This window comes from Coregonus clupeaformis, unplaced genomic scaffold (genome assembly GCF_020615455.1).
Source record: "Coregonus clupeaformis isolate EN_2021a unplaced genomic scaffold, ASM2061545v1 scaf2498, whole genome shotgun sequence".
NCBI lineage: Eukaryota > Metazoa > Chordata > Actinopteri > Salmoniformes > Salmonidae > Coregonus > Coregonus clupeaformis.
The window spans coordinates 10,362-74,412 of NW_025535952.1; the positions used below are offsets into that span (position 1 = coordinate 10,362).

Below are 64,051 nucleotides of genomic sequence, written 5' to 3' on the forward strand. Positions count from 1 at the left end.
GTGGGGAGAACAATTATTTGATACACTGCCGATTTTGCAGGTTTTCCTACTTACAAAGCATGTAGAGGTCTGTAATTTTTATCATAGGTACACTTCAACTGTGAGAGACGGAATCTAAAACAAACATCCAGAAAATCACATTGTATGATTTTTAAGTAATTAATTTGCATTTTATTGCATGACATAAGTATTTGATCACCTACCAACCAGTAAGAATTCCGGCTCTCACAGACCTGTTAGTTTTTCTTTAAGAAGCCCTCCTGTTCTCCACTCATTACCTGTATTAACTGCACCTGTTTGAACTTGTTACCTGTATAAAAGACACCTGTCCACACACTCAATCAAACAGACTCCAACCTCTCCACAATGGCCAAGACCAGAAAGCTGTGTAAGGACATCAGGGATAAAATTGTAGACCTGCACAAGGCTGGGAAGGGCTACAGGACAATAGGCAAGCAGCTTGGTGAAAAGGCAACAACTGTTGGCGCAATTATTAGAAAATGGAAGAAGTTCAAGATGACGGTCAATCACCCTCGGTCTGGGGCTCCATGCAAGATCTCACCTCGTGGGGCATCAATGATCACGAGGAAGGTGAGGGATCAGCCCAGAACTACACGGCAGGACCTGGTCAATGACCTGAAGAGAGCTGGGACCACAGTCTCAAAGAAAACCATTAGTAACACACTACGCCGTCATGGATTAAAATCCTGCAGCGCACGCAAGGTCCCCCCTGCTCAAGCCAGCGCATGTCCAGGCCCGTCTGAAGTTTGCCAATGACCATCTGGATGATCCAGAGGAGGAATGGGAGAAGGTCATGTGGTCTGATGAGACAAAAATATAGCTTTTTGGTCTAAACTACACTCGCCGTGTTTGGAGGAAGAAGAAGGATGAGTACAACCCCAAGAACACCATCCCAACCGTGAAGCATGGAGGTGGAAACATCATTCTTTGGGGATGCTTTTCTGCAAAGGGGACAGGGACGACTGCACCGTATTGAGGGGGAGGATGGATGGGGCCATGTATCGCGAGATCTTGGCCAACAACCTCCGTCCCTCAGTAAGAGCATTGAAGATGGGGCGTGGCTGGGTCTTCCAGCATGACAACGACCCGAAACACACAGCCAGGGCAACTAAGGAGTGGCTCCGTAAGAAGCATCTCAAGGTCCTGGAGTGGCCTAGCCAGTCTCCAGACCTGAACCCAATAGAAAATCTTTGGAGGGGAGCTGAAAGTCCGTATTGCCCAGCGACAGCCCCGAAACCTGAAGGATCTGGAGAAGGTCTGTATGGAGGAGTGGGCCAAAATCCCTGCTGCAGTGTGTGCAAACCTGGTCAAGACCTACAGGAAACGTATGATCTCTGTAATTGCAAACAAAGGTTTCTGTACCAAATATTAAGTTCTGCTTTTCTGATGTATCAAATACTTATGTCATGCAATCAAATGCATATTAATTACTTAAAAATCATACAATGTGATTTTCTGGATTTTTTTTTCTCACAGTTGAAGTGTACCTATGATAAAAATTACAGACCTCTACATGCTTTGTAAGTAGGAAAACCTGCAAAATCGGCAGTGTATCAAATACTTGTTCTCCCCACTGTATATCTCCTGCTGATTTCAGGCTTGCCTCTAAATAGCTATTTTTGGGTCCTTGCCTTGCAATCATTCCACAACAACATGCAGAGAACTTGTGTAATTAAGCTCCACCATCCCCTGTGAATCCCATCCAGGGAATGGGACTTTAATTCTCCACTAATTGAGGCCATCGCAAGGGACAGACAAGGTATCAATAGCTCCTTGAGGGTTGGTGGACTGCTGAGAAGGAAGATTACAGTGGATAGCTGGTTCTCCACAGCACAGTCAGACATGCCTACTCACCACCAACCCCTCCACCTCCCCCCAAGGTCTCATATAGGAAAACCCGAGCCTCCCCAAAACAAACTGTGCATATTGGCTTACGAGAACGTTAATGATTGTTTATTCTTTGTTGTTCTGAGAAGGAGAGGAGCAAGTGGGCTGATTGATTTGCTTAATTTGTCCTGATATCTATTGTAATTGTTACTGTTGTTGACAGCTGTTCCGTCAGCTCCAGTGAGATGGTAGAGTACAGGGAGTTAGAGGCACCCGCTGATGCCATGTGTAATAAGCAGATCCATTTGTAAATATGATTTATTTATTCAGGAGTTATTAGAGGTGTGTATGATTTATTTGCTTTAACGTTTTGCCGAGCCGACGGGGCTAAGCTAAGGCATGCAGCCCCATCAGAATAGTTTTCTTAGTTTTTGGTGACAGTTGTTTTGTGTGTAATAACATCGGCAAATAGCGTTGCTGCAGTACCTCGTTGCTTTCATGCTCACTTCACCAGAGGCGATGTGAAAAGAATTGACTGTGAGGAGCGCCTGTCGCAGGACGCCGTCACGGACGCCGTCTCCCACTTTCCCCATTTCAGTGACAAATCTGACAGCTCTGAAGCCGCAGAGATCCAGGTAGTGGTTTGCTGCTGTTGTCTTAGGGAGTTGTTTTGAGTTATACCTGCCTATCACACGTCTGCATGAGGGATCTTCAGAGACGCAGAGAGTCACAGGCTGCTCATAAAAATAGCTCCTGTTTTGTTCTCTGTCAATGGTTAAGGGTTTAGTTTAGATGCTGCCTAAACCACATCAAGCAGGCTTCACATTGTTCTATACTTAGAATAACGGCTTCTCAGAAGTCATTGTTTTCCAATGGAGGAGTGCAGAGGTTCAGAAAAGATTAAAGCTAAAGGCTTGTTCAAATGTGTAAAGATAATGAGAAAGCTTAATCAATAGTGCAATATATCAACCTAAAAGATACGTACAATTGAACAGTGCATGGTTCATGCACCACATACAGTAGGGCATGCGACGTTGCCAGCTTATGGTTATCTTTGAAAAGTGTTTCACTAGTAGGCCAAGTAATTTTGCTTGCTTGTCCTTGTTTGAAGCTATGCTGGCCCTATTTTATTTATTTTGGTTTCTAACCTTGGTCAATTACATACGCTGGAGAGCACCTTGGCCCTGCAAAACAAGACTTTGTTGCTTTGTTTGCAAAAAATGTTTCAACCTTGTGTGATTCTTTTTTTGTGTGCTAATGTTTTCCCTTGATTATTTGGAATGCAGTTTTGCCCTTAGCGGGCAGGGTAGTGCTCCATTTACCTATTAGATCATTGGCACACCAAAACGAAGCCCGTTTTTCCCTTATTTATCAGGGGTAACACTTGGGACAAGAATGCTCTTACTATTGCTGTTTGTATTCGTAACAAATGTTTTAGGAATGCATATTAATGGAATCACACAATAACATTCCATACAGATGCTTGTCAGAAGAGGCCAGACATAAATAAGTTATAAAGTACAGTATTATGCAAAGGTTATTATTATCAAATGGATATTATCAAACACGAGGTGGCATGTAAGCAATAAACATTCTGATATTGGCCTATAAGAGATAACATGCCTTTGGTTAAATCTTTGACATTTTAACTGCTGATTTAATGCCTGTAATAAAAACCAGACACTGTGATTTGTTTCTCAAATATTTATGGCTTATCTCTGATTTACTTATTCATCCTTTGTTCAGGCAATACAGGTCACCCCTGGTGAAGGAAATGGTTTACTGAGAAGAGGAGGTAGTGGACTCTGTCCGAATGTGTTTTTTGGTGAGCATTGCCCTCTGGTGGACGGAAAAGTAATAGACATATTTTATAATGGGTGCCTCCACCACAACAGTGTCATTGTACCCACATTTCCTCTTTATCCTTACACAAGAAATGTAGCTTACTGTAAAGTCAGATTCAACGTTAATAATGTATCCAGTGCTTAATCATAAATGGTTGCTCTGACCTGTATGTGCCCACAGAATGACGCATGGTTGGCAGTACTGTAGGTGACCCCAGTGTTTGTATTACTATGTAAAATAAATGGATGTCCTCCAAAGCTATGCATCTCTAGTGAGGGGGGTGGGCCGTTGTCTTACAAGTCGGGCACACATCAGCACTTTGAAATAAAACAGTGGAAATGGATCCGCTCACTGCATTACATTGATTAATTCAAAGGTGTCAAAAGGAAGGTCTTCCGATTATACATTACGACAATTTAAGAGTCATGAAATTCTGCAGTGTGGCCTTGGAGCAAGAGAGGAAAGGCAATGCCAGAGAGAGAGAGAGAGAGCGAGAGAGAGAGAGAGCGAGAGAGAGAGAGAGAGAGAGAGAGAGAGAGAGAGAGAGAGAGAGAGAGAGAGAGAGAGAGAGAGAGAGAGAGAGAGAGAGAGAGAGAGAGAGAGAGAGAGAGAGAGAGAGAGAGAGAGACCTAATCCTTTGCTGTTACATTTGCTGCTGTTTCCTCTGCTCAAGGTCAGAGTATGCTCCGCTAGGCTCGGTGGCTGCAGCTGGTGTCTACGGGGATGTGGATTGTAATCAATTCTAACATTTCAAGGGGAAAATGATGAGAACGAGTCGCTCAAAGGAAGATAGATGAGAGAGGGCCGCCACAAACATACAGATCAATAATATGCATAGCCCAGAGGACAAAATACAATAAATAACAGTTTTAATCGATGAGCTTGAATGGGATTGCAGAGGAATGTGGCTGTAAATTCTCCATAAACAATTCAAGGATTATTTAGTGGAGAGAAAATGAGAGAACTCTGAGAAATGTGCAGCAGGTGGACACAAACATGAAGGCATAGACTCATTTGGCCTTCATGTTGATATCAAGTGTCTGTTAGGAATGAAATATAACTGATCTTGAGAAGGATTCACTATGAATCCAGATAATTAAACCACGATAATAACATTACATTTCCATTACATTTTAGTCATTTAGCAGATGCTCTTATCCAGAACCAATTACAGCACCCCTCCTTCAAGTTGCAGTAATTTCTTATGCTGTTAGGACACTCTATTGCATAGTCAATGTTCAGGATATCAATGCACATTCAGCCTTGAGTTTGTAATTGCCCTTTGAAGAAATGACCATTTCAACCTTGTGCTCAGATGTTCATTGTGATATTATAGAGTTTGCCTGTAATCCAAAGTCATACACAGACAAGGCCACAAATGTGTAATGTAATATGCTACTATTGTGTTTTGTAACCATGGCCATAGAACCAATTGATGTAAGACTATGCCATAAATTACAAACCAAGTCACAAAAACCTTATTACCTCATGTAGTCCCACTATGACAATCATGAGAAACATAGTGTATCAGCTTTATAGAAGTGTATACTCCACATGGACAAATCACCTATTGAATCCACTCCAATCTCCCAGTGCTGACTGACTAACACTACATGGGGTGGCTCTATGGTTTCCGCTGCTCTCTCATAGCCCTGTCTTGCTGTGCTCAATGCAGCGAGATGCTCTAATACCACTGAATCCCCTATGAGAGCACTAAAGCATAGGTGTCACTCCACAAATCTAGTAGTGTTTCAGACAGGGGGGTTAATGCTGCGAGTCAACCTCTACAAAGTTGTGAAGGTTTAGGAGTCAGGGCTCAGGGCTAGGGGTACTACGGAGGGTGGGGGTGAAAGGCTATGGGGGTTTGAGGGGGGTTTGTGCTGGCTTCTGATTCAGTCGATGTGATGGCAGTATAAAGGCGGGTGAGAAGCTGTCGGTTCCTTTGAGATGATAATCTGAGAGATCTTTGCCAGTGACAAATGGGGTGATGGAACCTGCCATCTTTACATTACAGAGAAAAATGGGCAACTTCACCTGACAGCAACAAATGAGGCTTATGTCTGGGCTCCTGCACAATCACACAGATCTAAACCCATCTGACGTCCTAATCCCCCTGAAATAACCCCACTGTGAATATCAGACGGACTCCACACACACTGTCTGAGAATGCGTGTATAAGAGAAGAATGTGTGTGTGTGTGTGCGTGTGTGTGTGCATCGTGTGTGTGTGCGTGCATGCACACACAAGTATGTGCTCAGTGAACTCTGTCTGACATTGTAGTGGTGATGGGAGAGGTGGCATTGAAATATGACAGTTCTCACTTCGATTGAAGTCTGCCCTTAGCCTGAGCGCTGGGAGACATAGAGAGATCACTCTCACACAGAATAGGAGACGCTTACGGACAGAGCTCTGTTCAAATGTGATTAGAGTGACTGTCAGAAGTACGCAGCTCTCCAAAGGTTCACCTCACAGGGAGCTCAGAGGTGACTGCCTGAGTGAGGCTGAAGGATTGTGGAGTGTGGGGGTTACCACCAAGTTACCACTTTGCTGGTGTTGGTCAGATGGCAACTTGTGCTTCACTGCCTTGAGAAACACCAACGACAACCAGCTCAATTCTCAACATGAAAGAAAGAAAACTGCCACCTTTCAGCTTCAAATCAAAACACACAAACAGTGACAGACCCATTTGGATGCTGACAGAGTATATAAAGAGATACAGTACAGTTTGGAATGAATCATCTCTACAGTGTATTTCAAAATAATGAACTGTAGTGTATAATGAGGAGAAATAAGCAGAGTGCACTGTAACGCTGTGACAGGTCTGTATGTGAGTGGTGTTGTGAGTGTTTGGGGAGGATGAGGACACAGAGAGCGGGCTGGTGATCATGGATGAAACGAAGAGGGCTGTTATGCACAGGAGCACAACAAGGCATACATCCTCCCATGAACTGAGGGAAGAATACAGCCGAAAAACCTCCACCTCCAGCCCCATCACTACCCTTGAAAATCGACAAAATGGCTGCACTGATCCGCTAGGTGTTTATAATTCACCCTGCCATGCCTACCTCTCAGAAGGGCAGTAAGCGTGCAGTGGAAATGATGGGGAATTCCTGCCGTCATGATTCATGTTAGATTGAGAGAAACGTGTTGATTAAACCCAATCATCCCTCCCGCCGAGGTTGGCACAAAAGTATTAGGAGCATCAGAGAGGTATAGGGAATCAAACTTGTCATAGTTTTATTATAAAACTTTGAGAAAAAGTATTAAATATTACACTGATCATGCTCTATATTACAAGCAGCTCCCCTCTCAACCAATAGTGTTCTTTATCTCAGATCCAATGAAACGGTAATAAATTACACACTTTTCCTGTCTTTACAGGTGAAAAGACAATAGAGTATACAATAACTGTACAGGACATAGAAAATAACAAGAACAACACATATAGAAATATGAATGATGCAAGGCTGATGAAAACACACATATCAAATATCCCCCGCGCCCATGTCCTCCTACAGTCCAATGTGACATTTGAATGTCTATTAGTTCAACACCATAAACCAGGGATAATTCACACAGACAATTCGCAGGGAACAGAGACTAATTGAGTGGTTTTATAATACAGAGTAACATTCCTGGTGGAAACCAGTTCATAACCAATATAACAAACAAACCAAAACATTAAATGACCATGCAAGTATAGCAAGAAAGGGAGAGGAACAGTCAACAGTCCATCTTGACCCTTTGTGAGCGTAGGTTGCAGGGATGCTGTTGAGGCCTGGTGAAGGCAGAGGAGGAAGCTGTGGTATTGGAAGGAATGGTAGCCTCCCATGATAATGACAGTGTTAGCCGTGAGCAGGCCAGACCAGACACAGAGAGAGCCCTGGCCAGCACTGCCACCGCTGAGGAATGTCCTTCACAATCATATCAGTCTTTCTCTCTCTGTCCTGATGGAGAGCAGGCTGAGGAGGAGGAAAAACAACTCCATGGTCATGAGTACCCTGACCAGACCAGAACTCGCTCTCTGTATGGGTCCATCCCTCTCTGGGGAGCAGGGGGAGACGTAGGATCTTTATGATCTACAGCAACAACATCCTATACTCTAGCCATGTTCTTCCTGTTTCTCTCCCTGCTGGCTGGAAGTAGGTTGCCTTTGCTGTCTGTACAATTGGCTGTCCCGTTGCCTTCCACAGGGCCACTAGTGCAAATGGGATTTACTGGAATGTAGCTGCGATCTACAGTATTTCATAGCACTGACTGATGCTAAAAATGAGGTGGGGGTCATGAGAGAGGGAGTGGGGGAGTGGAGGGATGCTGACATTTTCTCAAACAAACCAAACAGAGCTGGTCTGGATGGTGAGAGCAGGGGCAGAGTAAACAGAGTGAAGTATGCAGCAGCCCTCTTCAGAGGCCTTTGTTGGTCTGCTCTGCTCCCCCTAAAGTCTGTCTGCTCCCACAACTCCAGGCCCTGTGACTAATTAGCATTCTGAAAAAGTATGTTGAGAATAGGTCGACAACCTCAACCCTGGCTACCCCCTCCTCCCTCCCAACTATGCCGCCAACTCTCGGCCACCACTTCTCTCCACATCTCCCACCTGGCCAGGCAGAGGGAATAAAGCATCTTCTCTGACCCGGCCCCATCCACAGCTCCCTTTACTAGCCTGCAGACATTGATTTTCATTAATGAGTGGTGGGAGTCTGGGGGATCCTCTGTGGCTATACCCAGCGCTAGTTAATGATTTGGCATCATATCTCCCCCGTCTGAGCGGACCTAAGTTCAGTGCTGCTGGCCCAATAGACAGAGGATGTTTCCTCGTCATTATGGGAAAAGAACATACAGTATCCCGGCAGCTGTCAGAATTGCACCAACAAGACACTTGGAGCATACATTACAATGACAAAAACATGACAATATGGGTAAACAAAAATTATTTTTTCATACACAAGTAGGCATGTATTCACAACATGAAGATGTATGGCATGTACACATGTACTGTAGGTACTGTATCTCGTTACACAATAAAGCACCAATGATGAACCATGACAGATAGAGGGACCAGGCCTGATAAGTGCATATGGGAGTTGTGATCAACTTCAAAATGTATTTGTAAAGTATGTATAATGTACAGTATAATTATTGAATCTGCTGAGTTTTTGTGATAGGCATACCGCTACATGTAAAGAGCTTGAAACATGGAGCACATGGAGCACACAAAGCCCATGGTACACCTGACAAATGCTAAATAACATTTGCTCCCTAATAACTTAAAATGTCATCTGAAACCAGGTGCCTTTAAATATACAAAACATGAGTGAGCTAAAATGCAGATATTCTTAGAGCTCTCTTGATGGCTTGGAGTTAGATGTTGACAATATTGGGACATACAACACATATATTTACACAGAGAATGTCATGCAATGATTTGTTGCACTGTATTTCCAGTTATGAGAAGATGCTGCTTTAGCATGAATGTCTTTGCCCACGTTGGCTTCTTTAGCACAACGTATCCAGGAACATGGAGATTCTTTTATTTTATTTTGCTAATCACTATTAGTCAAGTACTCCAGGAACAAAGACTGAGCCTCAGTTCTCTTGTGCATTATGGCGCAAAATGTATTTTGAACCACAGTGTCCTTTAGAATTGTAGTGCAGATTATGCAATTTCCCTCCAATTTGCAGCTAGAGGCTCATGGGAAAAGGAGTCCTCCAATCTTATAGCTTTTTGCCATTGCAGGACTTGCAGCACTGCTGTCCGTAGAACTTGTGATTGCACACACTGTGCTGAGGAACCAGGTGACACCAGCTGAAGAAGTCAACACAAGACTGTTCGTCTGATGGAGAGAAGATCAGGGGGATAGTGTTAATAAACGCGCACAAACAAAAATGCCAGACAGAACTCTACAACAGTTTCTATGAGTTGTTGAAGTAGTTCACCTTTGAGTGTTGGAGCAGGAGCAGGAACGTGGGCAGGTACGTGAACAGGAGGAGCAGGAGGAGGAGCAGGACAGAAGTGTGTGTTGCAGGCCCGGGAGGTTATGGGTCTCTGGTGGTTCAGGCATCCAGCCGCAGGACGTCCCTGTCTCAGACACTGGATAGAACGGGACTGTACCCCTCCCCCACAGGATACAGAACACTGAGAGAGAGCGAGAGAGAGAGAGAGAGAGAGAGAGAGAGAGAAAGAGAGGTGTTGAAGATTGTAAATAGAATAGATTACGAATGCATACACCATGTCCTTTACCTCCAAGCTATGTCTAGGGAGAGGAAAGAGAGCCTGTGTGCATACAGAAATCACAGGCCCCCTGATCAAGGGGAAGTCAGATGTCAGACTGTAAGAGGTTGCCTTGGTAGATACTACATACATATACATGAATACCACCCCCTTTGGGCCTGACAACAGAGAGAGAGAGAGAGAGAGAGAGAGAGAGAGAGAGAGAGAGAGAGAGAGAGAGAGAGAGAGAGAGAGAGAGAGAGAGAGAGAGAGAGAGAGAGAGAATGTTTCACTAAATCCACATCCATTCAACATCAATCCCCATCATGTCTGGGAGAACAGGCAGGGTGGATGGAGAGTGGATATACATACCTGCTGCCAAGGAGAAGAGTACCAGCCCAGGACCACTGCACTGGCTGTCCTTCCTGGGACGACAGGTCGAGGCTCTGGGCACGGCCCCCTGCTGCAGGTCTGCTGGAGCTCCCCAGAGGGTTTGGGAAGGTTCCTGCACCTCCTCATAGGGAACTCTGTGTAGCCCCCCTGTGAATCCCTCTCCCCACAATGCAGCTCTCTCCTTCTGACACCTGGGCCGCAGGATGTGGAGCACTGTGGAGAGAATGGCCAGAGAAGGCACCATTAGCAAACAGAGAACAGAGAGAATAAGACAACGTGAGAACCCTCAGAGAGAAATACAGCTGGTCCCCCAGTGGAGCGAACAAGACAAGGTCACCCCACATCGCCATAGCAACAGTGCTCAACTTATAAAGTGAATGTCTGAATGTCCGTAATGTTTGCATTTGGTATTCAGGCTATTTGCTTTGTTCTGACGAGGGGACACAGCGTCAGCACTCTGGATGTGTATGTTTGTCGCAAGTGCATTTCTGTCTAGACCTCTTCAATGCATGTTGGTGCGTCGGTGTGTACAAGGTTATACAAAGTATGTGTGGGTGTGTTTGTACAGCATGTGCGTCTGTCTGTCTGTCTCCGTGAGTCCCTACCTCGCCCCAGGGTGTTGTGAACCACTGTAGCCGGTCATTCTTGGGGCAGCGGCGCAGAACGCAGGTCTCCTGGGCCTTGGGTTTGTGGTGTGGCTTACACATACTGTCCGGCACCACCACAGCCTTTGCTCCGGGGTCAGTGCTTCTGCAGAACACGCCACGCTTCCTCATCCCACGCCCACACGACTTGGAACACTGAGAGGAGAGCAGAGGAACAGAGGGTCTGGTAAACTCAGCCTGAACTCATACCGGGAGGCACGGTCAGAATGAATTGCGTCTGAACCCTGTGAAGGATGCAGTCAATAAGGGATGCAGTAAGTGCACTGTAAAGTGCACTCTGTCTACAGTCAGACTGAACTATGTCTAAATCACTCTGGGCTCTCTCTGCAAAGAGACACGCTCAACTTGAGATAGCCTGAAAACTCTGAAAAACAGTATAACGTAACTGGGTATGTTTTAAGTATTGAATAAGAAGTGAAAAGACCTGTAATTGAAGTCATTTTATTTGTACCATATACTGTGCACTGCTTAATAAAAGCATATACATCAGATCATGCAGTGAAGAGGAACGTCCCTCCAGTTATCTGTAGTATCACTGACAGACAGGCTTTTACAGAAACAGCAGGTGGAGATCCCTGTCACTACTGACTAAGTTGGAGAACACTGTCACTGATCATAACTATGTATTGTAGCCTCTATACATTTGGCCATGTCAGTTTTGCCTAGCCAACCCTAAATTGAGGAACTCACAATAATGGTGTGTGATTAATGATGATAATATTATTTGCAATAGTTCTCTGCAGTCTGTGTACTGTTCTCAGGCAAGTGAATACACAATTAACCATGTGTCCAGCAGAGGGCAGAGAAGTCCCAAAGTCCTATAGAATCAAATTAAGAAAGATTTCCAAAAAGCCCTTTTTCAAACTGTAATGCCAGTATATGGGCATGTCATGCAGTGTGACCTACCTGTGACCAGGCCCCAGAGCTCCACTCAGGTGGGCAAGCCTGTGTGTGGCAGGGCTGCACCTGGGCTGGGGCGATGACGGGGCACAGGGAGTGGGCCACCACCTCCTCCCGCTGGTACGTCACCTTACGCAAGCACTGGATGTGACGCGTCTGTTGCCCGCCACCACAGGACCGACTGCAGGGCCCCCAGTCCCCTGTCTTCCAGCTGAGGAGAGAAATGGAGAGAGATGTGTCAACCCAAGTACCAAACTAACAAACACTCCTCGAAAAAGAGTGACTGAATTATGAGAAACAGAATGACGGTATACGTCTTAGAGTGACTCATAAACCTGCACATAATTTCACAGTCACACTCACAAACACACACTCTGCAGAATAACTGCTGTACTCAGCACAGTCAGCAGGGAACCTATCCATTCCGATGATTCGGCTGTATACTTTCCCCTCCTAACTTCTGTCATAAGCGTGTCAACCACATGACACAGATCCCTAATCACGGCAAGTAAAACCACAGATTTCCTAAATCTGTATAATTTATTTTGGGTCTAAACACACCCATCACTCTCTCCCCTGTGCCCACAGGAGAGACAGAGACACATGCACACACACACACAGGCATATACACATGTACCCACACACACAAACATACTGCACGTGTGCTGTAATAGCATCTGTGCCCACCTCTACACGCAGCACACACGAGAATCTAAACATAAACATAAACAGTACATCACTGGGGGCGACCTCACAGCCATCCAGGACCTCTATACCAGGCGGTGTCAGAGGAAGGCCCTAAAAATGGTAAAAGACTCCAGCCACCCAAGTCATCGACTCTGCTACCGCACAGCAAGCGATACCGATGCACCAAGTCTGGAACCAACAGGACCTTGAACAGTGCAGTGTTTTGCAAAAGTATTCATCCCCCTTGGCGTTCTTCCTATTTTGTTGCATTACAACCTGTAATGTAAATTGATTTTTATTTGCATTTAATGTAATGGACATACACAAAATAGTACAAATTGGTGAAGTCAAATGAAAAAAATAACTTGTTTCAAAAAATGATAGAAAATAAATAACGGAAAAGTAGTGCGTGCATATGTATTCACCCCCTTTGCTATGAAGCCCCTAAATAAGATCTTGTGCAACCAATTACCTTCAGAAGTCACATAATTAGTTAAATAAAGTCCACCTGTGTGCAATCTAAGTGTCACATGATCTCAGTATATATACACCTGTTCTGAAAGGCCGCAGAGTCCGCAACACCACTAAGCAAGGGGCACCACCAAGCAAGCGGCACCATGAAGACCAGGGAGCTCTCCAAACAGGTCAGGGACAAAGTCGTGTAGAAGTACAGATCCAGGTTGTGTTATAAAAAAATATCCGAAACTTTGAACATCCCACGGAGCACCATTAAATCCATTATTAAAAAATTAAAAGAATATGGCACCACAACAAACCTGCCAAGAGAGGGCCGCCCACCAAAACACACGGACCAGGCAAGGAGGACATTAATCGGAGAGGCAACAAAGAGACTAAAGATAACCTTGAAGGAGCTGCAAAGCTCCACAGCGGAGATTGGAGTATCTGTCCATAGGACCACTTTAAGCCGTACACTCCACAGAGCTGGGCTTTACAGAAGAGTGGCCAGAAAAAAAGCCATTGTTTCAAGAAAAAAATAAGTAAACACGTTTGGTGTTCGCCAAAAGGCATGTGGGAGACTCCCCAAACATATGGTAGAAGGTACTCTGGTCAGATGAGACTAAAATTGAGCTTTTTGGCCATCAAGGAAGACGTTATGTCTGGCGCAAACCCAACACCTCTCATCACCCGAGAACTCCATCCCCACAGTGAAGCATGGTGGTGGCAGCATCATGCTGTGGGGATGTTTTTCGTCGGCAGGGACTGGGAAACTGGTATGAATTGAAGGAATGATGGATGGCGCTAAATAAAGGGAAATTCTTGAGGGAAATCTGTTTCAGTCACCCAGAGATTTGAGACTGGGACGCAGGTTCACCTTCCAGCAGGACAATGACCCTAAGCATACTGCTAAAGCAACACTCAAGTGGTTTAAGGGGAAACATTTAAATGTCTTGGAATGGCCTAGTCAAAGCCCAGACCTCAATCCAATTGATAATCTGTGGTATGACTTAAAGATTGCTGTACAAAAGCGGAAACCATCCAACTTGAAGGAGCTGAGCAGTTTTGCCTTGAAGAATGGGCAAAAATCCCAGTGGCTAGATGTGCCAAGCTTATAGAGACATACCCCAAGAGACTGGCTCTACAAATTATTGACTTTGGGGGGGGGAGTGAATAGTTATGCATGCTCAAGTTTTCTGTTTTGTTGTCTTATTTGTTGTTTGTTTCACAATAAAAAATATTTTGCATCTTCAAAGTGGTAGGCATGTTGTGTAAATCAAATGATACAAACCCCCCAAAAATTCATTTTAATTTGAGGTTGTAAGGCAACAAAATAGGAAAAATGCCAAGGGGGGTGAATACTTTCACAAGCCACTGTAGCTACCCGGACTATCTGCATTGACCCTTTTTTACGAACTATTTATTTTTACTCATCACATATGCTGCTGCTACTGTTTATTGTCTGTCACTTTATTCCTAGTTATATGTACATATCTACCTGAATTACCTCATACCCCTGCACGTCGACTCGGTACTGGTACCACTTGTATATAGCCAAGTTATCGTTACTCATTGTGTAACTATTATTACTTTTATTATTACGTGTTTTACTTTTCTATTATTTCTCTATTTTCTATCTCTGCATTGTCGGGAAGGGCCCGTAAGTAAGCATTTCACTGTTAGTTCACACCTGTTGTTTACGAAGTATGTGATTAATACAATTTGGTTTGATTTGTATACAACATACTAAAACAGTGCAAGGTTTCCACCATACAGTAAAAGGCTAACCTTGTACAACATGAACACCCTCAGGGCTACCAGATGCCTGACTCTCACCTTCAGTTAACCCCATAGCTCCCCTTAGAGCTCCCCTTAGCCCAACTCTCCTCTCCCCTGGCCTGGTCTGGTCTGGCTGTAGGGAGGGACAGGATCCTACACTCAGCGTCTCCACTAGTTGTGGCCTTCTGGTATCTCTGGATAATTCTCAGCCTCTGATGAAAGCAGCCTGCCTCTAAAATAGACTGTGTCTTGGCATTTGGGGCGAAGGGAGATTAGCGCAAATGACTGCTCTGACAACCACATGACCAGAGGGCATGGAGGATGGACAGCTGACTCAGTCGAGTTCTGAGGCTCCGGTGCCGACCAGCCACTCCTACTGCCCTTCTGTCAGACCTTTCATTTCCCTTCAAACCCAGCTCTGATAAATGAGGGAGAAGGCTAAACTGCAATTTGGAGGGGAGAAACACGACCCTTCTAGCAAAGCACCGGTTCAGATTTCTCCTCTCTCTTTTTTTCACTGCCATATAAATAACAATATGTCATTGGAATGAGGTTGAACTACTGTGCTTCACTACAAACCAAAGTTGGCTTAGCTGTAATTTGTTTTCTGGACTCTTTCAATAACTTCGCATATTTCCAGCCATACAATTTAACTTGAAACATTTTGGGAATATTGAGAAATACTGGATGGCTTTACATTCTTGCAGTGGTTACATTTTACTGTCATGGTATGGGCTGCATTTCACTGTCAAACATTGACTTTCCATCTGATACATAATCTGATAGATAAGTTACTATACTAACCAAATTCACGTGTAATGTAGCAGTGAAAGATCTTGCACAGCAACCAAAAGCACCTCAGGTTAGAACTTCAAGCACCACTCTAAACAGCAGCCTCTCTGAGCACCTTCTCCTCCTTCTTCCTCCTCCTCCTCCTCCTCCTCCCTGCTCTGGGCCTGCCTGCTGATGTCTCCCTGTTTCTCCCATGGTTTGGTGCACGTGCCACAACTACCCAGGAAGAGCAAGGTAAGTAACTCTACAGCTGCAGCCTGCCTCCAGGAATCTTCTTCAGAGCATTAAATAAACTATAAACTAAATAAATAATCAAGTCAAATAAATAAAAAGTAACATTGAGAGAGACAGAGAGAAGAAAGGAGAGAGAGAGAGAGAGAGAGAGAGAGTAGAAACGGATGCACAAGGGGAACTGCAAAACTCTTTAAGGCATTAACATTTCTCTTTACGGTGACATCCTGGACTGGCAGATAAAGTTGGCTGCTAGCGGGCCTCGTGGTGTTTGATCTTGCCATGCCCCACACCGCACAGAAGCCAGTGGCCCTTGCAGGCAAGCCTGCATCGTCTGGTTGAGGCTGGGGCCCAATACCGGTGCTGGGGCTGGAGTTGGCGCAATAGGGCTGGGACTGAGTGCTGGATTCCTGGCTGGCTAGACTGATCTGGCCCTGTGGGGATCCAGACTCTCTCTCTATAATAAAACATGGACAGACCTGTCAGCACTGCAGATATTTCGCTGGAAAGAGGCCTCTTTCACGCTCCTCCTTTTCTGTTTTTGATAGCATGCCCATACAGTTTGGAAGTATTTGTAAAAGGCATCCCATAAATCCTGACACTTAATCAGCGGGAAACAGGGTCCACTGATTCAGGAGTCTGGTACTGATGAACAGGACTCTGCTCTTGGATTTATGTTGATGATATCATTCACCTGGACGGCACAATTCCTCTCCAGCTCACACGGGGGGAGGTCATTAGTGGTCTGGTCCATTTAAACCTTTCCCCTAGATAACAGATATAGTCTGACCCAGATTATAGGAAAGAAACCCCCTCAATGGTGGGAACCTCACAAAAAAACAGTGGCAGCATGTTTAAGTTGTAACTGATAGCGCCCTGGCTGTTTCGGGTCTTAGCCTTCTATACAGTGATGGAGCCGCCTGTGGAAATGTGACGTCGTAAAAATGTGACATTTTTACGACATTAGTCCCCTGAGCACAGAAGAAAGTGAGTGTTTTAAGTGGTCTAGCACCAGGCCTACAACATGACTGAGAGATAATGATGTAGAATAGAATGATGAACCAACTCACTCCACAAGATGCTACAGTACTGTACTGACACAACAACACAGACACCAAAGGCACTCACTGACTCCCACCAGGCTTAGAGTTGTTTCAATTACCCACTGTTATTGAACGATTTGTCAAGGTTTGGACAGAGAAAGCTGCACTGGTTATTATTGTTTCTTTAAGGAAACAGTCATATGGTCCTGATTTCCCCCTCACCCACCATCACTCATATATGCTGTACTGTAACGTTAGTGTAGGCGTGGGACTTCAGACAACACAGGCAGACAACAACAAGGAGAGGATGACAGGCGGGTGGTGAGAGAGAGACGTTTGTCATCTCTTTGTCAGTGTGTCAGGCTCAAAGAGTCTCTCTACTGACGGGTTCATGGCTGTTCCTTTGAAGCAGGAGCATCGTAAATCGCGCCAGTCCCATAGGAGCTGAATGGATTGTCACTGGAGCAGAGCTCAAAGTGAAGTCCCTTCAATATCCCAACTTTTATTTGCAAAGTTGAGAATAGCATCCAGTGTCTGAAGAAAAGGATGAGATCAACCAAAATGTCTGAAATGATTCCTGGTGCCCAGTAAGTGTCTGGAAATTACTTTTACTGGTCTGTCGTGGTTGTAGAAAATTGTTGACTATCCCAACTTAGCAGACAGCTGTAAATAATGGGCTAATAATTGAATCTGTGATCTCTGTCTGGCTTTTTCTAGCATCTTCACTCTTTCTCTCCGGTGGTGAAGACCAGTCATTGAGGAGAAACAAGAGCCTGTGGTGGTCTTCTCCAGAGCTGTCTCGGTGCTGAACCTTATCAGTGCGAGCAGTACTCAGACGGCCAGGCAGAGTGAAATTGAGCATGAGAGGGGCTGGGCGGCTCTCTCCTGTGGCCTGGCCCAGAAGCTGTGGCTTTGAGCGGGGGCCAGCGCTGGGAATACCAGGCCGGCCTGCCCCTGTCTGGAGGGTATGTTAATCCTGTTTGGTTTGGGAGCCGGAGCCTTGGGTAGGGAACGTACGGGGCTCTCCAGCAGGACGCGACAGGGAGAGAAGGCTGAGTGGTCCCTGCCCACAGCAAAGAGACCACACCAGCATCCCAGACCAAGCCACAGCAGCTCGGAACCAATGGAACTACAGCACAGAAAGTAGTCTGAGGTTGTGGTGTGTGTCAGAAAGAGAGACAGACAGACAGACAGACAGACAGACAGACAGACAGACAGACAGACAGACAGACAGACAGACAGAGTTACTTACTAGGCTGGGCAGGGCTGCGTGTTGCACAGGTGAGAGCCGAGCACTGGTCTGGTCTGAGGGTTGCACTGTGTCGAGTTGACTTGGGTCCACTGATCTTGCAAACAGATGGCTTTTGTCGAGATCCGACCTGAAAGAGAGAAAGAGAGAGAAAGAGAGAGAGGCAGACAGACATAATTCTTATCAGTTTTCCTTGTCTTTTACAACCACTGAAAAGGTCACACAAAGCCCACACTCTTCTCTTGTCTGAGCAACACAGGGAGGGCTTGACAACTAAAGTAAAGTATGAACGAAATAGTGACAGGGTGCAGATAGCGATCTCTGCTCTAAGCTTGTCTTTCTGTCTGCTCTGTCTGCTGTCACCCTCCCTACTGGGATAGAGTGAATAGAGTAAGGGGGCCACTGATCCAGGCTCACATATAAAACACACACAAATACACACATTCGCTGACATACATTGATTAGTGAATAGGATAGAGTACTCTGGGAGGTCTGTAAAGGACCAAGGGAGACTGTGCAACCTTTTCACTGTCGCTTACAAAGATGCTTTTGATAAGCCAGAATGCACTTCCTGCTACCCCAATGCGCCACACACACACACACACACACACACACACACACAGACTTCTCTCATCCTGGGCTCACCTCCAGCACACAGGGCAGAACAGTCGGAGCGAACCACTCCCCATGTGTAGTTGGGTTTCCTCTCACTGCGGGGCAAGGTGTACTCCCACACCACACCCGGGTTCTTACCCTGCAGCAAGATCTGAGGGAGAGGGAAAGAGGGAGAATATGACAGTGAGGTATTGGATCTGTCTTAGCACCTCCACAAGTGTGGTTAGCAGTCATTCCCCTCCCTGCCAAAATAGACAAGTCTAAGGATACCCTGAAGTGGTTCTAAGCAATGGACCATAGAGAATTAAAATGAAAAACTTGTGAAGTGGCAGGAAACTGGTGACTTGGTGACAATGGCGGTGTGGAACTGTGTGAGTGTGCGTAGTGGCAAGGCACTGCATGCAGTGCTGTGTGCAAGTGTGGTGAATCAGGCATTGTAACGCCGGTGTGTGGGTGATGTGTGTGTGTGCTGTAAGTCGCTCTGGATAAGAGCGTCTGCTAAATGACTAAAATGTAAATGTGTGTGTGTGTGTGTCAGTTTGTGTGTGGCCCTTGTAAGGGTCCAATAGACAAAGCTCTGTGACTGAACTGAAAAGTGACCACTTGGCAGACCTAGATGTTGGGTCATGGAGCACAGACTGGGGTTGCTTCTAATGGAGTGGAAAGCTCTCTCTCAAAATGAAGGGCTGCTTTGTTCCCCATAGACTTGGCCAAAACTTTTTGGGGTCAATATTCAAACCACCAAACTGAGGGATTTGTTGACAATGCCCAGCAGCATTGACACTGAATTAATAGATTTAGGCATGCAAGCAAATAGCAAATAATTTACCTATGACAAGTAATTGTCTCTAATATCAAACTCTAACATTTGACTCAAATGTTGTTGTGTATGTAAACCAGTAAGAGATACACACACATAATTTAATTACTACAGAGGGTTCGGAGTTTTACCAGTTAAATGTGCTAACAGCCTCAGCCCTCACTGTAGATTATCCTTATTGTAGTCTAACTAGAGTACAGACAGGGGGTTTACACATGGAGAAGACATCTGCGGTGTCAGATTAACAAGGTTATAGTCTGAAGGTAAGGTCCTCCTGTTCAATGTACTGGGATCAGATAAAATGACTGTACATCTGTCCCGTGGGCACGGTCAGCGATATGAACTTGATGTGCATCCAGATAGATGTTGAAACGCGCTCTCCAAAGCGCAGTGAAGCAGGACATGAGAACGTGAGACTGCTCTGTACTGAGTTGTACGGGCTCCAAAGGCACTCTCCAGTGAGTCCACAACAGGTAACAGAAACCAAGAACCTCAGCAGTAGGCATGGTGAGAACCAAATTGGATTTAAAGCGTTATCAGAGGAGTCGTTGCAGAGAGGGTTTGGGGGAAAGAGAAAGAGAGTCTAAATATATTGCCCTGGAGCTGTGCCATTGGACCCTTCACGCTAGCCTGTCCAGGACCGGTCCAAATTTACAGCTGGCACTGCACAGCAAACACAAGTTCCAGAACGCGGCACCAGGGGCTCCCCTGTCAATCTGGAGCCCAGAAAGCCACCTGACATCAGACACAACACGAGACAGCTCTCCCTAGGATAGTCCACAGCCCTAACTGCTCTCTCCCCACCTCCACCTCCATCCAAGCCTAATTCACTGTGCATGACTGCTCTCTGATATGCCGCAGTGGTTTCAAACAGACAAAAAATAACAATTTAACAACATCTCAACTTGCCATTCTCACATACTTTGAGTATTAATTTCACTGTAGCTCTCATTAGGCTAAGGGGGAAATTATGATGAATTACAGTGTGGCAGACATGGCTACAACTCCCCAGCATCACCTGCTGCCTGCCTGCTGCCCAGGTCCACAATCCTTTGCTCTGGACTGGCGTGATCCCACCGAACACCTTGCCACAAGAATGTCAATACAGAGAATAATCCCTATTCTGTTTCAAATAAGATCCCTAGAGCTCACCATATGTTATGTCTCGTTTATCCCTGCCTTTCTCCTTCCAATCTCCTGTCTGATTAGGCTATATACATGAACACTGTGTCAGTTTACCCTCACCACTCTTCAACATTTGTTTTCATATATTGTTTCTAGCCGAGTCAGGGTCTCAGAACCATCAATAACGGTCTAGTTTTCCACGACAGCATAAAAGGATCTGCCAGGCTCAGTGGATACCAAGTTTCCTTCCCCTTCTGTTGCCTTTTAAATTGGAACGTATTTAAGTCTCTCTCTGTGCCTTGACCCAAGCTCTTCAGATCTACACAGTTCAATTGCAGAATTCATTTAATCTTTTAATCTGGGTCCCTCTTTCTTGTTTTTGTAATTACGGAACATACTTAGAGAGATTAATGTCCTCTCATCTGCAGATCAGCGACCTGCTACTGCTAACCCTGCTAGTGGACACATGACTCTCAGGCTACATGGGAGAAACCATGTCAGTGCAGGACTAAGCACTTTAAAGTCGATCAAATCAGGTCAGTTCAACTGTGTGTGGTGATGTAAAGCTAACAAAAACATGTCTACATTGTAACTACATGGTCAAATCCCCCCTTTCTGCAAAATGATAAAAATTACTAAAAGGCATTCCAGGGATTTCACTATTGCATTTCTCCTATATTTAAAGACGCCGTTGAAACTTGAGCTCTCAGTTCACAGGTAGCCTGAGGCCGAGGGCTCTGTCCAAACTAGCTTTTACATTACTTTCGCCTTTGGTGGATGGATAACAAACCAAACTTTCCAAACTCACCTGGTTTTCCCCCTCTGTTTCTAAGAAGAGTTCAAAGGGCATGTGAAAAAAAGCATGCCACTGTTTACATAGCTATCTGTGGAATATATCCTCCACCTCTCAACACCCTAACTCTTAAATATACAGACTACAGCATGAGCAACCTTGAGAGTCACTTATTCTCCAAGGACAATCAATAACACTTATTTCCATTCGACTGTCAGGAGCTTAATTTCTATTCTTTGTCGACCATCAGTTGCAGCAATGTGTGACGACAAGTAATGGCTTGCTTTTACCTCAGAGCTTAGGCCTCTGCTCTGACAGACAAAGGTAATAGAGGGTGTGTAAACTGTGCAGTGTCTGTGTCCAACCAGCTGCTATGTCTACATCCTTATTAACAGCACGTTTTAAAAGGAAAACACTACATACTAGTGCCTGTGACACATAAGGTGAGGTGTCCACTTTGACCTGGATGGTGAATATGGAGGCATGATGGCCCGTTTATCCTAATTGACCACTTTTTCTCCCTTCTCTCTCTGTTGGCCACCGCTTTGAGATGCTTGACACCTCTCCCTGCCACTCAATTGAAGTTAAAGCCGCTGGCCTGGTTTCAGATCAATCTTGCGGAATGTGCAGAATTGTATTATTCTTTTGCATGAATCTGGAAGTTCAAAGCGCATGGCGAGCTGTTTGAACCCCAGACCTCTTGATTATAGAGATGAAAGCCCCGACGACATCAGAATCAGGACACAATTAATCCTGAACAGTAGCGTTACTCCCCTGTACCACTCGTTGTTGTTGGGAGTTTTCTACTTTTTCCCGCCCACCCTGCACTTCAGCCCGGCCTTGTTTTCATCTGAGTGAGCGTCCGAGCGCTGTGCCAAGGCCCTGTCACCGCTAATTCGCTAACGGACGTCAGGGCAGACGGGGACGGAGGGGCAACTTACTTCAAAGACCAGGGTCTCATTAGTGGGTCCAGCCGTGTACAGGCTCTCTGGGCGGTTGAAAGAGCGCTGATAGTCAAACACCGTCCCACCAAACTGGAACTTTCCAGGCCAGTCCACCGTCCAGTCCCCTGTCAGATAGTACTTCCTCTTCAGGGTGCGCACAGCCAGGTAGCTGGTGGAGATCTCCATCTCCTGAACACGGATGCTCCTTGCTCCAGGTGGGATGGTCACCATGGCGTAGTATTCTGAACAGGAAGAGAAAGAGCTTATTTACCTTGTGAGAGTCAGGAAATTGTTTAATTAGAGATTTATTAATTTTTTTACATGACAACACTCATTACAGTGGTGTACAGAACACAATTTGTATAACAATTCCATGCAAGCAACAGACTGTCCTGGGTATATTCAAGTATTTTATTGGGATGGATTCTCATCAAGACCAAAACGCAAAAAACACCTTCCAACTAAAAACTTCCCTGGTTTTAATCTTACCTTCGTACATTGAATTACAAAGTGTTTTATATAACCTGATCATATGGTGCCGTGTTTTCAGTAAAGAGGTGAGACAGTAAGCTTAATTCACTGAGACAGCATAAACCATTATAACTCTCTGTAGTATACAGCTGCCCTGGTGTAACAACGCATGCAAGCTGCCACATACATAACTTTCCACTCTATTAGAAGCAACCCCAGCCTGTGCTCCATGACCCAACATCTAGGTCTGCCAAGCGGTCACTTTTCGGTTCAGTCAGAGAGCTTTGTCTATTGGACCCTTAAAGGGCCACACACACACAGTGATCTGGAAAGGTTGCTCTTAGCCAGTTGTGAGAGTATAGTATGAGGTCTGGAGGAAGGTACTGTCTCCCCCACAGTGGCATCTGCTAGAGAATTCACCCTGTCATGTTCAGATAACTCTGCCCCAATAACACTTTGCCAGAACTGTCCTACAACAGAGCTCCTCCTCTCTCCCACTGAATCAAATTGACATGTCAGTCTTCTTGATTGACGTACCGTTAGCTCGGTGCTGGAGGACGTACTGGCCTTTGAAGAACTTGCAGGTGGAGTTGTCCCCTCTACAAACTCCACAGGCATCCAAAGTTGCCTTTGAGCCCAGGACCTGGTCACAACCCACCGGCTGCAGGATGGAAGAAACAGAAGGAACTTAGATGACACAGACAGCATCCTGTGTTCTATATCACATTCAGTAGACTTAGATGTAGTTCATGTGTTGCTGTACATCATGTTCCTCAAATCTGCACTTTACCTCACAGACTCCTTCGATGCACACGTCCCCTTTGTGGTCTGAGCAGGATGTCCCATCCTTGACTTTGCTGGCCATGGCAAAGAAGAAGTCAAAGTCCTCAGCGATGCAGTACAGCTTGCAGATATCCTCAGCTACAGAGGACATAGAGAAGATTTAACATATGTCATAAACAAGATCATGGAGGTAATTCTGCACCTGTGCATTAACCAATTCCTCCTTCCCAGGTGTGAGTCTCCAGGTCTATATAGAGCACAAACCACCTCTATGTCACTGGTACACTCCATATTACAATGTGGGGCAAAGGACAGGCACATGGTAATGAAGGAACCGTACTCGCCAATTGATGAGGCAAGATAAGAGCCAATCGATGGGGTACTGGTGAAGACTGTATTCAGGGTTCTATTGTGTTAACGATGCATGTCCACTGCAGTGCAATGTGTGGTCCCTCTGGGGACTGAAGAAGTAGCATACCTCTGCCACAATTCACATACTTCAGACCTGAAAGGATGTTACAAATGGGCCCATAAAACAGGGAATGCAGAGAGGGCAGCTTCTCCACAGGTCTCACACAGAGTTTCAGACATGGGCCAAGTACCGGGATCTACTGTACAACACACAGACACAGTCACTGACTAATGACAGGGGTGTTACCAGCAGCATTGCAACAGCCTGGAGGCAAAAGGCATCATTATCTGACCTATTCAGATTCCTTCCACCATTCAGATTCCTTCCATCTTGTCTTAAAATCAATCTCGTACATTACTGATGATGTGAACCACTGAATGCCTTACAGAAGCATCTTATGAATTTCTAGTTGACATTCCATGTTAGTAATTCACATCCGTAGGCCAAGGCACTTGATTTCATAAAGTCTATTGGATATGGTGCTTAGAGCCCAGTTAGACCAGGGTAAGACTGCCTTTACCTCCTGGTAACTCGGCATGTCCTCTGAAATGATGCCAAGTTCAGACACCACAGGCTGCCCTGGGGGCTGGGCCTTCGGGAGTGTCCCTCCACAGGGAGAGAGAGAGAGGAGGGAGAGCGGTGTGGAACCACTCTACAATCAGCCTTTAATAAACGGAGGCGGCCGTTCACCTCAGGCCCCAGGAGGCTTTTTCAGGATCTGCTGCTTGCATCTTCATAAATCAGCGCCTCACAAAGGTAATGGGGTGTCAGCCAAACTCTCTCTCTCCTTCTCTCTCTATCTCTCCCTCTCTCTCCATCCCTTCTCTCTCACTCATACAGTATGTATGCTGTAGACACAGGTCAAACCTGCCTTAAGGGCTTCCTTTATAATCTATTCCTTCTCCCTGGGAGAGAGCAGGTGGCTACATGTTTCCCATGTAGATTAGACTGACAGGTTATCCACAGCACTCCCAGGCATGAGTAGACTGATACATTGATATGGTGCACATGAGGCACATTTTGGGCTTCAGCATTCAAATGAGTAAACAAGGTTTGTCACAAAAGAAAAAATATTTGTATTTCAAAACAAACTTGTTTTTCCCAAGTGATCCAACATATAGCCTAATTTGAGAGCTTTACGAGTATAAACAGGACATAAAGTTCTGATCAATCTGCAATGTTAATTCAATGCACTTTTAACAAGCTTGCACTGTACACTCTTAGAAAAAAAAGTGCTATCTAGAACCTAAAAGGGTTATTTGGCTGTCCCCATAGGAGAACCCTTTGAAAGACTCCTTTTGGTTCCAGGTAGAACCCTTTTGGGTTCCATGTACAACCCTTTCCACAGAGGGTTCTACAGGGAACCAAAAAGGGTTATCCTATGGGGACAGCCGAAGAACCCTTTTGGAACCCCTTTGTCTAAGAGTGTCTCTTGATTTATAAATTCGCTCTAATAGTTTGGAATGTCCTATAAATGTCCCTATTTGGGGTTACGGTGAGTGTAGAACAGCTGGCTGAATGAGGTGCATCTCATTGAACATTTACCCTGTTCCTAATTACAGGGGGAATAGAGCAAATAGTTTCCATACCTTCCACCTTGGTGTAGGGCTTCCATTTGTAGTACCAGCCCCTGAAGGGTTTGCTGTTGTACTCGGCACACTGCTGGGCACGGAAGTCAACTCCGCTGGGCTGGCACGGCTTTGTGTTACACAGCTGGTTGAGACGACTGGAGCCCTGGCAAAACTTCCCGTTGTGTTGTGGCCTAAAACAATAGACAATTGTTGTAGACCCAACACAGATGTGACATACAGTGAGGGAAAAAAGTATTTGATCCCCTGCTGATTTTGTACGTTTGCCCACTGACAAAGAAATGATCAGTCTATCATTTTAATGGTAGGTTTATTTGAACAGTGAGAGACTGAATAACAACAACAAAATCCAGAAAAACGAATGTAAAAAATGTTATAAATTGATTTGCATTTTAATGAGGGAAATAAGTATTTGACCCCCTCTCAATCAGAAAGATTTCTGGCCCCCAGGTGTCTTTTATACAGGTAACGAGATTAGGAGCACACTCTTAAAGGGAGTGCTCCTAATCTCAGCTTGTTACCTGTATAAAAGACACCTGTCCACAGAAGCAATCAATCAATCAGATTCCAAACTCTCCACCATGGCCAAGACCAAAGAGATCTCCAAGGATGTCAGGGACAAGATTGTAGACCTACACAAGGCTGGAATGGGCTACAAGACCATCGCCAAGCAGCTTGGTGAGAAGGTGACAACAGTTGGTGCGATTATTCGCAAATGGAAGAAACATAAAATAACTGTCAATCTCCCTCGGCCTGGGAGCTCCATGCAAGATCTCACCTTGTGGAGTTGCAATGATCATGAGAATGGTGAGGAATCAGCCCAGAACTACACGGGAGGATCTTGTCAATGATCTCAAGGCAGCTGGGACCATAGTCACCAAGAAAAAAAATTGGTAACACACTACGCCGTGAAGGACTGAAATCCTGCAACGCCCGCAAAGTCCCCCTGCTCAAGAAAGCACATATACAGGGCCTCGAAGTTTGCCAATTAATATCTGAAGATTGCAGAGGAGAACTGGGTGAAAGTGTTGTGGTCAGATGAGACCAAAATCGAGCTCTTTGGCATCAACTCAACTCGCCGTGTTTGGAGGAGGAGGAATGCTGCCTATGACCCCAAGAACACCATCCCCACCTTCAAACATGGAGGTGGAAACATTATGCTTTGGGGGTGTTTTTCTGCTAAGGGGACAGGACAACTTCACCGCATCAAAGGGACGATGGACGGGGCCATGTACCATCAAATCTTGGGTGAGAACCTCCTTCCCTCAGCCAGGGCATTGAAAATGGGTCATGGATGGGTATTCCAGCATGACAATGACCCAAAACACACTGCCAAGGCAACAAAAGAGTGGCTCAAGAAGAAGCACATTAAGGTCCTGGAGTGGCCTAGCCAGTCTCCAGACCTTAATCCTATAGAAAATCTGTGGAGGGAGCTGAAGGTTCGAGTTGCCAAACGTCAGCCTCGAAACCTTAATGACTTGGAGAAGATCTACAAAGAGGAGTGGAACAAAATCGTTCCTGAGATGTGTGCAAACCTGGTGGCCAACTACAAGAAACATCTGACCTCTGTGATTGCCAACAAGGGTTTTGCCACCAAGTACATGTTTTGCAGAGGGGTCAAATACTTATTTCCCTCATTAAAATGCAAATCAATTTATAACATTTTTGACATGCGTTTTTCTGGATTTTTGTTGTTGTTATTCTGTCTCTCACTGTTCAAATAAACCTACCATTAAAATTATAGACTGATCATGTCTTTGTCAGTGGGCAAACGTACAAAATCAGCAGGGGATCAAATTCTTTTTTCCCTCACTGTAGGTTAGGGCAGGCATTCTCTTCTTCTCATGTTCAACACATGGGGAGAAGGGATTCAAGCCAACATTTCTAGGGCCCTGTTTTGACAGTTTCAAAGCAGCATGAAATCAGTCACATTTAAGACTCAGCAAGACCACATATACAATGACAGCCTCAGAAACAACACTACTAGTCAGGTTAATGGGTTTTCAACCAAGTTCCCAACCACTCCTGTGAAGACAGCAGCCACAAGTATCTCCACTCAGCCACATGAATAGAAAAGGCCTCTGTTCAACCTACCAGTGGAGGCTGCTGAGAGGGAGGACGGCTCAAAATAATGGCTGGAACGGAGCGAATTGAATGGCATCAAACACATGGAAACCATGTGTTTGATGTACTTGATACCATTCCGCTTTAGCCATTACCACGAGCCCGTCCTCCCTAATTAAGATGCCACCAACCTCCTGTGGAACCTACTCACACCATTTCCCTGTTGTGAGCCTGATAGGCTGTTTTAAAGTGGAGCAGTGCACTTCTTGGGAAGGCTTCCACTGCCTAACCTCAAAGCAAATGAATCTCCGTTAGGCTCTTCCTGCTGGGCAGAGCCAGCATTCGCTTGTGTTTGTGTTGGTGTTTGTGTGGGTGCTTGTGTGTTCACACATGGGGAACAGCGTGTTGTTAAATGAGAAGGAAAGTATTCCATGATTCGTTCACGTAACTGAGTAATACGTCTTCATTTCAAAAGCCCTGGGTAGATGTATGTGCATTAGTAGACAGTCTGGGTTGAAAATGCCAACCAAATAGATACAAATAGACACAACACTTGTCATAGTCACCCAGACAAGCGCTTGGGAAATATTCTTGGATTTCATTGCCAAGATCAAATATGTAAGCTAACACAACAACATCAGCCCATACACTAAACAGCAAAGCAAAACACAACTTATTAAAACACTATTTGTGGTAAAGCCTAACACCTCATACCACTAATTCCTATCAAATCACACACAGCAAAAACTTGATATGTGTATTATGTTCAGCATCAAAGCGGCACACATTCCATAATATATTTTACTCTCAACACTCATCTGAGCAGAGCTTACACAGAGAAATGCACGTGCTGATAACAGTGGATTGTAACATATAAAACCTGGATGGCAAACCTCTTTCTGGTGTGTCCCAGAGCTGCCAGAAAGGCCCAGAGTAACGGGCTCTATTAAAGGTGTCTGTGTAAACCTCCTGTTTGCAGAGCACCGCTCATTTTGTGTGCAGAGATCTGGGCCTGAGCTCCCAGTCTGATCCTATTAGGGCTTAGGCAAGGAGACATATAGGCACATATGTTACACTGCTCATGAGGGCTGCAGACAACACGTTGTCGGGTTCTAACAGGGGTTCGGGCTGCTACTTGTTTACTTATAATAATAATAAGATGAGATGCAGTAAAGGATCATTAACTACATTCAGCCGCGGGACAATCTTTTCTTGAGTGGATGGACAGGGATGGCCGGAACATAATTACAAATAATTTGTAGACTGCAAATTGACCACAAGAAGCCCATAATAATTTCAAACCTTGTTTACATTAGTACACGGTCACATATATCTCTCTATTATGCGCGGGAATACTTTGGAACAGATTTCCAAAATAGAAATCACTTGGAGCTGATTTGATGGTGTTTTTATAGTCTTTTAAGTCCAACAATTGCAATTTTTAAAGTATACAGTGCATTCGGAAAGTATTCAGACCCCTTGACTTTTTCCACATTTTGTTACATTACAACCTTATTCTAAAATTGATTAAATAAATAAAAATCCTCATCAATCTACACACAATACCCCATTATGACAAAGAAAAAACAGGTTTTTAGAACTGTTTGCAAATGTATTTTTTTAAACACAGAAATACCTTATTTACATAAGTATTCAGACCCTTTGCTATGAGACTCGAAATTGAGCTCATGTGCATCCTGTTCCCATTGACCATCCTTGAGATGTTTCTTGATTGGAGTCCACCTGTAGTAAATGCAATTGATTGGACATGATTTGGAAAGGCACACACCTGTCTATATAAGGTCCCACAGTTGACAGTGCATGTCAGAGCAAAAACCAAGCCATGAGGTCAAAGGAATTGTCCGTAGAGCTCCAAGACAGGATTGTGTCGAGGCACAGATCTGGGGAAGGGTAACAAAAACATGTCTGCAGCATTGAAGGTCCCCAAAAACACTGTGTTCTCCATCATTCTTAAATGGAAGAAGTTTGGAACCACCAAGACTCTTCCTAGAGCTGTCCGTCCGGCAAAACTGAGCAATCGGGGGAGAAGGGCCTTGGTCAGGGAGATGTTCAAGAACCCAAAGGTCACTCTGACAGAGCTCCAGAGATCCTCTGTGGAGATGGGAGAACCTTCCAGAAGGACAACCATCTCTGCAGCACTCCACCAATAAGGCCTTTATAGTATAGTGGCCAGACGGAAGCCACTCCTCAGTAAAAGGCACATGACAGCCCGCTTGGAGTTTGCCAAAAGGCACCTAAAGACTCTCAGACCATGAGAAACAAGATTGTCTGGTCTGATGAAACCAAGATTGAACTCTTTGGCCTGGATGCCAAGCGTCACGTCTGGAGGAAACCTGGCATCATACCTACGGTGAAGCATGGTGGTGGCAGCATCATGCTGTGGGGATGTTTTTCAGTGGCAGGGACTGGGAGACTAGTTAGGATCGAGGGAAAGATGAACGAAGCAAAGTACAGGGAGATCCTTGATGAAAACCTGCTCCAGAGCGCAAATGGACCTCAAACTGGGCCAAAGGTTCACCTTCCAACAGGACAATGACCCTAAGCACACAGCCAAGACGACGGAGGAGTGGCTTCGGGACAAGTCTTTGAATGTCCTTGAGTGGCCCAGCCAGAGCTCGGACATGAACCCGATCGAACATCTCTGGAGAGACCTGAAAATAGCTGTGCGACGCTCCCTATCCAACCTGACAGAGCTTGAGAGGATCTGCAGAGAAGAATGGGAGAAACTCCCCAAATACAGGTGTGCCAAGCTTGTAGCATCATACCCAAGAATACTTGAGGCTGTAATCGCTGCCAAAGGTGCTTACAACAATGTAGTGAGTAAAGCGTCTAAATACTTATGTAAATCTCGTAATTCAGTTTTTTTGTTGTTGCAAAAACAGTTTTTGCTTTGTCATTATGGTATATTTTTTGTGGATTGATGAGGGGAAAAAACTGATTTAATCCATTTTAGAATAAGGCTGTAACGTAACAAAATGTGGAAAAAGTCAAGGGGTCTGAATACTTTCCGAATGCACTGTATATATAATATATGAATAAATAAATACATATATATACAGTACCAGTCAAAGGTTTGGACACACCTACTCATTCTAGGGTTTTTCGTTTTTTTACTATTTTCTACATTGTAGAATAATAGTGAAGACATCAAAACTATGAAATAATAACCCCAAAAGTGTTTAAAAAATCTAAATATATTTTAGATTTGAGATTCTTCAAAGTAGCCACCCTTTGCCTTGATGACAGCTTTGCACACTCTTGGCATTCTCTCAACCAGCTTCATGAGGAATGATTTTCCAACAGTCTTGAAGGAGTTCCCGACATATGCTGAGCACTTGCTGGCTGCTTTTCCGTCACTCTGCGGTCCGACTCATCCCAAACCATCTCAATTGGGTTGAGGTCTGAGTTATTGTGGAGGCCAGGTCATCTGATGAAGCACTCCATCACTCTCCTTCTTGGTCAAATAGCCTTACACAGCCTGGAGGTGTGTTTTGGGTCATTGTCCTGTTGAAAAACAAATGATAGTCCCACTAAGCGCAAACCAGATGGGATGGCGTATCGCTGCAGAATGCTGTAGTAGCCATGCTGGTTAAGTGTGCCTTGAATTCTAAATAAATCACAGACAGTGTCACCAGCAAAGCACCCCCACATCATCACACCTCCTCCTCCATGATTCATGGTGGGCACCACACATGCGGAGATCATCCGTTCACCTACTGTGCGTCTCACAAAACATGGCGGTTGGAACCAAAAATCTCAAATTTGGACTCATCAGACCAAAGGACAGATTTCCACCGGTCTAATGTCGATTGCTCGTGTTTCTTGGATCAAGCAAGTCTCTTCTTATTATTGGTGTCCTTTAGTAGTGGTTTCTTTGCAGCAATTCGACCATGAAGGCCTGATTCACGCAGTCTCCTCTGAACAGTTGATGTTGAGATGTGTCTGTGACTTGAACTCTGTGAAGCATTTATTTGGGCTGCAATTTCTGAGGCTGGTAACTCTAATGAACTTATCCTCTGCAGCAGAGGTAACTCTGGGTCTTCCTTTCCTGTGTCGGTCCTCATGATAGCCAGTTTCATCATAGCGCTTGATGGTTTTTGCGACTGCACTTGAAGAAACTCTCAAAGTTCTTGAAATGTTTCGTATTGACTGACCTTCATGTCTTAAAGTAATGATGGACTGTCGTTTCTCTTTGCTTATTTGAGCTTTTCTTGCCATAATATGGACTTGGTCTTTTACCAAATAGGGCTATCTTCTGTATACCAACCCTACCTTGTCCCAACATAACTGATTGGCTCAAACGGATTAAGAAGGAAAGAAATTCCACAAATTAACTTTTAAGAAGGCACAACTGTTAATTGAAATGCATTCCAGGTGACTACCTCGTGAAGCTGGTTGAGAGTATGCCAAGAGTGTGCAAAGCGTTCATCAAGGCAAAGGGTGGCTATTTGAAGAATCTCAAATCTCAAATATATTTTGATTTGTTTAACACTTTTTTGGTTACTACATGATTCCATATGTGTTATTTCAAAGTTTTGATGTCTTCACTATTATTCTACAATGTAGAAAATAGTCAAAATAAAGAAAAGCCCTTGAATAAATTCCAGAAAACTTGGGGTGGCGAAATAAAATCACCCACGGGCCAAATTCGGCATGCGGGCCGCCAGTTGGGGAACCCTGCAGTACAGTATCTGATCCATACTGAGTAGATTGAAAAACACTTTTGGGGATTGCTGACTACTCACTCACATTCATAAGGGGGTACCAGACTACAAAAGAAACCAGCCAAGTTTAACTTCTTGTTATACCCTTTTTCTTCTCTCTCTCAGCAGATCCTGTACCTCCAGCATCCCAGAGGGACGTTAAATCTCCCGGCGACAGCAATGAGTCTAAACTTCAGAGGACTAGAGGTCATCCTGTCTGGCTAGTCATCACCTGCTCTCTCCCTTCCCCCTCCTTGTCCTCCCCTTCCCTCCTTCTCCTCCCTGTGCCTCACACAGCAACCACCACTGCACAGGGTCATCTCTCTCAGGCTCCTGACCACCGCTAACCACCACTAGACCTCCTACTTTGCTGCCCTGCTTCCTCCCCAGTCACTCCGCACCAGTACTCCCATCTGAATCAAAGGCCTGCTGGGAGCTGGGCCTCCCTGCTGGATCACACTCCCCTCTGTGCGGTGCGGAGCCCCCAGTGAGCCCTACTGACCTCTGCCCTCAGGGCCTACTGGACCTCCCAGGCTGATATTAACCCAGGGGTCTGCAACCTGATAGCATCACAGGCTGCACACACTGACAATAACTGCTGTGTTTTAACATTTGTAAAGCATCTTTAAGAGCTTATAAAGGCTCGTACTATCAAACACCATCCTACAGTGGGGAGAACAAGTATTTGATACACTGCCGATTTTGCAGGTTTTCCTACTTACAAAGCATGTAGAGGTCTGTAATTTTTATCATAGGTACACTTCAACTGTGAGAGACGAAATCAAAATCCAGAAAATCACATTGTATGATTTTTAAGTAATTAATTTGCATTTTATTGCATGACATAAGTATTTGATACATCAGAAAAGCAGAACTTAATATTTGGTACAGAAACCTTTGTTTGCAATTACAGAGATCATACGTTTCCTGTAGGTCTTGACCAGGTTTGCACACACTACAGCAGGGATTTTGGCCCACTCCTCCATACAGACCTTCTCCAGATCCTTCAGGTTTCGGGGCTGTCGCTGGGCAATACGGACTTTCAGCTCCCTCCAAAGATTTTTTATTGGGTTCAGGTCTGGAGACTGGCTAGGCAACTCCAGGACCTTGAGATGCTTCTTACGGAGCCACTCCTTAGTTGCCCTGGCTGTGTGTTTCGGGTCGTTGTCATGCTGGAAGACCCAGCCACGACCCATCTTCAATGCTCTTACTGAGGGAAGGAGGTTGTTTGCCAAGATCTCGCGATACATGGCCCCATCCATCCTCCCCTCAATATGGTGCAGTCATCCTGTCCCCTTTGCAGAAAAGCATCCCCAAAGAATGATGTTTCCACCTTCATGCTTCACGGTTGGGATGGTGTTCTTGGGGTTGTACTCATCCTTCTTCTTCCTCCAAACACGGTGAGTGGAGTTTAGACCAAAAAGCTCTATTTTTGTCTCATCAGACCACATGACCTTCTCCCATTCCTCCTCTGGATCATCCAGATGGTGATTGGCAAACTTCAGACGGGCCTTGACATGCGCTGGCTTGAGCAGGGGGACCTTCGTGCGCTGCAGGATTTTAATCCATGACGGCGTAGTGTGTTACTAATGGTTTTCTTTGAGACTGTGGTCCCAGCTCTCTTCAGGTCATTGACCAGGTCCTGCCGTGTAGTTCTGGGCTGATCCCTCACCTTCCTCATGATCATTGATGCCCCACGAGGTGAGATCTTGCATGGAGACCCAGACCGACGGTGATTGACCGTCATCTTGAACTTCTTCCATTTTCTAATAATTGTGCCAACACTTGTTGCCTTCTCACCAAGCTGCTTGCCTATTGTCCTGTAGCCCATCCCAGCCTTGTGCAGGTCTACAATTGTATCCCTGATGTCCTTACACAGCTCTCTTGTCTTGGCCATTGTGGAGAGGTTGGAGTCTGTTTGATTGAGTGTGTGGACAGGTGTATTTTATACAGGTAACGAGTTCAAACAGGTGCAGTTAATACAGGTAATGAGTGGAGAACAGGAGGGCTTCTTAAAGAAAAACTAACAGGTCTGTGAGAGCCGGAATTCTTACTGGTTGGTAGGTGATCAAATACTTATGTCATGCAATGAAATGCAAATTAATTACCTAAAAATCATACAATGTGATTTTCTGGATTTTTGTTTTTTAAATTCCGTCTATCACAGTTGAAGTGTACCTATGATAAAAATTACAGACCTCTGCATGCTTTGTAAGTAGAAAAACCTGCCAAATCGGCAGTGTATCAAATACTTGTTCTCCCCACTGTATATGGCCATATTTATCAGGACTGTTAATTGATTTAATCTGCCAGGTGATTGCTGTGTTCAGAGGGGGATTCCCTCACTACAAAATAAAAATATTACTGATAAGAAATCTATATTTTACAACACCTGTAATGATGTATATTAGGTAGCCATCAACAGTGTCTTTAAGATGATTTGGAACTTCTGAAACATTTTAAAGGTCTTCAAACAAAGATATAATCTTTACTGAATATAATTGCATAGTACATTATATAATATGTTCTAGTGGTTTTTGAGGAGAGAACATATTCTCCCCTAATCTGTAAACTACACAGGGATGTTACAGTCTGATAGCCAAAACATGTCGGCAGATTGAGGGTAATCCATCTTCAGAACCACAGATTATACCAAGAGGGGGCTGCCAAAATAATTGGACAGATTTGCTTAAAATACACTCTCCTATTCTCACGGATCAGAGCTAAAATGTGATTTAAGGGGACAAACAGATCCAACAGTTCAATGGTGAAATGTCAATGAAGACACTGCTCAGGAGGGAGTTATAGATGATTTTAATACTGTAATGGACCACAAGCTGTCACAAACCCAGAAAGTAGTCAGCAGAGAAGTAAAGTATCATAATTACCATTGATCCATACTGTACAGATGTAGGATCTTAATTTGAGCCAGTTTGCTACAGCAGGAAAATAATCCTGCAGCAAGAGGAAATGTGAATTATTATGTGGATTATAATTAATGGACATTTTTGTAGGGGTTGATGCATTTTTCGTAAGGGAAAATCAAGTCTGAAATGTCAAAGTGGAAAATACAAACTTCAGAAACCTCAAATACACTACAAGTTCTCCTGCAACAGGGTGATCAAATTAAGATCCTGTAGGATCTGTAGGTAAACTGACTTGTGACAATTTCAGGTCATGCCTTTTCCACTGACGCCATGATTTCCCAATTCGCAACATCAATCAAGATTTAGCGGCTGCTTCTTACTAAAAATACCTCTTTAATGGCAAAATTTTTTTATCAACATGGATTATACCTCTATAGCTCCATGTATGGTCTGTCTGCTAATCACTGACTATGTATCGTGCATCATATCAGGGTCTGTCTGCCTCTGGCTCTCCCTCTCCCCAGGCTGGTCCAGGCTGGATTAAGTGAACAATCAGGTACAGTAGAGAGGACAGCACCTCACCAACGTCAGTCCTCCAACACATATGGCCTGTTGACTGGACAGACTGTTGGGGAGAGGGAGAAGTAGTTTCCAACTCTCTGCTGAGACACTACATCCAAACCGATTGAGGGTTCCCCCTTGTAGCATGTGGGAGTTTTTTTGTTGCTTTTGTCTGCATGTATTGATTTGAGGTACAAGTAAAAGCCATTGAAACGTTACGCCATTAACGAAAAGAGACATACGTAAGTGAGGAAGGTAAGGTGGACTTCCCAAGCCACATAGTTTCCACACAGAGACAGCATAGGGACACCTGTGCCTGGGAAGGTTACTCTATCCTGCCTGTGCTGAGAGGAGAGATCCTCCATCAACCTGCTGAAACTGCTGGGAGGAAACACCTGGGCTTACACCATCAGACACACACACACACACGCACAAACACTCACACAAACACACTCAACTGTCCCTGGAAATCATATCCGCCATTACATTTCTCGATCATAGTCTAATTGGTGTGACTAACAGATCGTCTTATTCATCAACATTACGGAACAAAGAAATCAGTGTTCTCAACACACTGGAAAGGTTTGAGTTGAGGTCATTATCATTGACGCAATCAAAGTGGTTGAGCGCCTGGATGTTATCCAATAGGCATGATCACATCCCGTCCCGCAAGACACAAACCTGAGAACAAGCCAGATGCTAAGATATCTAAGCCACCTGTCCATCAATAATGTACCTCCTTCTTTCAGCTCCTTGTCCTTGTCTGAAGCAGCAAAGCCCTCCAAAGACAAACCTGCCCTCAGAGGGAACTCGTAATCTCTAATTAATCCAGAAGCCAAAGGTCAGATGCAATCTGGCTCTTCTTGAGCTTTCACATCAATCTGACATCAATCAGATGTATTATGAGAACAATCTAGCAGAGAGACATTTAGTGCACAGAAGATCTAACTGACAAACTAATATGAACCTGAGAATTGTATCCAGTGTTGGGGCTACTTCTCTATATTTACGTGTGTGTGTGTGTGTGTGTGTGTGTGTGTGTGTGTGTGTGTGCTCAGTGTCTGCCTCGGCTGTGAATGCTTGAAGAAGAAGAGGTTTGTGTTGCCTAGGTAAGTCAGAAGATTGGACGAGTAGCTTGAGGCAGAGCATTGAGTAGCGCTGTGGGCTGAGCAGGTTAAACTGGCATGAGAGAGAACCCTTTAATCTGGCCTGCTGTCTGTTTGTAGACTGACAGATAATAGTGTTTAATGGGCTGACAGCCAACTGGCAGGCAGCTAGCCAGGCAGGCCACGCTCTCAGGTGCTCAGTTAGTAAGTTAGGGGGAGCTGACTGGGAGGAAGGCCATGTTTACCTGTCTAAATCCAACCCTGTTCTGTTTGCACAGAGCAGACACACTGTCTGTGGAGCTCTGCATGTGTTCTACGGTAGTGCTGGTAGAAGACAAGCAACAGTTGAGGTAAAATGTGGCTACTCATGCCTCAAGCTCATCTATCCATCAGCCATCTTGTATGGAGCGTTACCTCTACTAGACAAGACAAAATGCCTCAAAAGAGGGAGGAGTAACTATCACAGTAAGAATCCTCTCTGGGGTATTACCAGGAGTAATTGAGTTCACCCAGTGCAAATCTAGGCTTGTTATGTGTTGTAGTCTCAGGTAGGGGAGAGTGGGGTAAGTTGAGCCACCCATGTTTCTAGGAAACTATACACAAAATGTATCATTCAACCAAATATTTAGGAAGATGTCATCCTTTCATGGAGTCATGGAAAAAAGTGGTAAGCAAGTTAGGTCCAAAAAACTGATTTTCACCAGGTCAAATGAATTTAGTGTGATAGACGTTTTCAAGTAGATCATTTTAAGATTGTTCTATACGTCAGTTGAGGTCTCTATAAGCGTGAATATGAAGTCCTAAACCTAGCATGAAAGTGCATCCTTGTAGCTGTGTGGGCTAATATAGTCAAAATGTTTGCCTTGGGGTAAGTTGAGCCAATGGCCATGGGGTAAGTTGAGCCAATGGTTGAGCAAATTGAAGTGTTTTCATCACAGGCGTAATGCAAGGCATTATCGCTTGGATGTGAGGTAACAACAGGGCCTGGCCTATGTTCATTTGTAGACGGCTTAACTTACCCTGTCCGATGGCTCAACTTACCCCATACCTGGGGTAAGTTCTGCCAAGATACCACTTTCTTTGGAGAAGCTATGTTTTCAAAACTGTAATTTCTACATGAATTCTGATTATTTCCAGGGATACACAACATGCTGATATATATGTAGATATCTTTGTTAGAAATAATACTATATTTCCCTTGACAGACTGATACTAAATGTAAAAATTGCTCAACTTACCCCACTCTCCCCTAGTAGGCTATGCATAAAAAGAGCCCAGAGAGAGATTCTAAATAAGAAGTGAACTCTTATGACCCCACCTGACCCCCTAGTATAGCTAACAGTACTGTACCTGGGGCTGGTGCAGGATCGCTCCCTGTACATCACCCCTCCCCCACAGGTCCTTGAACAGTCCGACCACTCTGACCATCCTGACCACTGACCGTTGACAGCTCTCGGACCGTGGTCACCATACTTCACACACTGGCCTCGCCGACACCACTGTTGAAAGAGGAGAGAGAGAGAGAGAGAGAGAGAGAGAGAGAGAGAGAGAGAGAGAGAGAGAGAGAGAGAGAGAGAGAGAGAGAGAGAGAGAGAGAGAGAGAGAGAGAGGGGATGAGGGCGGGGTGGGGTGGAGAGAAAAAATGAAAAAGTTGAGTTAGTATCAGTGGTAGGATCTTTGGCTTGCCCCATGGCTGAGGTTGCTGGTTTGGGTGAATGCCCAGCACCACACCTGGAGACCTAGGCCTATCTGAGCCAAACCACACACTCACACACATCACCACCTTTCTCTCTCTCCCACTATCATCTTTCACTGAGGAAAAAGAATAGGAGCCTTGTGTCCTTATGGGACATTTAACAATGCACAGAAACGCTCCTGCAGGTGTGTGTATATGTGGATTTGTGAGTGAACCTGTATTTTGTGCATGTGCTTGGGCCTTGGGCATTTGTGTATGCGTCCCTGTGTGTTTTTACGGCTGTGTGTGTTTGAAAGTGTGTTACACTGAGTGATAATGTTAGAGGGAAATCTCTGTCTCCTCCCATCCCATTCACGATGGACAACATTGCCATGGAAACAGATGGTACACTTACCATGTCAGTCCCACAGCTGGTGCCCTCGGCAGCGGGCATGAACTTGGTCTCACACCGGTGACCTGTTCTGTGGCACCACAGTGACTTACAGATGTCCTGCAGAGTGACCAGACACACCAAACAGTGAGTCCAGCATCTGCCTCCCCTCATCAGAACACCACCACTACACCACCAACACCACGGTTACAAGCAATAACCCCCCATTTCCAAAAAACCTGTCAAAACCAATCATTGTATTCCCTGAAACACACTATTCATGTATATTTTATTTCTTCCCACAATGCAGCGGTAAGTATGGAGAGATGAGGCCTTGGGAGCCATGCGGTGGACCTGTGCCACGCTGGCGTGCCGCCCGATTGCATCTGGCAGACAGCTAGTGAGACTGGGGTTGTGAGAGAGCTAGTCCCCCTGTGTTAATCTAGCTCTGCAGCAGACTGACTGGGCTAGTGTGCCACGACCAGCCGTAAGAGCAGAGCACGCGGCTAATTAGCTCCCCTGCACCGTGCGAAACGACCGCAGAATCCCAACAGGGGGAAGAAACACGGGGAGGCAAACATCCCAAATCCTTGTTAATTAAGATGTAGAGTCACCTACATCGCGGTTCAGGAGACGGATTCAAATTTAGGGCTGGGGTTCAGGAGAACACAAAAGGTTGTATGGGGATGTACAATGGAGCAGGCTATACCATGAGCACTAATCCTACAGATGGACTGGCGTGGATGTTGATTTCCCACACACAACCTCCTTTTCTTGACCCGTTCCTTATTCATGCTGGATTTGCATATCAATGCATGTCTTGTTGAATGTAGTATAGTGGAAGCTTATAGAGGCCCATTCCCGTTAGGGTTGTGTTCAAGTCTGTTGGACCCGTTTTGAATAATGTAATGGGAGGTTAAATACGGCTGTTTTGGACATAGAATGGTTTGTCCCACAAAGATCATGCAAATTAAATAATACTGGTTTAAACCCTACCTAGTTTTCCCAGTAGCACACTTGTCAGACAGTTTCATGCAACTCACTAACGAATGTGCCTATCAGTGTCAGGTACCTTGACAAAGTCCAGGTTGCAAAGTTTAGCCTTGGAGCCAAACTGCCACTTGCACTGTGTGTCAGCATCATAGAGCTGGCCTGGGAGCTGCTCTGGGAATTTATACTGCCCAATCTGCCTGGGCTCATCCACCAGACACGATGCTTGAGCTGTTCTGTGGAACAAAACCAAGAAACACTGAACTATCAGACAGGGACCTATCATTAAGGACTCCTAAACACAAACAGGTGCATGAGAACCAAACTACATCATTACATGCATGGCAGCCATCTCAGAGGTCAATTTATAAGGCTTACCCGAGGAAGCGGCTGAGGTATTGGCGACTGCAGGCAGACCAGGAGAAGACCCCGTTGTTTCCTGCCAGGGTTGGAGACATGATGTTTCCTTCCGCTTTCTGACAAGGATTCCCCTCTCCATCATGGATCATCCCAAAACTGCCAGAGAGACAGATCATTAAGAATGAGAGAGCGAGAGAGAGAGCGAGAGCGAGAGCGAGAGCGAGAGCGAGAGCCAGCCAGCCAGAGAGAGAGCGAGAGCGAGAGAGAGAGAGAGAGAGAGAGAGAGAGAGAGAGAGAGAGAGAGAGACAGCCAGCCAGCCAGAGAGAGAGAGACAGCCAGCCAGCCAGCCAGAGAGAGAGAGAGAGAGAGAGAGACAGCCAGCCAGAGAGAGAGAGAGAGAGAGAGAGAGAGAGAGAGAGAGAGAGAGAGAGAGAGAGAGAGAGAGACTGTTAATGTCCAGCCTCAGGTCAGAACTCTACTGGTCAGGTTGGAACTCTTACCCAAGTAACCTTACAACATTTTATTTTTATAAAACTCGTTAAGCTCCATGGAGCATGATGGGTCACACGTTTCTAACATAGCCTCATGCTTGGTTTAGAAACAGATGTGTTATAAACAGGCATGTGTTGATACAGTATTAAAAATGCTTAGGTCCACCCTCCTACAGTACAGTACATAGCTGAGGTTCGCTAGTCTGTAAAAGACGACGTCATCTATTTAGAAATTACCTCTCCTCAATTTGTCAGTGATTAATGGTATTTGGCCTGGAAGTGGTTTTCATCTGAACAATGTGCAAATTCTGGGAATGATTCCTATTAATTTCACCAAAGTGATTAAGCCATTGAAAATTACAGGAATTCTGACATGTTACCAGCTCGGTGTATCTAAGGAACAGGTTCTTTCCAGTTTGTGTTGAGAAACTGCCAAGCACACAAAGGGCTTTACCATAATAATTTAATCTCAAATGTCAAATATAAACTGCCTCTTATCTCCATGGAAACGTGTAAACACAAACAGAGCATACCCATCGCCTGTGGCACTTTATATGGTTTCACACATTGTCATGAAGCAAATTAAGTAGTTTGCTAGCGTAATGTTACTGTTTTAGTCTGTATTTCTTTCTTTAAATGGACCTATTCTTCTTTGATGTTGCACTGTAGACTCAAGCCATCACATTGCAACTAAGCATGGCTGTCTATAAAAACGAAGCTTGCATGCATTTGTTAGGACTAATGTCCCACGAATACATTGTTGTATAGTAACACGTTCATCACCTGTACTAGGTGTTCTCCTGTTCTCCTAAAATTCATGGGGGTCTATTCTGCTCCATGTGAAGGTAAAGCTAATGGCTAATGCTAATAGCAAGGGCATTGATGGACTTACTTGTGGCCTGATTCATGAGCAATGGTGAAAGCTAAGCCCAGTCCTGTGTCTTCATTAATCGTACAGCTCCGGTATTTACTACACATTCCACTTATAGGAGCAAAACCTGCAGAGATAAGCAGAGGGAGAGGGAGAAGGAGAGGAGGAGAGGCGGAAAGTTAAAGAGTATGGTAAGGGCGATATCAGGCTCAAATATGTATTCATACAAAGCTACTGTGTCTATCTACAAAAACTATCAGACAACATAACTGTTTGGGGAGAAGGAAGGCCATAGGCAGTGTTACAAGACAAACTTATTTTCAATACAGGCATTACTATCACCAACCTCAAAAATCCTGCTTTTAGAGTGAGCCAAGACTGCTGTTACACGGCAATAAATGCAGTCTTTACGGTTTTAAATGGTCCACAGAGAGCATGAACGCTATGGATTGTAGCATGAAAACTGTTGGTTGTATTACAAAGAGCATATTTAAATCAAGGCCTCGCTTGCTCCTCATACTGTACCTCCCAAAGTGCATACTTGTGGTTTGGAGCCTTTGAGATGAATTAATTATAGTTGGCTGATGCTTCAGTTTTAACTGATCTGACAATGCTGCCAATCGTTCACACTATTGAAGAGAAGGAGAGAGCGGGAATGTTTGTAAGATGTGTGTGGGTGTGTGCATGTGTGTGCGTGTATGCATGGCCATACTTGTGTTTATGTGTGTGTTCGTGAGTTTATACAAGGGTGTATTTAGTGCAGGTGAAATCCCCTGCCGGAGGGAATCCAGGCAGAGCATGCAGGATCCCGCCCACCCTGGAAGTGACCCCATGATCTCTGGTGCAGTCTAATTCCCCAGCAGCACCATGACTAAGGGCTCTAATCTCCAACAGTCATCTCAGGGGCCCTGGCTGACCTACTTCACCCCCCCGCCCCCACCCCTACCATCCCCTCCCCCTGGGGTGAGACATTACCCAGGGTGTCACAGGGCTCGTTCTTCCAGGAGCAGATGTCCAGGCCGGTGAGGAGCACGGCATGGTCGTGGCGCTTCCCAATCAGGCCCGACTGCCACTGGCAGAAACTGTTGAGAGACTGGTCAGCGTGGTGGTTGATGGACAGGCCGAGCTGGGGAGGAGACAGAGAGGAATAGATCATAAGGGGAGACTGGATAATTCATGACGTTGGGGAGGCTGGTGATTTTATTGTCAGGCACTCAGATCGATGTGACTCACTGGATCTTGCTCTAGAAGAAGCAGGCTGACCACCACAATGTTGATATCAGTTCCGATGGTGCCGTCTTTGAAAAGGCTGGAAACCTAAAACAAAACAAACCCAGATTGCCAGTTTTAGATTAACATTTCGTTTCAAATGAATCGTTGCTTAACATTTTATGTGAAATAAATACATAAATCATGACATTCATTGTTTGTCAAGCATTAGGCCAGGGTTTTGCTTTAGGATAAAATCTACTTTGGGATATGTTACATGACTGATGACTGGAGTCCCTCCCATGCTCACCATGTTCATAACAGTGAGGACGTAGGTGGTGACGTTCTCTCTGCCGTGTTTCTCCAGCATCTTCCTGTCTGCCACCACCAGCGTTTCCACATTCAGGCCCCCCACCTTGTTAGACGTGATGGGTGATCGCTTCACCCTGCCTGGGAGCTCAAACTCATCAGGCATGACGAGACGATCCTCAGCAGGGGGCTTGGGAGTGTCTGCAGAGATATGGAAGGGGATAGAGGGCAGGTAGGGATGGATAGAGATATGAAGAGGGAGAAAGAGAGACAGGGAGAGAGAGAAATGCTTTGGAAAGGAGCTCAAATGACAGCTCCTCCTTTTTCCTGGACCTTTCCCTGATAAGAGCACAGGGCTGGCAGAGTGTTGAAAGAGCAGGAAATATTCACAGTCATTCACTCCTCATGCTACTTCCGAGTATTCATTTCAATAAAGCCCAGCTACTTTATACCCCTACGCTATCTGAGCACTATTTATATCAAAGTACATTGTACACATTACATCATAAACAATCAGTAGCAGAATATTTGGACATTTTGACCTTCATTTTTTATGTTATTGCATTGTTATCATTCTGTTTCTGTGATAAAACTACAAAGCATGTCTCTCTACCATCTCTACTACCACTGTCCTGTACACACTGTCCCACGTGACTGTAATGTGTTTTTCTCATGTGAGCGCATCAAAGGCAGTCATAATAATAAGGATGTTCCCTTACATACATTGCTTGCGGCGTCCACAGAAGTGTTGTCTCTGCAGCTTCCCGTGCTGGTAGTCGTGGTGACGGTGGTGATGGTGCTGTAGATATGGGTTGTCAGGTTGGGAGCTGTGGATGGACCTCTGGCCACCATGGACTTTGTGTTCAGCCGAGCGTTTGTAGACCACGTGTGGGTGGTGTCCACTCGGGGAGCTGTAGTTGTGCTCTGCAGCTAGGTGCTGGGGCAAGGGGTCGATGAAGTACTCATCATCAGACATCCGGATCAGACCTGACTGGAGAGCACAGACACCCATGGGCATTACATTTATTCATCAACATTAAACATTCATCATGGGGGATGAAGATGAGAGTGTGATCAGGAATAAGTAATGTAGATTGGCATGTGTTAAGGAATGGTGTAAGTAAGAGGTCTGTCAGCAGTTCTTAGATAAGGCCTGAAGGGACGTACAAATAGAGAGAGTCATCTCATCCCAGACACAGACACAAGAAACCCTGGGACAAGGTGGTGTCTCCATAGATGTTTCCATTGGTTAGGCTCCCACAGGAATGTGACTTACTGTCTGCCAGGATGATAGCAAAGGGTATCAGAGGTATTCTGGGGCAGCTGCTCCTCAACACATGGGTTCAGAGACCATCTAGAATCAACTCTTACACTGTAAAGGGGTAGCAGTGAATTTGACAGTAACTTACAGGCAGCTCAGTGGCAAGTAAAATTCTGTATTTCATATTACAGTACACCTACTGTATACATTACAACATATTAATGCATATTTGGTGTTTTATATTACTTGCACTTTTAGAGGCCTTAACAAAGGCTTTCAAACTAGCAAATACAGGGCGACTACAGGGCAAAACAGACCAAAACGACATGGCAAAACGGTCAACCATTTAAGGTTCAAGACTTGCTGCCACTCCAATTTTATATTTGAGATTCTTAAAATAGCCACCCTTTGCCTTGATGACAGCTTTGCACACTCTTGGCATTCTCTCAACCAGCTTCATGAGGTAGTCACCTGGAATGCATTTCAATAAACAGGTGTGTCTTCTTAAAAGTTAATTTATGGAATTTAAAAAATTAAAGTATAGATTGTGCAAAAAAGGCTAGAGAAACTGGTCTCTGATTCGAGACAGAGTTCAAGTCACAGACACATCTCAACATCAACTGTTCAGAGGGGAATGTGTGAATCAGTCCTTCTTGGTCGAATTGCTGCAAAGAAACCACTACTAAAGGACATCAATGAGAGAAGAGACATGCTTGAGCCAAGAAACACGAGCAATGGTTTCAACCGCCATGTCTTTGTGAGACGCTTTGTGGGTGAACGGATGATCTCTGCATGTGTAGTTCTCACCGTAAAGCATGGAGGAGGAGGTGTTATGGTGTGGGGGTGCTTTGCTGGTGACACTGTCTGTAATTTATTTAGAATTCAAGGCACACTTAACCAGCATGGCTACCACAGCATTCTGCAGCGATACGCCATCCTATCTGGTTTGGGCTTAGTGGGACTATCATTTGTTTTTCAACAGGACAATGAGACAAAACACCTCCAGACTGTGTAAGGGCTATTTTACCAAGAAGGAGAGTGATGGAGTGCTGCATCAGATGACCTGGCCTCCACAATCCCCCGACCTCAACCCAATTGAGATGGTTTGGGATGAGTCGGACCGCAGAGTGAAGGAAAAGCAGCCAACAAGTGCTCAGCATATGTGGGAACTCCTTCAAGACTGTTGGAAAAGCATTCCAGGTGAAGCTGGTCGAGAGAATGCCAAGAGTGTGTAAAGCTGTCATCAAGGCAGAGGGTGGCTATTTGAAGAATCTCAAATATAAAATATATTTTGATTTGTTTAACACTTTTTTGGTTACTACATGATTCCATATGTGTTATTTCATCGTTTTGAGGTCTTCACTATTATTCTACAATGTAGAAAATAGTAAAAATAAAGAAAAACCCTTGAATGAGTAGGTGTGTCCAAACTTTTGACTGGTACTGTATGTTAATGAGCCATAAACAACAATTATATGCACCCAAAAGGTTTTTGGCGTTCCAAAGATATGGTACCCAAAAGTAAAAACATGAAGCAGACCAAACTCTTTGGTCCTTTAAAAACCTGCTGTATTGTGTGCTATAGCTTGGAAAATAAATACTTGTGACTCTGGATGACAACATAATGATGTTTGTTTCCAACATTAGTGCTGTTTTCCTAAAGAAGTTAAATACGCTTCGTGTTTTGTTTCCTTGCCACGATACTAACCAGTATTGCGATACTTGTATCTTCCCGGCCCTAGTATTCTAGGAACAGTAACATTCTAAATGAAATCAATTATTTCCTCGTCCACAAAATTTTCACACAATGCACCATAATTTGAAGTAAGCTGCAGTAAAACATTTCAGAGTATTTTACTGTTGATAATACCCCACATTACTGTATAAATTACAGTTTTCAGTTACAGTGTAGTTTACCTCTCAAACACGGCCGTAAAAAAACTGCTGTGAACAACCTAAGTACTGGCAGTCGCCATGGATACAGCTGTCAGATACAGTGAAAAAAATATAAAGTAGCATGATGCAAGACAGCTTTATAGATGATAGTGCAGTCAGAGAGTAACTGGTAAAAGGTTGTCAGAGAAGTTCCTAACTAGTAGTGTCTAAAATGTTTGCAGGTCAACAGAAACAACAACCCAAAGTGAAAAAAGTCCCTTTGAACAGACCTCTGCCAGAAACTGCTCTTTAATTAACCAGCTCTTCATGTAAAGGATTCCAATACACTCCAAAGAAAAGGAATAAAGTGTTGAGACAACCTCTCAGAGACTGCCTGTAAAAACACATTAAGCGGGAGGCCATTAATCTTCAAACATCAGCATGGTCCTGTTATCGGAGCTAGTACTGGAGGGGACTGAATCAATTTGATTAGCGAAAAGAGCTGAAACACAGCGGTATTCACTTTCCCTTTACATGTTAGAGGAGGGCTACGATGTATGAGATAGCCTCTCTATGGAATCGTGTCAGCAAGCATCTTTGTCATCCTCCGAGGCAGATAGCTTTTCTTCAACACCCTTCGCTCCCCGTGGTGTGTCTGTGTGTGTGTGTGTGTGTGTATGTGTGTGTGTGTGTGTGTGCGTGCGTGTGTGTGTGCAGTTTGATGATTACATGGAGCAGTAGGTAGGGGAGAGAGGGGTTGAGGTTCAAGTCAAAAGTAATAATATCCTTTCATTAATTAGGCATAATGCCAAAGGTCAATCAAGAAGAGAACATAAGGCACCAAGCTACTGTAACACATCTGAAAATGCATTTGACTTACTCACTAGTCAGATTTCTGTCTATGGGCCATGTGCAACTGCCATAAGTCTTACATTTGGCAATCCATAGCAATATGATTCATCTTTGAAAGTTTGACTTATTGATACAGAACACCTTTCCAATTAAATAAAACAATTATAAAACATCAACTGTAGATTCCTTATTCATACCATTACAGTATATGGAGGTGTAAAATACTATTTCAAACATCACCACAGGCTGACAGTTTTATTTATACAGAAAAAAAAACTGAAAGAAAACGCAGCATGCAACAATTTCAAAGATTTTACTGTTACAGTTCATATAAGAAAATCAGTCAATTGAAATAAATTAATTAGGCCCTAATCTATGGATTTCACATGACTGGGTGTTACAGGAGGGGAGTCGCAGTTCCGTAGCGACCCACTAGGTGTCATCCTCTGACAACCTTAGGCACCTCCTCACTCACAGTCTGGACTAATCATTATCTTATTGGTTTCACCTGTGTCTACCTGTTCACCTGTGTATTTATGCCCTCACTTCCCTGTGTTCCCTTGCTCAGTTTTCTCTGCTAGTTTCTCTATGTCCAGCAGTACTATGCAGTGTCTGATCGGAGACCTATGAACAGGTACTTGAGAAGTGTTCTCCCTGTTTCGTTATTTGTTTCAGTCTTATGTAGTATTTCGTATTTTGGCTGTCAGCCGGTTTTTGGAGACTTATTTGCTCCGCCTTTCTTTTATCGTGATAAGTCCGTTATTTTGTATTCTGGCTTCAGGACCACCAGTAAAGATCCTTGTTTCACCATCTCTACTGCCTACTGTATATCCTGCACCGAACCTGGGTCACACCTCACACCAACCCTTACAACCCTTACAATACAGATATACATCTGTTGGTCACAGATACCTTTAAAAAAAGGTAGGGTTGTGGATCAGAAAACCAGTCAGTATCTGGTGTGACCACCATTTGCCTCATGCAGCGCGTCACATCTCTTTCGCATAGAATTGATCAGGCTGTTGATTGTGGCCTGTGGAATGTTGTCCCACTCCTCTTCAATGGCTGTGCGAAGTTGCTGGATGTTGGCGGGAACTGGAACACGCTGTCGAACACATCGATCCAGAGCATCCCAAACATGCTCAATGGGTGACATTTCTGGTGAGTATTCAGGCCATGGAAGAACTGGGACATTTTCAGCTTCCAGGAATTGTGTACAGATCCTTGCGACATGGGGCCGTGCATTACCATGCTGAAACATGAGGTGATTGCGGCGGATGAATGGCACGACAACAGGCCTCGAGATCTTGTCACGGTATTTCTGTGCATTCTAAATTCACATGGATAAAATGCAATTGTGTCCGTTTGTCCGAAGCTTATGCCTGCCCATACCATAACCCCACCGCCACCACGGGGCACTCTGTTCACAACATTGACATCAGCAAACTGCTAGTCCACACGACGCCATACATGTGGTCTGCGGTTGTGAGGCCGGTTGGACGTACTGCCAAATTCTCTAAAATGCCATTGGAGTCGACTTATGGTAGAGAAATTAACATTAAATTCTCTGGCAACAGCTCTGGTGGACATTCCTGCAGTCAGCATGCCAATTGCACACTCCCTCAAAACTTGAGACATCTGTGGCATTGTGTTGTGTGACAAAACTGCACATTTTAGAGTGGCCTTTTATTGTCACCAGCACAAGGTGCACCTGTGTAATGATCATGCTGTTTAATCATCTTCTTGATATACCACACCTGTCAGGTGGATGGATTATCTTGGCAAAGGAGAAATGCTCACTAACAGGGATGTTAACAAATTTGTGCACAACATTTGAGAGAAATAAGCTTTTTGTGCATATGGAAAATTTCTGGGATCTTTTACTTCAGCTCATGAAACATGGGACCAACACTTTGCATTTATATTTTTGTTCAGTGTAGTTTCGGATGATTTAAAGTTGAGCATTTGTAATGCATTTGCAACAGCCCTCCAGCTTTAGGGTTGCAAGATGAGACCAGAACACAAGTTAACATTAATCTGGCAGCAACGACCGCATCCAAGACATTCTGGAAGAGTTTGCTGTGCTGTGCTAGCTGAGCGTGCATTTATCTCAGTCCGTGAAATGTGTCATGTTGCTGTAGAATGAAGAAGCAGTGGTTTGGTTTATTCCGCCTGGCAGAGCTACCAGACAGACAGACAGACAGGCTGATAAACACCCTGGCCTCTGACAGACCATCAGTTCATTGCTGTGGATGTTCATGTCAGCAGGGTTAGACAGCATTAGACAGCGCTGCGGAGCAAGGTGTATCCACCTGGCCTCATCCACAGTGAGTTACAAACAGAGGGTATAATGGTGAAATGCCTCTGTAAGCATTGGCAGACTGGAGAAATAAATATGTGTTTTCTTTTGGTCAAGACTACTACACTATGATGTATTACCTAGTCATTTGTTGATGTGATGGTGTGATTGCATGAGACAGAGAAAGAACTGAGTGAAGAAAGGTGAATGCAGCCATTACATTTTTGTTTGGTTTCCCCAAACCTCTGTCCTTTCTCACCTTTGACGACCAAGTTAAGCAGTTCATTCCACCATGTCTGAGATCGTTGACTAGAGTGCTGAACCTCACACATTCCATCTGGCCATGGAATGCCATCTAATCTCACCTCCTACTCTCCAAATCCAGCCCAAATAGCTGTGCATTGTCATCCACGCCCCCCAAACCCCTCACACCCCATGACCTCTGTCCATTCTCTATGTGTGACACTCACCTCCCCCTTCACCCTCTTGAGCCACATTTCCCCAGACTAGCAGGTGGCAAAGTAAACATAGGCCGCACAAAGGGGGAGCCATGCAGAAGCTCTTGTTGTGAAAACAGTGGCGGGCCATGGCAGACTGCCACCATGCACAGGCATCCGCTCCCAGACTCCCACCTCCTGGGACAGGACAGGGGGACAACGGGGAGCACTCTGGGGAGGCCAAGTCCACCATAACCCCATCCATCTCTCTTCCCCCAGGACCTGACAGAACCACCAAACCACCTCGTATCGCTCATTCCTCCCCCGATGAGGATCAAAAGGCCCTGTGAGTAACCCGGGGGCTCTTGTCAAACTTGGTTCTGTTTCTCCCATGATAGTAATGGGAAGTAATGGCTTCGGGCGTCCGTCGATGTCTGTCAGCCTCGTTCTCTGTGTTGCTTCGGTGCTTTGTTGAGGCAGAGTGATTTCTCTTTCCGACTGATGGGTTTCAATCAAAAGGGGGTTTACACTAAATGCAGTGACGTCTATTTTGGCCGAGCCACAGGGTACCTCGTGTGCCTTGCCTTCCTCTGTCACATTTTCCTCCTCATTCTCTAACGTGACCTCGGCAGAGCCCCACAGGCCTTCAAACACTGTGTCCAGACAGAGAGAGAAGAACCGTACGGCATGTCTTCAGCACAGCTGGGCAGCCAGAACAGCCAGGACCCCTCCCTATGAGCCAGCCCTAGCTAGCCCCTGACATAGGCCATAATCTAAGAGTAGACAGCGGTGAGGACAGAGAGCAGGGAGACACTGACAAACATGGGGAGGATACACAATGCTATACTGGACTTAGAAACCATTCCACTGACTTAATAGCCACAAGACTTGAGTGTAACCCTCACTGTAATTTCATTACACTTTCCACTGCACTGTAAATATCTGGCAGCCTGGTCGGTCTGGTGACTGCTCCAGCCCTTTGAACTGACGAGTTTAGGGATCTCACCAACTAACTCTCAGCAAACTGTCAAGCAATATAGGCCTATGCATGGATATATGGATGCTATTTGTATAAATCTCTGCCATGCGTTACATCAATAAATATAAAAATATTTTCTGCTCATTTTTGCAGTGCTGATAGTAGTACTTAATCCCAGAGGAACCCATTTTTAACATTTGCATATGTTTTGTAAAGCTACCCTGAACTAAGCCTGCGGCATTAACAAATCTGTCAGTGACAGAATTACTCACACAGACTGAAACTGCAAACGAGACAAAGATGGAGGAGACAAAGAACCTCCTCCAGGTTCTAATCTCTATCTGTGTAACTCTGTTAGCAGATTAGCCTGGGATCTCGCTAGCCACTTCCTGTTGTGATGTGCCCCTCCCCTTTAACCCACAAAAAACTTTAACCAACACCCTGGAGGAAACCACTGTTAGCTAGCTAGCGCTTCCCATTGTCTGCCAACCCCCCACACCACCTCAGGCTCAATTATCACACATGTATTCCATTTCTCTCAGAAACGAACCAAACTTTACTGTAAAATATCTAACAACATCTTCCAGCAGTTAGCAGATGGAGGTGCCTATGCTTGATAATGGGAGGAAATTGATTCCATCTGTTGGGATGTGGTGCGTCTCTCTTCTAGTTCTGCCTGAACTGTATTTCTGTGAGAGTCCTGAGAAGACTAGTAGAACTGCAAGATGAAATGTAAAAGCAAAACACTGGAGGGACAACATGCAAAGAAAACACAAACATAGTAGTAGCCATTAATATCAGTAATATCAGATACTAATACCTCAATGTACTGTATGATTTTTGGATGTAATGTATATTTTTATCTATTTATAGAAACATGCTGTTAAATGGATGTTATTCATGACAAAATCTATAATCTGAAAAGTACTTGAGATGTATGGAATTTCACAGGGAGTAAAGAGACACCAGGTCCTCAGACTTCAGGGAAAGCTGGCATATTGATGTGGCAGACCTCTTGTGATCTCCTTAAATGTACACTCGTAAGAGTTACAAAGATTAGAGGGAGATGTCCTCTCTTAAACCAGTCTATTTCTCCTCAGACCTGCAGACCAGACGACACTTCCCCCACCACCATTCTCAGTTCACAGGATAACATGCACATGGTTCCTCTGAGTCGACAGTTTTCCGAACCGTTTCAGTCTACATGTTGGGAATTAGCTTATACACCAATGGTCTCAGAGGACTTTCCTATGGAAGCTATTACAACATGACTTTGCGTTTGCTTTCATGTGGTTTTCTGAGGCCTGTGACTACATACTGTAACCTTACACATTTCGACCACATGTCTTCAGTGTAAGTACGGGACACAATTTATAGCTTGTTCTTTAGGATCTGTCGAGGGGAAAACGTAATTAGCTTGTCTTTGTGTAAACTGTAGCTGCTTTTAAGGCTCCCAACCATGACATTATATTTTAAATTAGTAAGTGCTTACATGCTGTTAAAGGCTGGGAGAGACGTGTGAGAAACCCAAAGCCAGTGATTATAAAGCTCTAAAACACATCTGCACTCCAGCTCAGCGTTACATGTGACCACAGTGTCGGCGAATGCAGACCAGAGCATCCACATCACTCAGCTTCTGTCAGCCCAAAATACAGCCCACTTCTGTGTGAGCGGCCTATGTCTCCATGTCTATCATTCGACCTGGCCAATAATGATTTGAATTTCCCTCAGCGTTAGCTTAGAGCATTCCACAGAGTGTGTGGCGTCACTAATTGCCTTTAAAGAGCATAGACACCCACTGAGCAGCCCTTGTTCTCCACATAAAGCAGAGGTGGGCCTGGAAACGCCATGGCTAATGATGTTATACAGCCCCCTTATCAGCTGAATCGAATGGGCAAGGTTCATCTTGTTTTCCTGTCAGCCCAGTTGGGACCAAGCAACTTCCTCTGACAGTGGATGATGACTCTGCAGGTGGCCAAGTTGGGAAGTCCACTATTTCTGGCACTCAGTCACTCCCAAACTCACCAGAGGTCAGAAATAGAGAGACAGAGAGGATATGAGGGGAAAATAGAAATTTGTATAGAATCTTAAAGTAAATATGGGATATACTGTATATAGTTCTGTGTTCAATTTAAGCTAACACCTTTACTGTTTCCATTGCTTCCAGTACCCTTCCCTGAACCTCAGATACTGTCACTAGCCGGCTACCATCCGGTACTCTACCCTGCCCCTTAAAGACCGCTGCCCTATGTACATAGTCATTGAACACTGGTCACTTTAATAATGTTTACACACTGCTTTACCCACTTTATATGTACATACTGTATTCTAGTCATGGCTCATCCTATATAGCTGATTGAGGACCTTATTACTGATGAATGTGTTTGTATATTATGAACATGTTTTCCTTCTTTCTGCTTGCATTTTGTATTTATACATTTGATGTGTGTATTTTCTGTAATTCAGGGCTCATCTGTAAAAGATCTGGTCTCAGTATGACTCCCTGATAAAATAAAGGTCAAATATAAATAAATATCTGCTGCTATACACACCTTTTCTATCTAAATATACAGTACCAGTCAAAAGGACACACCTACTCATTCAAGGGTTTTTCTTTATTTTTACTATTTTCTACATTGTAGAATAGTGAAGACATCAAAACTAGGAAATAACACATATGGAATCACGTAGTAACTAAAAAAGTGATAAACAGATTCTTCAAAGTAGCCACCCTTTGCCTTGATGACAGCTTTGCACACTCTTGGCATTCTCTCAACCAGCTTAACCTGGAATGCTTTTCCAACAGTCTTGAAGGAGTTCCCACATATGCTGAGCATTTGTTGGCTGCTTTTCCTTCACTCTGCGGTCCAACTCATTCCAAACCATCTCAATTGGGTTGAGGTCGGGTGATTGTGGAGGCCAGGTCATCTGATGCAGCACTCCATCACTCTCCTTCTTGGTAAAATAGCCCTTACACAGCCTGGAGGTGTGTTGTGTCATTGTCCTGTTGAAAAACAAATGATAGTCCCACTAAGCGCAAACCAGAAGGGATGGCGTATCACTGCAGAATGCTGTGGTAGCCATGCTGGTTAAGTGTGCCTTGAATTCTAAATAAAAAACCAGCAAAGCCCCCCCACACCTTCACACCTCCTCCTCCATGTTCATGGTTGGAACCACACATGTGCCGATCATCCGTTCACCTACTCTGTGTCTTACAAAGACACAGCCGTTGGAACGAAAAAATCTCAAATTTGGACTCATCAGACCAAAGGACAGATTTCCGACGGTCTAATGTCCATTGCTTGTGTTTCTTGGCCCAAGCAAGTCTCTTCTTCTTATTGGTGTCCTTTAGCAGTGGTTTCTTTGCAGCAATTCGACCATGAAGGCTTGATTTCACACAGTCTCCTCAGAACAGTTGATGTTGAGATGTGTCTGTTACTTGAACTCTGTGAAGCATTTATTTGGGCTGCAATTTGAGGCTGGTAACTCTAATGAACTTATCCTCTGCAGCAGAGGTAACTCTGGGTCTTCCTTTCCTGTGGCGGTCCTAATGAGAGACACTTTCATCATAGCGCTTGATGGTTTTTGCGACTGCACTTGAAGAAACTTTCAAAGTTCTTGAAATGTTACGTATTGACTGACCTTCATGTCTTAAAGTAATGATGGACTGTCGTTTCTCTTTGCTTATTTGAGCTGTTCTTGCCATAATATGGACTTGGTCTTTTACCAAACAGGGCTATCTTCTGTATACCAACCCTACCTTGTCACAACACAACTGATCGGCTCAAATGCGTTAAGAAGGAAAGAAATTCTACAAATTAACTTTTAAGAAGGCACACCTGTTAATTGAAATGCATTCCAGGTGACTACCTCATGAAGCTGTTTGAGAGAATGCCAAGAGTGTGCAAAGCTGTCATCAATGCAAAGGGTGGCTACTTTGAAGAATCTCAAATATAAAATATATTTTGATTTGTTTAACACTTTTTTTGGTTACTACATGATTCCATATGTGTTATTTCATAGTTTTGATGTCTTCACTATTATTCTACAATGTAGAAAAATAGTAAAAATAAAGAAAAACCCTTGAATGAGTAGGTGTGTCCAAACCTTTGACTGGTACTGTATGTTATTTAAATTCTGGACTCAGGTCTGGAAGCTAATTTCCTGCAATTCTATCCATTTTGCTATGGGGTTTTGTACTGTGTATTTAATACTGTATTCTCGACAAAGCTCATTCTAATATTTCTACTACTGTACATTGCATTTTAGTTACACTGTTTATGCACATCGCATATTTATTTATATACTGGATTCTTGACATAGCTCAATCTAATACATCTACAGCTGTACATATCATTCCTAGTATATCTTGTGTAAATTCATCCGGTGTAGATAAGTATAGATTGCATTTGGATTACTGTTACAGTGCTATTTGGGGTGCTATTTGGGTTGTTAATTGGATTCGTTCCAACATTTCTTAATTTCTTTCTTTTTACTTTTTGGATTATGTGTGTATTGTTTTGTATTGCTGCACTGTTGGAGCTAGAAACATGTTCTGCAACCATGTTTGTGCACGTCTTACACAGAGAAAAATGTTCACTAAAGCAGCCATACAGGTCAAAACGCTATCCTCATTTGACAACAAGCCAGAACCATTGATGGAAAATAACATATTGTCTAACAAAAGGGTACTGCATCTACTGTGCTGACACATACGGGTCGAGGAATATGTATAGATTCTGCTTTGTGAAGTGACGACCACTTCAACGCTCCTCATTCGTCTTGTGTGAGAAACCCGAGCACAATGCCTGTGACGAGCAGAATGGTGAGGGCCTGGCTCCCTCTCCTACTGGCATCTAGTGGTGGGCACTACATCACTGTCACCACAGAGACCACCAGGGAATCGCCCTCGGCAGCGCTCACAACACGACTGGCTCACGTCGTATGTGGCATAACAGCCTATGAGTTATGAGAGGGACGAGGGAGCCATTGTAACTACAGAGGCCAACAGACGTTCCAATTTGTCCAGTTCTCTTATGAAAATGGACAAGTACAAATGCCTAAAGCCCTACCTGAGAATCCCTCATCATGTATCAGGCTCAGCTCTACTCCCTGTATGCCCTGCATCTATATGGAGCCCATTGTGGGGAGATGGAGCCCATAGGACACTGATCAGAGAGAGAGTTGTGGTTTACTGTAGGTCATATGAGGTGCAGACAAAGAACTGATCTGCAGCCATCTTGTTTATTTCAGGCCTGTGCACAACATTTAAATATGATACTCTCCAGAGAAAAGTTCACTCCAGGACAATAATTTATGACCACCACATCACATAACTCATGTTTTGTAATATATGTAGGACTCTATAATTCTGATAAAATAATCCCACTAAACCGGTTATATGACCAATACCACACCATGGGAAGAGAATGAGTGTATTTTTCACACAGTGGAACGTCCAACGACTTACACCTTGTTGAGACAGACAAATGTGCATGTCTGCTGACATATTTCCTTTCCTCAGATCATTGTTAATGGATATCACAACTGTCCCTGAGTGGTATTCCACACGTTAGGGTGTCAACGACAGCAATAAGGCACTAAGCAAAATAAACAACTTGCTTTGAGGTGTCTGAGAGCAACAAGCTGGGGAATGAGAGAAAGAAAGGGAAAAGGGAGGTTTGTTTTCACACTCATCCCCTGGTACCTGGGAGGTCATTAAAAAGACCCCTAGTACACATCCAAACAGACTCAATTACCCCCGTAATTAGAACCGGTCTACAACTCTACAGGGGTTGTGGGAAAATAATACACCTAGCCCTCTCAGCCTAATTTCTAAAACAAAGAACAATAAAAATGTGTTCTCTGAATATATGTGGTTACCTAAGAGAGAGTGACCTGCTTTAATACCACAGGAATCACTGAAAGGAGAGATGTCACACATTGACCACATTTACATGTGCACAGTATTCCGGATAGTAGCTCATATCCCGCTTTTGGTCTTACTCAGGATAAGCTGTTTACAGGCACCTTTGATATCCGCTCACGAGTATCCCCGTATCTGTAAATAAACAGAATATTCCTAATTTAAATTAATATGGTTTAAATGGAATAGTAACTGAAATATGGACACTGACTGTAGGCCTATAACCTTATTAACTCCTACAGAATTATGCATTTCTTGCAATATTTCAACCATATAAAATATGCACCCAAGAGAAACTGAAGTCTTATCAGAAACGTGTTTCATTGTTTTCTCAGCTTACACTTGAATTTTAAAAGGTGTGGCTGTAGCTGTATAGACTAGAGAGACATGCATCCTAACGTGGAAGAGGGGGCTTGGGAAAGGTCATGGCCGAGTTTGTAATGGTCGGACACGCTTAGCCAGAGAGCCGGAATCCGCTGAAAGGGGCAATCTAATGGCTCAACAGCCAAACAATATAGCTGGCCCACACACCAATGCTCCAGCCGTCCAATAAGATAATAAATGACATATTAATGGTCTCAGAGAGTGCATCCAAGCCTACTGGTAGTGAGCTGGAACAGTTCTTGTTGAGTTCAGTTCAGCTCTTGGGGACTGGTCCTTGTGAGGAAGGGCTGGCTCTGTCACCCAGTGTACGGAGCGGTGACCTGGGGAGGACAGCAGAGCTCTAATTTATCTCTCCCTGCATTCACAGAGGAATGGGAGAGCAGCTTTGAACTTTACACTACAGAGGAACTGAGACCAGCATGACCCTGAAATAGGGAGTGACTGAGGTCAACCACCGGGACCTCTGGACCAGAGAATGCAGGCAGAGAACCAGCAATATATGTACTCGTTTTAAAAAACTGGTGTCTTTAAGTCATTTGAGGTCAGCAGAAAAGAGAAAAATAGAAAATACAATCAACACACAAAGGAAATACATGTCCTTCTCATGAGGAGTGTAATTAAAAACACCATGTTAAATTATTCAGGATTTACTGAGCAAATCCCCTATCCCCGGTCTTAATACAGAGTCTGCCTGTTCTTGATTTAAAAACAGAATCCCCCTCCATCTGCTAGGGCATGATGCTGTCAAACAGTAGTTAAGAGGACCAGCGTGGGCGGACTGTGGAGGCCGGGGCTTCTCTGACCGACCGTGAGCCTGTCTGTCTGTGTGCCAGCAGTGGAGACCTACACTTCCACAAAGAGGGCCTCCATCGGCCCATAGAGAGAGCAACCATCCTCTCTCGGAGCGCCACTCCAAAATTGGAATTAACATTCTTCTTGCACAAAAAATCGAGCTCTCACCCAGTTATCCTCTGTTTCCAGGCAAAAGAATCTGCTGAGGATCAAGGGGGATGAATGGGTCCTCATTTGTACTAATCCAAAGCTTCTCGTGAAGGGGAGATGACATGTGGGGTTAAACTCCTCCAGGCTATGCACTCTTTCAGTGCATGTTTCTCTCTTCCCCTTTTTTCAGTTTTAATGTACTACTGTAATAGTATGTATTTTAATGTAGCTCTCCCTCCTTTCCATCTGAAATCTAAAAGTAGAAGCACATTTTAAGAAACGATGGACTAAGTGAATTGCTGATGGCCCTCAGGTCATCCTTGTGAGAAAAAAAAAGAGAAAAGAAACTGGGTTGGAGAAAAACCGATCAAAGAGTCCTTCCAGTCTATTCAAATGCAACTGCTCCCAAATTACATTGTGTCCTTGCACAGTTTTAAAAGAATGGGTCACTGCTGTTTTATTGTGGAGAAGCTACTACTAATGAAAGGGACAATACAAAGATTAGCACTGCCAGCCAAGCGGCTGAAACTTCACCCTGGGTTTAATTGCACTGAACAAGGGAGATGGGGAAGCAGGGCAAACAAGGGACAAAAGAGCAGGGAGCAGAGAAGGAGGTAGAGGCTATTGGCAAAAATAAAGATATGTTTTATGGAGGCCTGGTGTCCGGGGTGGGACATGTGATCTGCTTGTCTGCCTGAGGGAGGAAATGTTGAGAGAGGCACTAAGCCCAGCAACTTAAAAAACAGAACTGCCTCTTCTCCACTCTCCTCGCTTCTTCTCCCCACCCCACACCCCCCCTCTCTCTCTCTCTCCCTCTTCCTCACACACACCCCTCTCTCTCTCGCTCTTCCTCACACACACAAACACACACTATTTTGCTCTTTCATTGCTTACATTGCATATTATATAGGTGGTTTGACACAAGGTGTAATCCGTGAAAATCTAAATCACAAGAAAAAAAACTGGTGTACGTTTCCTGACACATGATAAAGTGTAACAACTCGAGGGGACACTTACCAAGCCAGAACATGTAGATATGGCTGCAGAGGAAGCTGTGAGGTTGCGTATAAATCCCTGATACAAGCAGTCCTGGTGGGCTGGCTCCTGTGCCAATGTGGTGATGCCCTCTGTCCCCAGTACCTGTACTGTGAAGCCCTCTGCCACTACCATGGAAGGCTGTAAATCCAGGTGCATGTCCCTCCCGAAGGCAGATAGTCTGTAGTGTACAGGGCCCCCCATGGACGGCAGGGACCTCTTATTCCGGCCTCGCTGCAGCACATCGTGGGACACATACCCACCCTGAGCATCCACCTCAATTGGCGTCACAAACACGTAATCTGGGGGAGAACCACAGAGAAGGTCACCACCAAACCCACATCCAATGGGTTCATCTTATTGGCACAAAGTATTTGCACACATTTAAACTCCCTCTAGTGTAATTATACTGATCACAGTATAATTGATCAAGCAGTGTTATAATATTTAAGCGACTTATGAGGGGAGCATTAGATATCATACTGGCTTGTGTATTCAGGCCTTTCATAATCATACCATGTTTCAGATCCAAAAGTTGTAAACATTCCACTATCATAGCCTATATGAATCTAATAAACAGTTATTCAATAAGAACACGAAGACACCCATAATTTAGGAACAGTATCAGACGCCACGTAGGCCTAATAGGAACGCCCAGAAACAAATCCAGATAGTTTTTTACAGTCACATCCACTCGCACTGGTAAATCAAAGAATGTAAATCATCTAAACTCGACCCGCCCCGTCGCGGCTGCTCAAGGAGGAAACTGCCGCTTCTGTAGGGAATTCCTTCACCGGCATAACGCGCGTGGCTAAAGTTTACCAGCCAAGAAGATGTGAGGCAGTATGCGCGCAAGGAACCATGAGCGCTTTACCTGGTGACTCATCCGTAAACCTGACACACCAAATACAAGTAATGCGTTTTATTATTTCTGAACAGTAGCTATGTTAATGTTTCATTCTAAAGGATTGTAGAAGTTACAGACTGTCGCAGACTACAGTGCTGTTAGTAATCATTTTCTTATCCGTTATGGAGAGAAGTAAACAACCGGCCCGGTGCAAAATACGAACCGTGATTCAGTCCACTGGTGTCACTGGCAAAAGTAGCCGAAACAGAGTAAATGGAATGTGAGCAGTAGATATGCAGCGTCTGCAAAACGACAGGTAGCAACAAGTTAATGGCACAACAAGCGCAACAGTGTACTATAACAGGCAGCCTACTGCAATTTAAAAGTATATCTGATTATACAGTTAATTGTCACCTGCCTTCAATGTGTTCCAGAACCACAGAGTGGATACAAATCTTCACTGATGTGCAGCTGACAAATGGGATAGGCAAAGTCCATATCAAAAGAAAAAGGCAATCCATGTTGGCATGCAATCCCTCCTCTGTTACCTCCTCAAAAAACGCAGAAGTAATAACCTGCGGCAGCGCGTAATGCAACTGTAAGACATCGCTAATTTCTTTAGGTGCCTTTTTACATATAATCACGTCAAGTCCGCCTTGTCCATTTGGCTGTGCCTGGAGAGGTAAAGTGCACTCGTGCGTCTTTCTGAAACAGGTAGCAAATCGCCGGAGTGCTGACTGCGCTCTCTATAGTGAACAGTGACAGCTCCTGCAGACGGTAAAGCAGCAGTAGCACCCGCCGGTGGAAACGGAGCGGGGCCAATCAGCAAAGAGCATCAGTGTTTAGTTTAACAAGTTCGTGCTCCCCACACAACCCACTGGGCAAATACGGGTTAAATCAACGTGGTTTCCCACTTCATTTCAACCCCCCAAAAGCTATGTGATAATGTTGAATCAATGTGGAAAACTAATTGGATTTGCAAAAAGTCGCCATCATAAGGGCATTTCGTATTTTTTTCACCCAGTTTTTTGGTTGATTTAACGTTGAATTGACCTAAGTTGACAACTAACCAAACGTAAATCAAAACAAGACTTTGAACTGACGTCTATGCCCAGTGGAAAGGATATAGACCTTTTAAATTAATATTGCAAGACGAAGCAACTTTCCACATCAAGGAAGATACAGAAAGCATTTGATTGGATGCAAATTGTGAAGCCTATAATTCAAGGTCAGATTTTCAGTCCACTTGGAGTTTTATAAGAAATTGCCCACCTGACTGACCTTTGTATGAAATGTAGGGCCAGAGTAGAGAGATGAATTGGCTAAGTCATTGTTATTATAGGCAAGCTTTTCTATTCCATAACAGGTCATTCACACAAATTGGTGAATTAAGTGTAAACATAAAGGGATAATTTTTGCACATTTGGTGCTAGTTTTTTTAGTTGTGCAGCCTAGTATGTTTTTTCTCTTGTGGACGTGTCAGTGGCTTTGTCGACCGTTTATGTCGCTTATGCCTGAAACCGGCCCTGTTTAGCCCCTACTCTTGAAATTATGTTAGGGGCAACGTACGCCTCTAAACTGCGCATGCAGTAGTCCCGAGACTGCCGCGCAGCTCCACCAGGACTGCCGCGCATAACAAATACAGTATCAACCCATTGAGAGAAACACGAGATTGAACTTCACTCAATTTTCTAGAGTTTTCCCTGTTAGTTAACACTATCAACGTTTCCCTTTACTGTGGCAATTGTGATCGAATCACTTTCAATGCAACATACCGAAACAAAACGAACTATGCAGGATATTTTGTTTTAGGCAGAACACATCGGAGTAGGATTCTATTGCATTGACACACAAGCATTTAATATACACAGACCAGTGCGGTATAACCAATCGAAGCTGCAGTAGGCCTATGTACTAAAAAATAAACCATTGCCATATATGGATCTGTGAAATTTACTTTGAACTGGACTATTTACAGCATGAACCATCATAAGTAGATGCCTTGTTTTGATATCAAAGCCAGAGCTGCATGTAGCCACGTGTGCACATTTTGTTAATATCCTTTGCTAGTTAGTGAGTTATTAGCCCAGTTATAGATCATTTGAAGTCAGCAATAGGGGAGTGATTGCTTCTACAAGAGCACAAAACTTGTACATTTCTAGACATCTTTGAAAAGCAAATCAGGTAAAGAGCATTTCTTTGTCTTAAAGGGGCAGTGGTGTGTTTGGAGACAGGCTTGAATAAGCTAAGTAGCCAATAGGCAGAGGGTAGCATAATTTGTTTGATTCTCTGTAATAATGGTATGGGAATAATAATGTCTTTATTTTGTAAAGTGATTTCTTGCATCAAACAACACCACAACATTTTCAGTCACCCCTTGTCTGAAGGACAAGTGGATAAACAGGTTAATGTCAAGCCCTGCATGTTTTTTTCAAAAGTCTCATGGAATGTAGGCCTACATTGAACACCACACATTGGCTGCTACTGTAGACTGAATGATAGAACAGCTATTTCCATGTTAAAATCTTATGGGATGCATTTTCTCCATTGTTTTTGATGGTAGGCCTACATTATGATCAAATAGCCACAGTAGCCTATTTGGCCTCTGTTAAAACTGTAATTTAAAGCTGGTACAGCCTCAGTGTTCACAGTAAATGCGTGCTGAAAATTGCACAGAATTTTCACAACGTTAAAGTTTGCTCTCAGCAGACCTGAAATGTTCTCAGTGCCACAATTTTTTTGAGGGAACATTGGTTAGGGGGCCCCCTAGATTTATTCCAAATCCAATATGGCGTCCGTGTAGTAATTCCAACAACCCTATAAGGACATATGCCATTAATGGCAAACAAGAGGTAAAACTTGCTGTATGTGATTATTTATGGTGGCTGGGGATTGACTGTGAGATTTTTTATATTTATAGTGGCCTTTGTGCACAATGCTTGATCCTCTGCAACCCTTTTACTGTCCATCAAAGCCCAGGGATCATCTTCAAATGTATGTGTGTGTGGAGCTGTGCTATGTCTTTTTGCCACATTCAACATAACAAACTCCACCCACAGGCCAATTAGGCATTGGAAAGATCTAAAGGCAAGTCTGTTTGTAAAAGCCCTTTCACTGACTTTCCTTCACAACCAGACAATCCACCATTCCACTACAGAAGTATCCCCAGCATCATTTTGGCTAGGATAACATTCCAGTTAGTCAATGGGTCTCTTTGGTATGCAAGGTGCATCTGCTGAATGCCTATAGTTAACTGTAGAAATGGAAACGGATCACCCCACAGCCCCAATACTCTGCCAGTCATACAGGAAGGATATTACCCTTGTTGCTGCAGCTTGCCCAGAATGACCAGTTACAGTTGAAGTCGGAAGTTTACATACACTTAGGTTGGAGTCATTAAAACTTGTTTTTCAACCACTCCACACATTTCTTGTTAACAAACTATAGTTCTGGCAAGTCGGTTAGGACATCTACTTTGTGCATGACACAAGTAATTTTTCCAACAATTGTTTACAGACAGATTATTTCACTTATAATTCACTGTATCACAATTCCAGTGGGTCAGAAGTTTGCATACACTATGTTGACTGTTTCTTTAAACGGCTTGGAAAATTCCAGAAAATGATGTCATGGCTTTAGAAACTTCTGATAGGCTAATTGACATAATTTGAGTCAATTGGAGGTGTACCTGTGGATGTATTTCAAAGCCTACCTTCAAACTCAGTACCTCTTTGCTTGACATCATGGGAAAATCAAAAGAAATCAGCCAAGACCTCAGAAAAATAATTGTAGACCTCCACAAGTCTGGTTCATCCTTGGGAGCAATTTCCAAACGCCTGAAGGTACCACGTTCATCTGTACAAACAATAGTACGCAAGTATAAACACCATGGGACCACGCAGCCGTCATACCGCTCAGGAAGGAGACGTGTTCTATCTCCTAGAGA

At 44.3% G+C, this 64,051-nt stretch overlaps 1 protein-coding gene across 1 annotated transcript; it reads right to left on the bottom strand.

Moving 5' to 3' along the window:
• Positions 1–6,906: 6,906 nt before the first annotated feature.
• adamts18 (ADAM metallopeptidase with thrombospondin type 1 motif, 18) lies at positions 6,907–60,560 on the bottom strand (the record flags this gene model as incomplete). Its single annotated transcript, XM_045219571.1, has 23 exons — positions 6,907–9,525; positions 9,629–9,827; positions 10,275–10,508; positions 10,901–11,095; positions 11,867–12,071; positions 18,101–18,227; positions 18,743–18,863; positions 22,392–22,636; positions 23,403–23,526; positions 23,656–23,786; positions 25,650–25,822; positions 38,322–38,470; positions 39,062–39,157; positions 40,110–40,263; positions 40,406–40,543; positions 41,772–41,877; positions 42,726–42,876; positions 42,984–43,067; positions 43,270–43,469; positions 43,992–44,259; positions 59,241–59,560; positions 60,329–60,407; positions 60,524–60,560. Coding segments are annotated over 23 exons (3,655 nt in total), but the record flags the coding sequence as incomplete, so codon positions are not given.
• Positions 60,561–64,051: the final 3,491 nt, after the last annotated feature.